A 60,427-nucleotide genomic window follows, 5' to 3' on the forward strand; every position below is an offset into this window, starting at 1 on the left:
TTGCCAGCCTCGATCAGTTTCTAGCGAGTCTTCGGTCTAAATGGCTCCGCAGTCATATAGAGACGATTATGTTTGTTGGGGGACTTGGATAAGCAAGTTTGTGAAGAAACCCCAGCAACAGATTTCACGATAGGAGACAACTGATCTGAAGTGATGAACTCAATCTGAGCGTCTACTGTCCTTCAAGTCTTTCAAACAGATCTCAACATGGAGCTCGCCACAACCAGCAATGATGTGTTCTCCAGAATCCTCGTTGTGCCAAACGACAAGAGGATCTGATTTCGCAAGTTTTCTTGAGACCATCGACAAGTTTTGGCAATTCCTTCTGGTCCTTTGGTGTGACCGCCACTCTGACAACAGGAGACACGGAGTACTTCATATCCGCGATATTATGCGCATCATCAAATGTCGTGATGGTTCCAGATTTAAGCAAATACTGATCCACACCTGAAAAGAAAAACGTTCAACCAGCCCAAGACGACGGAAAGACTTACCAACAAGACCGACGGTGTTTCCGCAAGGAACATCGTTAACTTTCTCGACATAGCGCCCCATCATGAGAATCGTTCGTTGGATATTCTTGATGTTGAGATCATCCTTGGAGCCAGGAGTGTAGTGGGGTCCTTGGATGCGAACTTTCTGTCCGGTCGACACCGTTCCAGAGAACACGCGACCAAAAAGCGTAGAAGCGTCCCTTATCGGATGTCGGAACCATTTTCGAGATGTACATCATAAGAGGAGCGTTGGGATCGCAGTTTCTGATACCATTCGCTGCAGCATCGTCCATTGGACCTTCATACAAGTTCTCGACACGATACTTCTGGGCAATAACTGGGATGGAATGAGTGACAATCATCTCGAGAAGTGTGTCTCCAGCACTGAGCCAGAGTTGCATCACACGCTTCAGAAGAGTGTTTGCCGGTGAGAGTCTTGTCTTCGCCCTTCAATTCGACGCCACAGAAAACAAGCATTTTCTCGTATTGTTGGTTTGTCGTCATTCATAATGGAGGTGAAGAGGGTGCAAATGGATCCATGATGAACTGACAGAAAGCACGGTTCGAATCCTCATCCTTGTTCTTGCTGAAAGTTTTCTTCTTCGGGTTGAAGAAACAATCTCCCCAGAGACGTTGCATCATTCTCTCTTCTCAACACCAAACTTTTTCGCGTAGATGCGAGCAAACTTCTCAATGGTAAAGGCCCATCCGTGAAGACCAGATCCCAAATGAAACTGTTCCCTTCTCTGGATAAACTTGAACGTCTCCCATGAGGGCGTCGTTGTAAGTGGCGATGATCACATTGACATTTTCGATTGTTCTGTTGAATGTTTGATAGATTTCCTCAGACTCCATCATCAATTCAAGAAGACGCGATCAACTTTATTGACATGAAGAACTGGTTTGATACGTTCTTGAAGAGCTTGACGTAAGACGGTTTCAGTCTGGACGCAGACACCTTCAACGGTATCAACAACAACAAGGGCGCCATCAGTGACACGGAGAGCTGCAGTGACTTCAGATGAGAATACAACATGCCGCGGTGAATCGATAAGATTGATCAAGAAAGCTTGCTTGCCGCGGCCATCTTCATATCGTGTTCGAAATAGAGCGAGATACCCGTCGACTTGATGGTGATGCACCGCTCCTGTTCATCAGCACGAGTATCAGTGAAGCGAGCGTCACCGGCGTTCTTCGCAGCAATGATTCCAGCTTTTGATACTAAGGAGTCAGTCAATGTTGACTTGCCATGATCGACATGAGCGATGACAGACATGTTGCGAATATTCACGGGGTTCCCCATGATAATCGCGCACTTCTTCGATCGTGAAGTTCACCTAAAAGAAGAAGGATGGAAGCCATGAGAGAAGAAAGATTTGCGTACCATTTTCTACAGCAAAAAAGAAAATCCTGAAGAAGTAAAAACAGGTCTTGTCAACAAAGCAACCTCAGGAGCAATGTCTGTGCTACTGAATGCCCCAGAAGGGAACGGCCACCTAACGGCCACATGCGGTGTGTGTTTGTGCGTTCAATGAAAAATATAAAAAGGTTCATTCAGCTGCTGGGGGTATTGGGGAAATAATTGTTGTTGATGGATATTCCCGCTTCGGTATTAGAGAAAGAAGGAATTTTTCCAATTCTGTTGGTTGAATTCCAAACGGGTTAGGAATACGAACATTCGTGAGGTCAGATTGACTTGCCATATATATGTGAAGCGGCCGACCGTGATTGCGTATTGAAAAACACGTTGACCAAACTCATCTAGAAAATCCACAGCGAATCCGACATTACGCGTTTGTAGACGCGCTGATGCCTGCGGTACTCCATCGTCGCCTACTCCAAAGCCAATCTGAAGAACAAAGAGAATTCAACAATATGCTTTGTTCTTCAACAATAGACACAAAGCAATCACGCTTTTGACAAACCTGTGCGAAGAGTCGGTTTAATTTTCCAAATCCTGTCCCCAACGAATGTTGACAAAGAATATTCATCAGGAAAATCTGACTCCATGGCTAATTGCCACCCTCGACCCCAATTAGCTTGAGCCACTATATTGGAAGAGAAAGTGAATAGAATAAAATCAATATCGCTTACGGGACAGAAAGTTATCAAAGTCATGGAGAAACGCAACATTGTACCCGCGCACTCCGATTGTCAATCCAAAACGTTTTTCACGAATATCGTTGGCAAGAGCAGCAGTAACACCTTTGTATGCGACCAATACTTCAGTCCCAAATCCAGTATCCGTTGGGTAAAAATAATCGTCAAAATCATGACGTACACTGATCTCAAAATCCGTATCTTCAATCGCTGACCAAATTTCGGTCAACGAAATCGATCAGTGTTCCACTTTCTACACCACGCGCCAGAATCTCAACTGCAGTTGCTCTGTAGTTCTGGGATCGATCCACATTCACTCCATAAGGCCCGAGAGCTAATCCAAATCCAAGTTCTTGTCGAATTTCGTTATACGATAAAGAAGTGATAAGATTTCTCCATCCAGTAGAAAACGCGAGTTCTTCTTGTACAGCGCTAACACCCTAAAAGGCAAAATGGATAAACTGCATCCATAATCAAGAACTTACCGATTGAACAAATCCTAAATCATTTCCGACTTGAACTTCTTCTGTTCTTTCAAACTTATCTCGCGCCCACTCAGCAATCCAGGGTCCATAACTGACCAAATTGACTGCACGGTAGATTGACGTTTGACTCAATGGGACATCACGTCCAATACCAAGTCCCAATATTCCTCGATTTCTTTTAGCTGGAACCCCCGGGCTTCTAAGCGCTCCTCTATTGTAGGTCATTGATTCCCATTCGTTATCAACATCAGAATTCGAAGCTTGAACAATATTCATTGCTTCAAGAGATTTACGATCTTCATCGTGACTCTCTTCATCGTGACTCTCTTCATCGTGACTTCTCATCGTGACTCTCTTCGGATCATCTTCATCTCCCCATAACTCTTTTTCTTGTAATTCAACAACATCCATATCATGATGAACGACATAATTACGAAACATGAATGGCTGATCTGTTTTCGTCTCGTTTCCTTGTTTTGCTTCTAGTTTGCGTTGATTTAACTCAGAAATAGAAACCCATTCTGATTTAACAGGAATCGCGTCATCCGTTGCTTTCAATCGTCGGTTGGAATATGGCAACAAAATCAGTCGATGAGACGAAAGGCTTTCAACAAGATTCGTTGATAGTTTTCGCCAACGTCGTCGTCCCCTTTCGTCTTTCGATCTTTCTTCTCAATGGCTTTTCATCAGATTCTTGATGCTTTTTCCTCACTTTTCGATAACTCACTTTCCATCCATCATCCAATTCTATCATCGAACTGCTCTGACTGCTCAAATCATGTTGACTGCCAACATCATTACTCCTTCCCTTGACGACTGTTCCATCCAATTGATCTTTTCCCCTTCCATTACTATCATTATGCATTTCTAATATTTTATCAATTTGAGAGTTCAAAATAGACCGATTCTCCGATTCAATACCAACCATATTATCCCTCACACCACATTCTATTTTTACTTTTCCATTAACAGCTTCAACTTTTTCTGATGGACAATCTTCCCAATTTCGTTTCACTTCCACGCCTTCACTCCTTTCAACAACTTCATTGGAAGCCCCGTCATCATCATTGAATCCAACCCAATTCAAATTTCTCTTCTTTTCTTGATTCCCTAGAAGCTTTCCAATTTCTTCATCCAATTTTGTGTTCCCCTTTCCTTCATTTAAAATTGATTCTAATGATCTAGAATCCTCTGCTCCGTCGATCTCAAACCGCTTGTATTCCTTCAACGAACTTTTCATTTCTGGAGAAGTTCCACAATGCGCGTTCATGTCGAGCAATTCTCGTCCATACAACGCCATTCGACACGCTAGTCGGAATTTACTGGACGAATTCGAAATCCATGGAACACTCTTTCGGTCAGCAACGAGAGAAGCAACAAGGCGATTCACTTCAAAGCCAGGAACACACGAATTCTGACACATTGCGTTGTTCTCTCCAAGGCTTCCACTTTCTACAGATTCAATAAGAAGTTGCCAATCAGACGAAGTTGGACAACCATCTTCAATGAGTTGATGAGTTTCATTCTTGAGTTCTTCTGTTGGCTGCAAGTGACAATTCACAGGAAATGCGAATCGATCTTTCATTAGAATTGTTTGCGTTTGGAATCGGAGACGAACTTCATGGATAGAATTTTGCGAGATCGGGGACTCTGATTGACTTTCAGTCTCTTCAATATTTAATAGCTCTACAGAAACAAGACGAGAAAGACCGTCCTCAACAGAACTGAGAAGCCCTTCTGAAGTCTGATGAGAAGCATTGTTTGTGCTTGAAGAGAAGCGTTCTATGTCATGAAAACTGGTTACGATGTCAAGGGTCTCCTGTTGGGTTGTGACATCATCGAAATCAAAATGAAAGGTTGAAGTACAGCGAGACGAACTTATTGAGCAGCTGCAAACAACCTTGAAGGGATTGAAGGGTTCAGGTGCAACAAAGTAGCCAATTCGATAGAAGAATGCAGAATCAGAACTGTTGCTGTTTCGTGGTGAGAAGAACTGAGACTTACAGTCTTCCCAAATGATGTGGCCTTGAAAAACAACCATCACATCACCACCAGAAGAAGGAAGAGTGATAGTTTCAAGGCGCTTCCAGCATTGGAAGGGCCGCTTGAAACGGGGGCGGTTGATGGGAGATCGTTTTGAACGTCGCTTTGTTTTTAAGGATTGATATGTTGGTGGAGTTGTTTTTTTTGGAAAAGTTTGAAGTGTGTTGTTGCTGATGAGCACGACGATTTCTTGATCAGTGCAACCCGCTAATTGGACAAGATCTGAGACGGAACCACTTGAGAAAAGAGTTGGAGGGAGAGATTGAATCGATTGTGAAGTTGAATTATTGGTGAACTGCAACAAAACGAAAGTAAAACAGAAAATCAGAGACCAAAAGAGATAACAACGCAGGCCCATGCAATAAATTCCATTCTGAGGGAAAAAGCGCAAAAAAGCCCGAAATTAAAATTGGCAGACCGGAATCATTGCTGGAATTCGCTCTAATAGAGCAGGCCTGAAGCGAGGAAATTGGCGTCTGCAGATCACGGAGAGGGAGGGGCGGCACTACTGAGGAGGTGGCGCCGGTGCATCGTCAGGAAGAGGAGCGGAAGGCTCCGATGGCGGTGCTGCAGCAGCAGCAGCAGCAGGAGGAAGAGTTGCCTGTTGGGGAACATCCTGGCCGTTCATGCTTGCATACGCGTTTTGATAAGGAGTTTGATTGGAGTAACTTCCATAACCAGAATAGCCACCAGCAGTAGTTCCATAATATGCTGCCATCATTGCCCATGCTGCTGGGTTCATATAGGAATTCATAGCTGCCATCATTGCATTCGAGTCTTGAGTATTCCCTCCATATCCATAAGCAGCAGCAGCTTGTTGTGTGTACATCATCATTGCGGCAGCATCATGATAACCAGATGAGGGATCGTAGGGTTGAGCTGGTGGGGGAGGAATTGATCGGGATGAGCCAGGACTCGTTCCTGAGAAAAACATATTTAAAAAATAGAGAAAATTGGAACGAACCTGGAGGTGGTGTTGAAGCAGATGTTGCTCCGATGCCAGGCCTCGGCCTTGAATAAGACAACGTCTCTTCAACAACCGGCCTGGTCCCAGAGAGCTGGGACATGAACGAAGAAAATTCCTGAAAACAACAAGGGAAGAAACTGAGACAGTTTCAATTTTCAAAGCAACTGACTTGATCCAATCTCTGCGAATCCATCGTTCCTTGCTTCGAAGCACCAGATCCACCAAAGTGGGAAGGACCTCCAGTCGCAATTCCCTGTGCTTTTTTCTCTATTTCTGCTAATTGTTCACTCGATAATCCTCGTGCTAATTTACAATCCATTGTGACGTGACCCTTGTCACCGCACAATGCACATTTCTGTAACAAGGAGAACCAATTTCTATTTGATTCTATCTTTCTATGTAATACTCACAACTTCCGCTTTCTTAAATGATTGGAAATTCTGATCAGGACATTCCCACGATAAATGTCCTGTTCCACCACACACGCTGCATCGTGCCTCAATCTTATTCATAGCAACACCATTCACTAATGCAAGTTGTTCCAATCCCTTCTTCTTGAATTCTTCATGCATTGGATGGAATGGATTCAATAGAGGCTCAATCAGAGAAACAGCTTTCTAACAAATAAAAACTGATAAGAAATTCGAATAACATTAAATCGTTTTACCTCAATCTGTTCATCCGTATCTGCTGCAATATGAATGTGTTGAGGCATTGCTGCTTCCTCCTCAGTCTGATGATCTGTTTTTTTTTCCCTCTTTTTGAGTTCCACGTCCACGAATAGAAATTTGAGCACCACTTTCACTCTCTAACCTCTTATGGTTACACCCACGCGGACCAATAATCAATCCCATGAAGTTATACTCTGGATACTGAAACAACAAATAGTCCGTTATTGAGTGGTTTGTCAAAATGGTAGGCAAGCTCAACTCACCTTCTCTTGAGGAATGATTATCTTCTTCATCTTCTTCAATGGTTTAAAATCAGCAGGGGGCAAGAATCCAGGAACAGTCTTCGTGACATATTCCAATAAACGTTGATGCTCAGACACCATTGCGTTTCTAACTCTCACATCTCTTGTGTTTGTCCTGTTGCCGTTTTTATCGTAAGATGGAGGAGGGCTTGGAGGCCGGATGTCTGGATCACCAAATTCAAGTTCACCCTTCTCCAATTTCAATGATAATTCATCAAGCCTCTGCTCGCGCAAAAACTGATCTACCTGAAAGTAAAAAGTTGCAACAAGTTTGAGTTCACGTCTTTTACTTGGAGTGGCGTTAAACCAGGAGGAAGATCGATGAATGGAGGCGGAAGGTAGGGTTTATCCTAATAACAAAGAATGAGATTGGATAACGAAGACTGAGATTGGATAACAAAGAATGAGTTGGATAACGAAGAACGACAAAGAATTGACTTTGGTTCAAACATCTGTCGCCTTTGCAAGTTCAATGAACAACTTCACTACTATTTACCTCTTTTGGTCCGAATCTTGACTTTTTACTTTTCGGTGCGGACGGTCTTTCCCACCTTGACTTCCTTCCAGTCCCTGTGGTTGTCGCTATGGCTGTTGCGGCCTCAATTGGCACTAGTGCCATCAACTGATCCATCGACATCGTCTTAATGCACTGAACCTTTTGTGCCTAGTTGCCTACTGTCTTAGTAATGAATTGGGACATTTGATTGGAGGAGGAAAACAAAAAATAAAATGATTACGAACGATGCATTTGACTTCGATAACTTTGAAAATTCGTAAATTCTGAATGAATTTCTTGAAATTTGTTCCTCATTTGTTCATTCATATCGAAGAATAAATGTTTTTTAAATTGTTCGTCAAGAGTTTCTAAAAGGGGATTTAATCCTGATTTGAGCGTCTTCAATACTTGAAGCCATCCGCGCCCTGCAAAGGTTTCACAATATTGGGACAGCTTCGATAACTCGTACCTTCATCCTCAATGAACGACCGACATTCCCCTTTAAATTGATTTGTTCTTCGTAATGCTGCTTCAAGAAGTGTTGATCGCGATGTAATTGCACCTTGACTCAAACCAGATGCTATCACTTCTACGATAATACGGGAAGTCCCTCTTCGTAAGACTGCTGAGGCACAGCCCTCTGACGCGAATAAAATGCTCCATAGGTGGGTCAATTTTCTCGCCATCTGCAATGCCAGCCTGAAAAAAAAAACATGAACTACGAGCACCAATGAAAAAAGTGTTACCGATGTGAAGGCATCTGTAGCGTGCAATGAATCAGAGTTGCAAAAATATGTTGAATTTGAGAGATACGCTTCCATAGGAAATGATGTAACGATGTGACAACTGGGGATGTCTCTCTGCAAAGATCGCGACGAACAGTAATCGCAGAGGAGAGAGTGAAAGATGTTAAACTGCCGAGGAGTTCAATTGAAAGAAGCAATCCAACAAACAATCGCCCCATTTCTTTCGAAATTTCAGTGAGACCATTTATATGCTCAAGGAGATCATTTGTAATTGCCAACCTGTAAAGCGAACTAAGCGACGAAGTAAGATTTATTGAACTCACGATTTTTCTAACATTTGCGATCCGATTGTTCCAACTCAAGCAGTTCCACAACCAGGGTTTTTTGCCAAAGCCCTAAAAATTGAAATTAACAAACAATACAATGATAATGCTGCTTACCATCAGAATCTGCTGTTGCAATGCATCGTTTCATCGTATCCTGAATATTTGCAGCTAATTGAACAACGCGTGAAAATTGAAGTGCCCATAGAAGAAGGGATCCAACTTCTGATGCACAGACATATTGACGAGTTTTCTTCATCCGCTCTTCTTTAAAAATCTTCAATTTCTCAATCTGATTCACAACAACAGCTTTCAATGCCTTCACCAATAAGGATGCAACGCCGCTTCCCAATAAGACTGTTTCGTCATTCTTTGTCTTGGGAAAAAGTTTTCGAAAAATTCGAGTGAATATTGTGCGATTCCTCGTCAATGCGCAGCAAGTATCGATGAATGCAAATTCGTCTGGAGTGAGTCGATCGGATTCCTGATTTGGGACAAAGGTCAAAAGCATCCCAAAGAGATTCAACATTTCTGAGGGTGAAATTTGAGAGGCTAATGAGATCCACAATCGATCCATTGATGTTGATGAATTTTGTTCTAAATGAACGGAGTAATCAACGAGTGAGAGTGAAGTGCGACTCAACCAATTGAAGGAATATTTGCAATTGCTGAAAATCTCCTTTATCTAAATGATGAAGACGATTGATATGGAGCGATAACTCATTTGATGAAAAATCAAAAGCTGAGCGAAGAACTGAAGATGCCATTGATTCCCATTCGTTCCCCTCAAGACAAAGAAGTTGAAGAACAGTTTGAAGCAGATTCTGATACCTCAAACCTTTCGCTTGATCAAGTGAAGCTGTTTCATCAAAGAATGATTTTGGCTTAATGTTTGATACAACAGTTACAAAATTGTTGATAAATTCCGTTTCTCCTTCTTTCATGTTTCCACAATCAACGAAGCAGAAATGTCCCTCTTCAACGGAATCGGGGAGTTGTTGTGTTTGAGATCGTCGCTCAAGAATCCGTTGCGCGATTGAAATAAGAATTAATAAAACAGAATCAAACGAACAGCGAATCAGAAATCTTTCAGAAAGTTCTGATTGTGAGGCTTCATCCCGTTGGGACAGTCTCACCACTCGGGACAATCCCTTAATAGAGTCCCAATCAATGTTGATGTTCATCGCAAAGAGGGAAGCTATTTGGATCTCATCAGAAAAAAGCGACGCCGTTGCGTTGAGTGACGCGATTTCAGCGATTCTGACTGGACGATGAGCGAGTGGCTGAGTAACACCAGGATCAGGTACAGAGGGGAGAAGAGGGGGAGAGATTTAACGCGAATCTTGACTTCCGGAATATGCTGCTGGAACCTTTTATTGCAACGCGAAGAAATGGGGAGCAGAGAGCTTGAATTGATTCCAATAATAGCCGCACTGATTGGTGGGAATCATTAGGGTTATCGCTGAAATCGCGCAACATTTGTGTTACGCATGCGGTGAAGGTTGAGGGATAGACGTGAGTGAGTAGATGGATCAGCAAACTGTTGTCAATTGAATGATCAATTGATACAAGAAATCTCGAAATATTGAGAGATGACGAATGCAACGCAGTGATGACGACGCCAGAGGGATCAAATGGAAGAAGTCGATGAAGCAGTTGGACGGAATAAACACAGCAGAGAGCTACAAGAAGGGGAAATTGATCTATGGGTAGACCTGCAGCCAGACACTCCGCTGTACTACTGTGAAGAGATGCGAGACAGATCAGTAAACCATGTTTTGTTGACGCATCCGCAGTGATAGATGCAAATAAACGATCATGACAAGATGAAAGCATGAGAAGGAAAGAACAGACATCCCTTGCGCAATCGATAAGACACGCAATTGGAATAGAATGTGGTTCATCTGATGATTTGCTGATGTCGTTGAATTTGAAGGATTCCTGCAACGTTTTTACAAATTGGCGTCCCAAAAGCGAAAGAACGTCATGGTGGCACATTTCGGGTAAATCCTGATACAAATTTTCAATTGATCTTGCCAACTTGGAAGAGTAGCAATGAATCATTTTCAAAGCATCAATTGAATTCAAATTCATCAGAAGAGGAAATTCAATTTCCTCCCATGCGACAGACAAAGACCGACTCAAGACAGAAGACAGCAACTCAGAAGATTTTTCGATTTTTCCAATTGTTTTTCTTTTTTTTCTTTTTGGATCAATTTCAGTTGAATCTCTCGTGCGTTTCATTCCATTCCAAAATAAAACTTTCAAATCGGATGAAGAAGATTTCCAAAGAAGTTTCTGCAATTCCTTGATCGTCACTTCGAACTGTGTGGCTGGATCTGAAACCTCCTCCAATATTCTGCTGAACGCCTTTATAAGACTCTTCGTAGAGACTAAATTAGGGGAGAAGTAATCGGGGTACAGATCTTGCAAGTGAACCAGATGCCCCAGTGAACCCACGAGCCTTTCAATCGAACCGGAGTACATCAGCGCCTTCAAGTGCTGGATTATTGGAGCGTCGTCTGCTACCGAAGAAGCACGAGAGTCGGCCAATTTTTCGAAGATGTGATACAAACAGTTGGCACACCACCCAACGATTCGAACACTTGATTCTCTGATTTTTGTCGCGACAACAGGATTTTGAAAAAGAACACCCTGATCGTCTTCTATCATTTCTTCATCGGCGCTGTTTTCTGCGACCTCTCTCTTCTGCAAAACCGTCAAACACCCTGGCAGCAACCAACTGTCAATTTTACGATACCCAACGAGTTGAGATTCTAGCAAGGCGATGAACGCGGTTCCAACCAGTCCCGAGAGTTCATCCATCGTTATGCTATTTGGATACGATAGAAACTCTTCTTCCTCGGAGAGCTTTGGCAAATGGAGAGAAACTAGATCCACCCAAGAGGATGTGAAAGCCTCCAAGCGTGCGAGAAGAGAAACAAGGGGCCGGAAAAGCGTTTCCTTCATTTGTGTTTGTCGAACAAATTGAGAAACTAGAACACACAATGATGACATGTTGATGTTTCTGGATTCATTAGATGAAGCACTTCCACTTTTCATCTTGTGACGAATTCGCTGTGCTACAATTTTCTCGGCTTGTTGTTCTAACAATTGAATCCACACTTCCAATAAATGAACAACTTGGGCTGTTGGTATCGATGTTGCGATGGACTGAATACCATCCAGGAGAATTGGATCACAGAGGAATTCAAGCGTCATTTCTTCCGTGTCTCCCTGCAATTCAATGAACGATCCTAATGCTTTAATAAGAGACTCAAGATCTGCAAGCTGCACCAGAATCCGCATAAGAAACGCCAAAAATTTCACTCTGAACAGAATTGGGATAAAATGAAGTCGTCAGTGCACTTCCTCCTTACCCATCAGTCCCATAGAGCTTCGTACTCCTGCTCGGATACTCAATGGCAACACATGCAAGAATGGGAACCAATTTCTCGCTGATAATCACGGATGGATCTGTCCGACAAATCTCTCTTAAATTCGACCAAAGTGCTGATTTGACGCTTTCTTGTAATACGACCGTGTTTGCTAAATCAAAGTTGAAGCCCCTCAACTTCCTCAGAGATGTTTCTGATTGGAGTTTCAAAAATCGAACGAGAGGCTGAACTAGAGATTCCTTCGGTCGATAAAGATTGAAATTTCTCATATTAGAGATCAAAGAATTCAACGCCTCAATGCCGCTCAGCTCGCGCAAAAAATCAAGCGTTGAAGGAATTCTCGTTGAACTCTCGCTCCCGCCAAAAAGCGACAAATAAATTGGGTTCAGCAGCCAGAGATGGAAGGCTGTCTGAATCCAGATTGGCGACTTTTTTTTCGATTTGATTGCTTCATTGGATAAATCAGTGAATTTTTTATCAGATGTGAGTCTAGAATTTTGCAGGAATAACGCTGCGATATGAGGAGATAACTTTGACATGCCGAGAAATGAGAAAAGATGTGATCGAGATTGAACCGCTTCCGAAGAAAGAGTTAATGACTGATGAATCAGGGAGAGCAGAGAAACTTGCCAACCTTTGGAGGTCAGTTTGAGTGAAGGAATGGGAAATTGAGTGTCGGGTTGCAGTTGAAGAGTGTTAAGGAAACCCTGGAAAGCCTCAATATTCAACTTATTGAAACAAACGTCATCAAGAATTTCCATGATAGAATCTTCAAGGCCCTTAGAGATCAACACAAATGCTTCGGATAAAGGCTTCGCTCTGACGATTAACTCATCGGCGGCGTCTCCTTCTAACAGTATTGATTGCAACCACCGCTTTAAGCCAAGAGAAGCGCCAAGTAATGGCAAAAGGGCATCTTTTAATAATTTGGTTGTTGCTAAATTGAAGGCTTTTCTCTGAGGTAACTGAGTTAGCGCTCGAGAATTGTGCCGGCAGAGTAGCGCACATGAAATAAGGATGACTTCGAAGGAACCTGTTCGTTCAGAGAAAGTGGTGCCGAGAAAGGGGCTGTCGTCACTATCAGGGACACTGGCAAAGAATGCTGGAAGTTGGCGAGGTTGAAATTCAATGGCGTCAAAAGTAGGATTGAAGTAGTCACGAAGCAGACTGGACGCAATGGAAATAATGATGTTGATGAGATGATCTGCTAAGTCGTGAGGAACGTCAACTGAAGAATGACATTGAAGCAGAAGAAATTGCTTGGTTTGGGTGATGCAACGTAGATCATCAGATTTCTGTGCCAGGATTGAATAACAAAGCTCCAAACCCTTCATCCAGATCGTGGGGGGAATCGTTAACCCTTTTACTCCTAGACCAGACCGAAGAGCTGCAGTCATCGATGTGAAGTGAAGGAGGAGCTCATCAAGATCCGTCGATTTGAACTTCTGCGTCGAAAGCGCAGCATCCAGCAAACGAGCTTTCCAGGATTCATTCTCCATCGTTGACGCCATCCTGGAACGGGCCTGAATCCTGCAGAAGGGGCCCAGAACTGGATGTCTGTATGGCAATTTTCCCTGGCTTGTGCTGTAATCATGGCAAAATTGCTAGCGAGAACCCAAAACTAATTCGTCAGGTGGTGACACATGTTCTAACCCTGCACTTGATCTCTTGTCTAGATTTGGTTAAAAAACAGTGATTAGAACAAAGCAAGCATAAATAAGGGCGATTGGGTAGGCAACGAGAAAACGTTGATGATGCATTTGCAAGGCCTACCAGAAAGTGAACACAACGAATACGCAACAGTATGGCCCCCCACATCTCGCATGTCTTGGCTGTGCATATATCAATCTCACCGTCTCGAAAAATCTAGAGGCGGTTGCTGTGCACCAAGTGACACAAAATATCGAGAGAATTGTCCCAATGAAATTTCTGATTAATAAGATGAAATTGGAGAAAACATTTTGGAACTCACCGCAGGGAAACGAAGATCGAAATGAGGGCGAGCATATCAACTGGTAACAATGCGTAGCCTAGAATGCTTGTCGTGCGATAAAGATCAATTCCCTCTTGCTATAAAACAGACGGATGATCCAGATAGTATCTGATAGACGACTACCTGGCTCATCAGATTCAACAAAACACACATGCATAATACACTCGTGACGCTCAATCCGTAAATGTAAGCGAAATGGATCTTTCCAGCCTGAAAAAAAAGAATAATGTGGAAGAAGACTGAATGATCATACGACCCACAAGAAGTAAACAGCAGCCAAAACATGCAGCAATGAAAACGGGTCCACACATATCCACGTCAACAAGAAGATCATGATCCAATCTGAAAAAAGAGATTCATGAAATGCACCTAAAATGAAACGCCCACCTGTAGAAAAGCAAGGATGCTTTCATTCGCTTCACTATATGATCAGGATTGATTCCTAATTCTGATAAAAAACAATGATTTAATACAACGATTCCAATTAATACCTTCAAGCAGCGGCGGTTCATCTTCAAAATCATCATCGCGATATTCTGTTGTTTCTTTGAACTCTGAAGCTCTCAGTTGACCAGCAAGAGAACCTCCCAAGTGACCACTTAAAGGATCCTTCCCCAATCCTTCTCCAGAAGACGGTATATACGAGGTTGGCCGCACTACTGGCCCAAGAGAAGACGTGGAATGACGGAATTGTTGCACTGGTTGTTGGCCATACAGGGGTGGATCTGCTTGAGTGACGTTTCCATACGTTGGCCCCTGTGTTGCATATGTGGCATCATCGGATCGGAGTGGTGCCCCTCTTTGTTCTTCCATCATTGCATCAAATCCAACTCCGATTCCAGCGCGATGTCCACTAGAAAGCGCGGACGTTCTTGGGAGTTGACGAACACTCTCAGTTGCTGAAACGCGTTGAACATTGACGCCTTGGAAAGGAAAACCAATAGAGGATCCTGGTCTTGGAGTTGGACGGGCGCTAGGAACTACATTTGAAGGGATTGGGGTTGTGGAATGAGGATGCCGACTATAAGTGGAGGATTGCCACTGAGGATTGTTTTCGGAGGACATCCCCATAAATCAACATATGTTAAAAGGACCACAGAGTTGACCTGGATCCCCAGTATGGAGAAAACAAGTGATCGATCAAAAGACACAACATCCTCTACAGCCCCAGAAGATCAGAAGAAATTCGCTGTTGGCGAGTTTATCTCATACACAGAGAACGCCCCCGTTATCAAAACTTTTCTCCTTTATTCCATCGCAATTGCATTGGGACCTATTGCTGCCTTTTATGGTGCTCAACAGATTTCATTAAAGTTTCCTGGTGTTTCGGATGGATCTGTTATTGGTTTAATTGCTTCTCTTATTGTGATTCTTTCATTAATGGGATCGTACGCTTATCAAGCCTATCAAGAAGAAAAGCGGGACTATTTCGAGGCGCATCCTGAGGATACTCGACCAGTATGGAGCGTTGACAAAAAATCTGAATAGTTCTTTGACTGCCCTTCTCTACATTGTGTCCTTCACTCTCCATTTTTGTGTTGAATAATCAATCTTTCTTGTTCTCACCCATGGATTTATTACCTAAAGTTATTTTCTATTGGATTCGCCCTTTGGTTAAGCGAAAGAATGTTCTGAAATGGCACATTAACACAACTGAAAAGCATACAAGTAAAATGACCATTTGAATCACAGATGTCATCATCATTGTTACAGATTTGTTCTCTGTTGCAATTCCTACAGCGTTTATGACGGGAGCCTTAATCGGATTGGGAGTCATGGTGATCGACAAGCAGCGTGAACTTGCTTATTATCGACAACAAAGTGTTGGAAGTCGGCAACAAAAACTACAAGACGAACATGATCAGCTAATTGCGTTCATGAGTCAAACTCCTGTCATCCCAAAAGATCAAATGGAAGCAATTCCAGTGCCACCACCTCCTCTTGTTTCATAGAAAATGATGAACAGTTTCATGCGGTTTTATCGAAATATCAAACAAATTGTATAAAATTTATTACAGAGCATAAATTATCCTGTTCCCTTCACCGAAAATTCGTTCTTGAGGTACCACCTTGCCCTTTGGGTTCCTCTGCAATGAACAAGAATAATTGGACATTTCAAAAATGGTTCATTCACTACCTAGATGTGTACTCGCCGACTTCTTCTAAAGCGCTTCTCAATTGAGTCTGAATCAGAAGATAGCCATCGATAATGCAAATTCCTTTTACCTGAGGAACCTTAAGCTTCGCCTGAAATTCCTTCAACATCACTCCTTCATCACCCCTTGCCTCAAACATTTTAAATATAAATTCTTTCAGCTGATCCTGCAGGAAAGAAATAATAGAAGCCTGAGTCGCAATGAATTCTCACGTTTGTGATTTTGCTCTTCTGGTCCCTTGATGCGACTGTCGGTCTCATCTTGATATCAGAAACTGAAGACAGAACGTGTTTCATCGCCCAACCAGTAGGTTCCTTACATTCTTGGGGCTGAGCATCTGGATTATAAAATTTGAATAAGTGTTGCTCCCCATCCATATCAAGAGGTGAAGCACGACAGAGCTCAGGGGGTGCTGCTAGAGTGCGATGAGCTGCAAAGAGAGCGTCTCTTGAGGTTGGAATAGAAACACGAACCTGGTTTAGTTGCATTTTCATTTCGCGATTTCAGAAGCGAGCGGTATGATTGATCGAACGAAGGCATTAAGGCACGCGATGCAGCGAGTTTTCCAACAACACGAACTCCAGAGACTCCAGAAAATTCACCCAAAACTGTTTCATCAGATTTTGATTCAGATTCTGATGTTTTTCTACGTTTTCTTGCTTGAATCAAATGGGTGTGAGCGTATGACGACACATCTGGACTCAGACGCAAGGTTTTCACTTTACCATAATCGTGAGCAATAATTTCCTGAACTTCAAGATGTTCTGAATTTCTCACTGCAACACCAATAATTGTATTCGAATCTGAAGACCTCCATTGGGTTGCTAGGCTCGTAGGAACCTAAGACTTAAAATATTGCACACATCTTGCGCCATTAAATGTACCTTGATGACTTGAAATGCTAATGGGTTTTGATTCAGTTCTACTTCAACAGAAGTCTCTGTTGCCTCAAAGAGTTCGTCCTCATTCTCTAAGTCTATTCTTGACATGGACCTGAATATTGACTGTGAGGAACAGTTTACAAAAAAGGGCTCTTAAAAGCCTGATGTTAAGTTCAGAGAATAAAAGGGTCTGTAATGACCAGCTGGGTTCAAGAAACCAGGACCCCGTTTGTTTCCTTCGGGAGGTCTTGGGGGGAAGATCACAAATTACACGACGCGATTACTTTCATGTGCTGGTTCTCTGAAGTGTGATTTCAGCGACATTCTGAGGCAAAAATAGATGAAAATTGAGCCCAAGAACTGACGAGACAGATGAAAAAAGTCCCAATGGGCCAGTGTGCACAACTGAAACTGATGAGGAGAGGTGGTAGCAGTCCTCAGACCAGCAAAAGGAATTCTGTTGCTTTTTTGGGTTTATAGCCCGTTTTTACCCAGAAGAGCGGCGCTAGGTTCTTCATTCAACTATTCGCTCTTCTTTGTTCTAGCCAGTTGCAGCCATTATGGGTGATACAGCAGAATTGTGTCGTTTGTTGGATTGCTTTCTATCAGGAGATAACAATGTTCGCCAACAGGCAGAAGCAACCTTCAACACTTTGAGGCAGACGGATCCCAACGGTTTGATTCGCGGCTTGATTGCGGTGCTTCGTGAGAATTCACAAGAGCATGTTCGACAGCAGGCGGCTGTAGCAATCCGAACCGTTTTTAGGAATTTTTTGATGCATCGTCCTGATTCAGTCTGGGTTCAACTGACTCCTGATACGAAACAACTTTTAAAAAATGAGCTCCTCAACAGTCTCGAAATTGATCCAACGAAGTCAGTGCGTCGCACCGTCTGTGATATCATCGCCGATCTTGCTGCTGAACTCTCGTCAAGCGGCGAGTGGCCTGAGCTCAACGGAAAGTTGATGCAGCTTGTTGAAAGTCCAAAGTTCTCCTGCCAATCTGCTGGTCTCAAAGTTCTTTCTGAGCTTGTCCCTCAATTATCCGAACTGATCCGTAGCAGTATAGCAGGTGTGAGTCGAATCGTAGGAATGTGCGCTAAGAGCGAAGACCCTGATGTCCGCTACGAATCACTCTGTTTGGTTGCCGCAATAGTCCAACATGAACCTCGTTCTGTCTGGAAGCATGTTCAGCATGTTCTCCCTGATCTCATCACTGGTCTGCAAGCTTTGGTTCAGGCTAACTCGGACGAGCTGACAGTGTAAGTGGAAGAAAGTCTTTAACCAGCATATTGTTTGCTCTCTTTAGTGACTTTTTGGTGAAGCTCGTTGAAGTTGCAGATAGCGCATCGTCCTTCTTCAAGCCGCATCTCGCAGCCTTCGTTCAGTGCTTGTTCGGTATTGCACGGAATTCTGGGGCAGAGGATGAAGTGCGACAGATGGCCGTTGAAGTCCTTCTATGCGTCGTTGAAGACAAGCCTCGTATGTGTCTGAGAGTCCCAAACTTTGTATCCGAGCTTGTCCGCATTTTGGTGGAGTTGATGCTCACGATTGAAGAAGACGCAGAATGGATCGATCGCGACGACCCGACTTCTGGCGACACGGACACCACACGGAACTACGATGTCGGTGAAAGTGGACTCGACCGCATCGCGTCTGCAATGGGAGGCGAGAATGTGATGAATGTCATTTTCGGTTACGTTTCCCAATATCTTCGGAGGGAGGAGTGGCAGTACAAACTCGTTGCAATTATGGCAATCTCCCAAACCGCCGAATATCTTCCGGAAGAGGGAATTGACGCCCATCTCGATGAAATTGTCAGCACTCTTCTCGCCCAGCTTACGGATTCACACCACCGTGTTCGATTCGCTGCCTGTCAAGCCATCGGACAGATTGCACTCGATCACCATCCAACATTTCAGAAAAACTACGCCCAAATGATCTTGCCAGCGCTGCTTGTCGTGCTGGACGACCCAGCGCCCCGCGTTCAATCTCATGCAGCTGCCGCCCTTATTAATTTTGCTGAGGAGGTTGAGAAGGCTGATCTTCTTCCATTCGCCGACGCTCTCATGAATAAACTGTTTGAACGTATCCAGCCGACAAAACCGCGCGTGATTCGTGAGCAGTGCGTAACGACAATTGCAGTGATTGCTGGAGTAGTTGAGAAGGACTTCATGAAATATTATACAACTGTTATTCCAGCAATGAAAGAAATCATTCTGAAATCTACATCAAAAGAGGAAAGAACGATGCGGGGAAAAGCAGTTGAATGCATCAGTATCATCGGATTGTCTGTCGGAGCTGAAATGTTCCAATCAGACGCGCACGATGTCATGCAAGCGCTTCTGCAAGTGTCGCTGACGGGATTGGATGCTGATGACAGTCTTAAGGAATACACTCAAGAGGCGTTTTGCCGGATGTGTCGCACGCTGAAGAGCGGATTTATTCCTTATCTGCACGGACTTGTTCCTTCGGTCCTTAAAATTCTTAGCGTCCAGCCTGAAGTCGTCAATAACGATGAGGACGTTGAGGATATGACTCTTGTTAGTATCGCGGGGGGGAAGTATAGCGGGTTGAAGACATCCATTATCCAAGAAATGATTCAAGCAACTGATATGTTAACAACGTTTATTGAAATCCTTGGAGCTCAATTTGGGGAATATCTTGTTCCAAGTGCTCAAGCTGTTCTTCCATTGCTTGGATTCCCATTCAGCGATTCTGTCAAGCGGTCCGCTCTGTCTGCAATGGCGGAAATCTTAGCAGCTGGTCGTGAAGCAAATGCAAATAACCCAGCAGGAAAACAAGCTCTCAGTTTGTGGGTGGGAGAAGTTCTGGAAAAGGTTTTCAAGGATCTCACGATGCCAGAAGATGAACTGACTGATGTGGAACTCATGGTGGCAGAAACAGGAGGACTCGGAAAGTGCTTGAGGAATGCAGGCGCCGATATGTTGAATGCTCAACAAGTTGCAGCTGTTTGTGAGAAAGTTTTTGCATTGATGAGAGAGTCAAGTCAGCGTCGTGCAGAAATAGCCACTCGGAAGCATGATCCTGAATTTGATGATGAGGATATTGGAAGACTAGAGGAGGAAGAAAGTTCAGAGCAAACCCTGAGATCAACGTTACTTGAAATTGTTGCAGCTGTCATGTCGTTCCATCCAGATCTTTATCTTCAAACTGGTGCCGCATTGAGTCAAAAGTTTATTGAAACCAATTTGCACGCAAATTGCTTGCCAGATGATCGGGCGTTAGCTCTCTATGTTTCAGACGACATACTGGAGCACTTAAAGGTCCGTCGATTTCGGGATTGTTGTTCTGAAGGCATTTGGGCTTGTTTGTAGGATCGTGGTGCCGCATTGTGGCCCACCTTCGCTTCACGTCTTATTGAGTCTATTAATGATGCTGACGCTGGAGTCAGACAAGCTGCAGCTTTTGGTGTCATCCAGGTTCGTGTGTTGCCACTTGTGCCAGGTTAAATTTCACGTTTTAGGCGGCTAAATGTAGTCAATTCCCAACAGAATTAATTCAAGAAGCTGCAAAGCGACTTGTAGCGCTTCTTAATGAGGCAAAGTCGCGGGAAAAATCATTCACTTGTGCAACGGACAACGCAATTGCTGCACTTGGTGCTATTGTACTTCATCGGGGCCACTGCTTACAGCCTTCACCTGAACAATATTTGAATTTGTGGATAGCCAACCTTCCATTAAAAGCTGACGACGAGGAGGGTCGAAGAGTTCATGGGGATCTTGTTGACCTCTTAGTAAAGGTGCGTTGGAGCAGATCGGTGTAGTGGTTTAGTAGATCAAGTGGTGTAATGGTTTAGTCAATTGGTGTAATGGTTCTGAATTTTCAGAGAAGTCCGGAAGTATTGGGACCAAACAACGCGAATTTGTCGAAGCTCGCTGCAATTTGTGCATCAATTTATCGTACAGACTTCTCAACAACAAAAATTGACGAAGGCATTAGAGATTTCATGCAAGCGATCGGCTTCGATGTTATTTCATCAATTGGCGCTGGCTTCGATAAAAAATTGCAAAAGGGTTTGGAAAGAATTCATCGTGATGTTGTATCGGATCAGAAGGAGTAACGCGGTGCCGAGTTCGTTTTCTTTGCTTTTCCTGAGTCTAATGCGTAAACAATGTACAAATTTTGCGCATGCTTCCTCATTTTGCATGTCACACCATTTCAACTATCATGCATGACGTGAAACAGAGTCTTGCCGCAAACAAACTGAACATGAGCACGCATCACACAAGCATTTGCATTAGCTTGTTCGTCGGATCAATTATTTTGTAGACAATTTTTGATGCATCTCGAACGTAAGAAGTGAATCCTATTAGTAACTTCATGGCCTGTCCCTGAGAGTAATCAATGAGTTCCGTTCAGAGGAGCTTCCTTGACCAACAGTGAAGTCGTTGACATCCGCTTCTGTTTTTCAATCTCTCTGGTTCGTCGGGCCACCATCAGCACCCTGCCGCTTCAGTTTGGAATCTTTGCTCTACTGATTCAGTAAATATAGGCTCCAATTAATTTTTTTTTATTTGGAGAAATGGATAGAGCCTCATCGACATGTTGAATATGGGACAACACTAGGGGCATGCGAATCTGATTGCCAGTTTGCCTCAATGAGTCGCCTCTTCAATTTAGTCGTTCTGGTTTTTTTGATCGTCAATGTCCAGTGTCATGTTTTTGATGCAACGCCGTTATTTTCGACGATTAGAGATACTCTCCGAAATTGTAGCAGGATTCAGCACGTCAAGAGTGCTTTGAATCGTGTGCGAATACATCGAGGGGACCTGCTGGGGATTAGCGGCAACGTTCTCGTCAGTCCATCTGTCCATGGTTTTATTTCCCCTCCTCCCGGTTCGGTGTCGGCCAACCTCCTCAAGCGATGTGGGAAGCCTTTGATGGGGGAACTTCTAAACTGCGACGCACGCCAGAACTACTGCGTCACTAGCGCTCCTAATATCAACTACGACAACATCTTTCACGTTGTGGCGCCGACGCGATTGAATCATTGGCGTCTGAAGTCGGTTTACAAGATTGCGTTCCAGGCAGCCAAGGGGGGTCAACCAGGTGGAACATTTGTCTTTCCTACAATCGGATCTGGAAGATGGAAAAGACGATTTCATGAGTTTACAGCAATTCCATTCTCGACTTTGCTGAATGAGCTCGTGAACGATCGCTCCAAGTCAAGTGTTGTTTTAAATGTTGGAGCATCTACGAACTCTCTACTGCTTCTCCGGACATACTATGGGTACTCCAAATTCGTAAGAAATTTGCTGGATCAGGCAGAGCTAGTTTGTTTCGGGCATGGGACAGGCAAAGGCACCCGAAACTCGACAGTCCATGGCTTCCAGTCAGGCAGAGGCTTCCAGGCAGGCAGAGGCTTCCAGGCAGGCAGAGGCTTCCAGGCAGGCAGAGGCTTCCAGGCAGGCAGAGGCTTCCAGGCAGGCAGAGGCTTCCAGGCAGGCAATGGCGCCAGAGTCATCCCGCCGAAGATGAGTTCAGAAGAACGACCGTATTTTGACAGACTGACGACATTGTCTACGAGAGCTGGTTTCAAGGATGCCCTAAAGCGAATCAGTTTCTATCATGGGGATATAACGCAAGCCCGAGCTAGTGGTGTTGTTAATGCTGCTAACAAGGACATGGAATTCGTCAAAAGCAGTGGAATCAATCAAGCATTGTATCGCGTTGCTGGTGATGAACTCCAAGCTGCCGGTGTAAAATACAGAAAAACGCATGGAATTCTGAGGACTGGAAATGCGATTCGTACACCTGGATTCAAGAGTCGTTTCAAATTAATCATTCACACAGTTGGACCCATTATTTCTAAAAATTGGCCATCAGACACCGAGTTTTCTCAACTAGCTGAGTGCTATGATAATTCATTCAGAGAACTTGGAGACTATAACGCAATCAACGGAAAATATTCAATAAATTCGATTGCAATTCCAGCAATTAGTACAGGAATTTATAATTTTCCACCTGATCCAGCTTCAACTGTTGCTCTGTCAAGAATTGTAGAAAACTTGATGAAGCCAGAATTTTCTCATGTCCGAGTGGTTTTTAGCCGTTCCGCAAAATCACAGAAAGTATCACGCTCTCATGAATACGTTTGGGTGACGTTTTCGTTTTTCTGCTTGAATTTTTTTGTGTGTATGATGAAACGTCGAGATCAAATTTGAGCTCGATCAAATTTAAGTGTTAATTACCAAGAACAGTAGAGTGATGAGATCCAATGGTGCGTTAAAAAACTATCGTGTCGTCATGTCTTGGTTGAAATAGTTTCCTCGTTGTTGTTGTTGACCCCCTTCTTCATCTTGATCTGTTTCTAATGAAAGACGTTCATCAGTTGAAGTAGTTTCAACTCAACTACCTGGAAATTGAGGAAATGGTTCTTCATTCAGATCAGCGACATCCTCGAAATGAAATGTTGGTTTACGAATAGACATTGTCAACACTGTTCTTCCCACTTGGACAGACAAATCATCTACAAACAAAATCATGTAAAAATAAAATCATACAAAATTGTGAAGCAGTCACGCCTTACGTGTCTCCTCTACTGGCTGCATTCTTCGCAAGGACACTAAAGTCCCAAACTTGGAATCATGATCCTCAAGCGTGAATTCGCCTGGAGCAGGATCATCCAAATTGCTGAGTCACGCCAACGAAAAAAACTAACCGTCAGCAAATCGAATTTTTGCATGCCATCGAGAAATTGAAACATCGGCGATACGGATATCAGATTCATGACCACGTCCCAATTTCAACTCTTTCTTCGCATGCATGCTGACAACATGTAAACCTCTGTTGTTCGTCTGGTGAGATGACATGTGAATTGAAGCCTGCCACTTTCTTTTAAACTTACACCGACATTATTTTCGAGAATGATAAATGGAGGCTCGATTTTGGGAACGCGTACGATCGATACCCGTTCATTATTAAGAATCACTGCTGATGGAAATGCAGCCTTGCACAGCTCGCACTGAAGCTGTTTAAAGAAAAAAGACGCTTTTTGTTGATCATCCTAGAAAAGAACGAAGAAAAATCAATGAAAAATCGAATCAACTTACTGATATTGATAACCGTCCATTAATCCAATGACGCAAGCAATCAAGATGTACGAATTTAATGGATCCTAGAAAAAATAAGAATAGAAGAATAAAAGAATGGAAGAATAAAAGAATGGAAGAATAGAAGAATAAAAGAATGGAAGAATAGGGTGCAATAATAATACACGTGATGGTATACCTTTGCATTGACAAGGACAAAGGAGAGGATCCTCAGCAGTCCCGCCGTCCAATAGACAAATACGACATTGCATTGTGCTCGCTTCTCTGAAAACCATAATAAAAATAATAGTGAATGTTGATGACTTCTCACTCTGGAGTGATGACGGAATGTGGAGTTTCGAGATCATCGAGACGAAGTTCCTAAAAAAACAGAAAACAATATGAAGAACGTTAATCCATTCACACGCCCAAGTTCTAATGCATAGCTTACGGGTAATGCTGCTCCTGATTTAACCAGCTGTTTAACTCTCAATTTAAAACGTCCCAATTTAATAATATCAGATTCTTGTAACTGGTGCTTGCCACTTGGTAATTTCTTCACAATCAGCCAAAGCTTTTTAGGGACGAGTCCAACCGTTGACTGCGCGTTGCGGTCGGCCGGAAGAATCAAGAACTTCCCTATCGCAGAAGCACAATCAATGACCGGCGTTTCCTTTACATCGATAAATCGAGATGATAAATGCAACTGCGCGTCAATCATCATGCCGTCATAGGAGTGCTCTATTTTTAAATACCTTCACGTTCTTTGATCGATAGAAGGAAGTCGGCAGTCTGGCTGGGAAGACTGTGTCCCTCTGGTATAGCTTGAACCTCTAAAGCTGTGCGAAGGACTTTAGCAGCACGTTTTAATTCGTATGCTTTTCTATGAACATGTCGCGCTTCGTAATCAAACAGCTCATGACTGTCTCTCTGCCAAGTTGCTGTTGATAAATAAACGCTACAAGAGGGAAGTGAGATTGGTGCTCCAGATGCGAATCTCACCATTTGTCTTCATGATGACGTGTTGCTTGATTATTCGCTAAACGCCGAGTCTCGGTTGTAACTCCTTGAGCGAATTCAGGAGACATGGCTCCTGCTGTTGGGTGTGACATCGAATTAAACTATGAATGAACTGGAGGATCCGACAATGAAAACGCAATCGTCGTCTAACTCGAGTCGACGAATAGTTGATGAATTAACAAACCAAAATCAATTCTGCTACGCAGAAAAGGAATAACAAAAATAGAGAATGAGCCGTTTAAACTGTTTCCTGGGAACACGAATCAAACACTCGGGTTGAAGAGAATGATAGATTTTATTGCGGGATCAGAACGAAGAACAATAAAATATTAATGAGGGTTTTCCACTAAATTCTGTTGGCAATGGTTGAGATCATCCGCATAGTCATCGTAACGCAAAACAAAAACCAAAGAAATTAATTTCTACTTGCTGCTTGGAGTTTGATCCAAATAGATATGGACGATATTCATGGTTTCAAGATATATGGAGCCGCACCACAATAATGCTATCCTTTCGGAAGGCAGTTCATTTTTGCAAGCTCTGGCCAGACAAAATGACTGTTTTCTCTCCTTTTTTGTGCTCTGCTCGAACAGGTCGTTGTCTTCAAACAGTTGCTTGATAATGGGTATTGAATATGAAGCAAGATAGAAGAGGAGCGCTCCAATGGGAATCAATGAGTTTGATATCTTATCTCCTTTCTCTAGTTGTGAAGCTTGGCAATTTAAGCAGTCACGTTTATTAGTCACTCTTCACTGCTTTCCACATGCACCCGAATTTTATTCCAATCTGAGCTTGAAGGCTTCTTGGCTCAACTTAAGAAATTACAGCGAAAAAAGTCAGAAGCAAAAACGAATGATCTAATGAGTAAGAGAGTCCACTAAAGCTTTTTCCTAGGAGTCCTAGAGAGTTTGGCTTGGAGCTTGTTGTGAACTTTGGGAACTTCTATAATTTTCTTTGACCGCCCTTCCACTTTGTCTTGATGCTTTTTCAAGTCTTCAAGTGTTGGAATGTTGTCGCTGAATTCTTCCAAACTAAATTCATTATTGTTAAAACCAATTCCCTTCATGTTGGATATTAGAATCTCTTCGGCATCATCATCACCTTCAATCTGCTGCTGAATCATCATGTCATCTTCTTCCATTACACGACAATTTCGCTCCTGTTCTTCTAATAGAACCTTTTTCTCTGATGGCAAGGCGCCATCTTTGCATCGAACAACAAGATTAAGAGACAGCTTCTCCTCATCCGTAAAATTTCGTCGACATCCTGTAACGCAAAACCCAGCGAGCGGCAATGCGTCTGCACGGAAGTCAACGGGCGTATGAAGCTGCTTCTGTGGAAAGACCGCTTCGTGGTCATCGGGATGAAGGAATGCATTCTGAGAAAAAGAAAAGCGTATAAGATCTCATGCAAGATCGTAAATTACTTTTGGCCTTGGCGTCGCTATTGCAATTCCCTGTTGGAGTTTTTTAACGTTGTCGTGGAGTGCGTTTATTCTGGTTGTGTGGATTGTACCTAAAATTGAAAATGAGTTTTAAATTCATTTCTTCCATCCCACGGAGTTTTTTTTGAGACTCACCATCTACGAAATGCCTTTTCGCTCTTCTATAACGCTGCTTCACTTTTGATCTTAAACTTTTTGCCATTTTTTTCGAAAGAGCCTGCTTCAGTCCACCCCTCTTAAGACAGGCGAATCTGTCCCTTCGTGGGTGAGCGTACCAGGCTCAACAGAACTCCATATGAGTACCGCAATGGAGGACGTCACTCCCTCTAGTGAACAGACTCAATCATCCTCATCTTCATCTTCAGCTGTTGGAAAGCGATTTGAGATTAAGAAATGGAGCGCAGTGGCGCTATGGGCTTGGGATATTGTCGTTGATAACTGTGCAATTTGTCGCAATCATGTTATGGAGCTCTGTATAGAGTGTCAAGCTCAAGGTCCTCAAGCACATCAAGAGGATTGCACTGTTGCTTGGGGTGTATGCAATCACGCGTTTCACTTTCATTGTATTTCGCGTTGGTTAAAAACGCGTCAAGTGTGTCCACTAGATAATACTGATTGGGAATTTCAAAAGTATGGAAAATAGCTCAACTTTGTCGTCTTTTATACTTTCAAATTTCTTGGTTTTTCTCGTGGAGAGATATGAGACTTGAATCGAACATGTTTTACGTAACAAGCTGCTTAAATCCTGGTCCCTCCTTTTCTGTGAATTGATGTCGATGGTGTACCAGTGTCAATTTTCGACCATCCACTAAGAGACCTGACTGAATCTCTGTCTATCGGTCAGGTCACAAGGGATATGTCCCAACCGGGAGCAAGTGCATCGACTGGGATTCCCACAGTCGCTGATGGGACAGGGATTTTGGGATCCACAAGTTACCGTTTACTTTCTGATCGTTCGTATGAAAGACGGAAACAGGCAGGAACCGAAATTGAGGAGGCTGTGAGAGAGTTCATTAAAACAACAAAAAATGACTTGGAAACGCGCAACAGAGTGAGTAGAAACACGCTGACGGAACAAATGCGGTTACTTCGATCTGATGTTTGCTTTTGCAGGAAATTAGTAAGATGATCAATCTTCTCTCAAGGGAATTTTTGACTGCTTCTCAAGCCAGCACAAGGAAAGGGGGATTGATTGGTTTGGCCTCTACTGCGATTGGATTAGAAGTAATGAATTCTTGATTATCCTGCTTGATTCTTCTCCTTAGTCTGTTGATATCGGTCCATATCTTGAATCTCTGATTACACCAACAGTTTCAATATTCACTGATCCAGAGCCGCGTGTTCGTTATTATTCTTGTGAAGTAAGCATTCATGATTACCGAAGAATTCACTCTTTCTATTGAAGGCAATGTTCAACATATTCAAAGTTGGTCAGCTTGGAATTCTCTCAAAATTTCAAGAACTCTTTGATGGTGTTTGTTTGGTACGTTGGACTTCAAATTCTAATGAAACCATTTTTCCATTCTAGTTATCGGCTGATGTTGATGTTGATGTTCGCCATGGGGCTCAACATTTAGATCGTCTACTCAAAGACATTGTTCTCGAATCGTGAGCATCATTAATATATATATTTAATTATAATCATCATTTCAGATTATCACGTCAAGACACTTCAGGTGTTCCATCCATTGATATTCCCAGCTTGATTGATGCTATACGTGAACGTCTCATAGTTCCATCGCCGTACATCAAACAACTGATGGTAAATTCGAACGTATCATCTAATGTTATCTTTCATTGATTGAGTAGCTTTCTTGGGTCAGTATTTTGCCGACAGCTCCCGGTAAGTGCGATTGAACTCAGCAATCCAACTCCCCAAATTCATCTTTATTCTTAAGAAGTGGATCTTCTCGTTCTTCTCGTTAATCTTTTAAGAGAACTCCTGATGCTTCTCAGTGACTCTAATAGGCGAGTTCCATCAATCGTTGCTTTATTTCATGAAGTTGTTTCTCTTTCAGCAGCATCAGACAAACAGCAGATGCAATTCTCAATTCCGCTTTATCAGACGTGAAAGCAAGAGTCTTCGCGCGTAAGACATTCATCTTCTACATTAATATGAAATGTCACTGTGAAGACGACGTGGACGCACTTTTTTGTCCAGTCAGCATTCTGTCTGTTTTTCAGGTTCGGATATTCCTCTACTTACTCGTACCACTCAAGTTGCTTGTGTCACCTGCCGCACATCTGTCGCTAAACCAACGGCATTAGCTGCATCTCGCTGGCTGCATGAAATTCTTCTCTTAGCAACAAATCGCAACACGACTGATCCAAATAATTCTCCAATTGAATCAGGATCAATTGCAGATTCACGATCAGGTTAATATTTAGTTGTTGCTTTATTCAGACTTTCCATCTCAGAGATTGTCACATCCGCCTTGGATCCCCTTCTATCGGATTTGTTGGCGTCGGTTCTGTCGTGTTTGGCCGATTTTCCTTCAGTTTCAGGTAAACCATACAATCATATTTCAATATTCTCAATCTTTTCGTTTTTTCTAGAGATTTCTAAGATCTCAGTTGAATCGCATGCTCTTCTAACACCAATTATTCTACACACACCCCTTGATCGCTATTCGATCTCCTCAGCTATTGAGCGTCGTTCTCGACACTCTTTGCACTGCGGACAACAACGCTGGACGTCGTTTACGTCATTCCCCATTAGCATTCGAAGATGGGAAGGACTTCATTCGTCGTCGATCAGGAGGAGATTTAATGGAGACGTGGAAAGGCGAATTCTGCAGTGAAGAAGTTGAGAATAGGAAAGACACTCGACCTTCTCCTCTGCGTAGCCATACATCCAAATTTCTGAATCGAGAGATTACAAGTTCAACCACTCTCCGTCGAAGAACGCTTCTAGGGATGTCTGAAAACGATCGCGATGAACTCGCAGAAGAGCGACTCAGATCATTCAGTTTATACTGGCTGGCTGTTTTGACTTCTTTGAGGTCAGTCCATTGAAAGCCTTTGTTGCACGAGAGTGATGATATGATTTATTTGTTCAGTCAAGACACACAACAACTCCCAGTGCATGACATTTTCACAATTGCGATTTCATACACCCGCCATTCAAAGGCGGCTGTCTCTTTTGCAGCTCTGCGACTTGTTGCTTCAATCTGCCATCGTCTACCAAATCTTCATCAGCAAGTAATCCAAGAACTGTTGATTCAATTCTGCGCCACATCATCCAAACATCTTGTTCTAGTGAGTTCATTGTCTCGGGCTAGCGATCATCTTTCCTATTTCAGGACGATAAGAACAGAAAAGTTGTTCGGGAGCTTTCTGTTTTATTGGGACCAAGAAAGCTCTACCTCGAAGTTGCTCGTACTTTGCTTCGATTGATCAACCAAGCTTCCATTGATTTCTCTGATTCAAGTTCATCAGTTTCAACTGCAATTCATGAACATCAAATTTCTATTGGAGAAACTGCTTCACTCCATCGAACTCCACCACGCTGTCGTTCAGAATCCCCACACTCTCCAAATGATCCTTGTCACTCCAGTCACTTAGCAGCAGACTCATGCCGTACTCTTCAAGATCATCACCCTGATACCGCTCCTCTTCTATCTTTAGATGATGCATCGGAGCTTGTTCGAATGATGAATTGGGTTCTATTGACGTCCGTTGAAACCGCTTCATTCAGACGAGACCTACAGAATGGTATAACAACATCGATCACCCATTCTAAATTTGCTATTTTAGGTCGTGAAGCTGAACTGTTCCAACCTCTGCTCTGTGCTTGGTAATTCAGCTTTTAGACCAGCAGCTCATGATTCGCCTCTCAGGTTCAACAACCCCGTGGCTTCGATAGCACTTTGCCTTTTCGTGAGTTGTTTCCTCTTCCTTCGTTTTCTCAATTCTCTTCAGGTCGGCGAAGATGAAATTGCTCTTCAATTGATTCGAATTTGGTGAGATAATCAAAAAAATCAAAAAAATTTACCCATTGGAAAATTTCCTTCCTATCAGCGCTGAGTTTGAGCCTTCTGTCGATTTGTTTGTTCAATTCAATCAATTAATCCAATTACTTGATTCACCTATTTTCGCCTTTCTAAGACTTAAACTCACTCGTCCCTCTGAGCATCCCGTTCTTATAGAAGCGCTTCTTGCTCTGTCTCAGTTGCTTCCCCACAGCAATGAACTGGATACATTGACAAGAAGATTAGAACTCTCAAGAATTGGTAAGCGACTCCCCGAATTTCTCTTCAAATTTCTTTTGTTTTGCTGTAGCAATATTATTGGAGCCTCTTAGGAAGACCCGGTCTTTGCCCGTCAGTTCCACATATGATTTGGATCAAACTGTTGTCTTTGAAGTACTCGAAAACGTCGTGAAGCGGCACAAATCAGCCTCACGTGAGTATTAAAGGACCATAGAATTCTAATAGGTGTCATCAAACCCGCCTTTCATACCGTCGTTCGTTTTTGTGCATTTCAGCCGCCAGTCAGGAAAACCAACGCTCGATTTCTGCAATGGCAGTAGCAGAATTGATGGCGCTCTCATCTGGATTCTCGAGATGATTCACGATTTCCTCCAACACCATCGAGGCGATGAGAACCGCTCTCCATCCTCTTTCAACGGATCTCACTGGCAAAGAGCGGAAACGAGTGGCGCATGAAACCAGAAGCGATTCTCAAGTCGCGAACGAACAGAAAATCATTGATGGAGCAAAAGACAATTTCTTAGAATCAGAGCTTATTGATCCGGATGGGGTTCTTCCTCGTGTATCAACAACAAGTGCAATTCCCGACGCCCATGAACACTCTGAGTTTTCATCACGACGAGGAACACCTTCAAGACCAAGCAGTCCCACGTCTTTAAATCAATTGGTTAAATGGACAGAACAACTGATCATCAGACAGTGATGCGCCAGCCATCGCACCATTCTTTGATCTTATTTGGTGATGGAACACGTCAAAGCGATGTCGGACGCGAAGAATCACGATCAGACGAAGGAAGTGCGCAACCATCAAAAAGTGAAGATCACCAAGCTGGAAGTGCATCATCATGGTCGAGCTATGGAGGGGTTAGTGTAGTAAACATATGACTGATGTAGAATGGCTCAATTTTTCTGTTAAAGAGCATTTGAAAACAGGAGAGATGATTCATGGACTCAATAATGGATGAGATGATCCACTAGATCAATAATTCAGAAGTTGCTTGGATGACCCAGTTGGATGACCCAGTTGGATGACCCAAAATGGTGCATCATGGAAGAAACGTTGGCAGCGGACAATGGAGAATTATTTTGGACGGATTCAAAGCAACAGAAAGCGCCATCACAAATCGTCGGAAGGGGTGGCATCAACTGTTGAAGCAAGAGAGCTTTCTTCATCTCTTTTGTCAACTTCGTCGTTTAAACATGGTTCAGTAATTATGGAGGTCATTGAAAATTCTCCGGATGATGTTGCAAAAAATTGTGCATTTTCATTCGGGCCAGTGCCGTTCTGATCTCCCCCATAGCCTTCAACGCGGAATTCTACATCCCTTATTTCTTTCATGATATCCGGAGAAGGTTCGGCGATCAATTGATTATTATTGCCATGCTGCATCTCGAGCTCCCCCAAACCCTCGTGTAAAAGAAGCAAAGCAATGCTGTTTCCAATTGGAGTTCCTGAGAAAACCAGATTTGTTCGTTGTCGCATCATGTTTGGCTCACCTTCTATTTTGAAAAATATTTCTAAATCTTGTAGATTTTGTTGAAGTGGGTCGTCGGAAATCTTATCTTTTGAAGCCAACGAAACAACGCTACCGCCCTGATGGTTAATATGTTCTAATAAAGCAATTATTCTATTGCCTTCCAATCCTAACAGAAGAGAATCATCATAGTTGTTAGTGCTGCGTCGCACCATCAACAAAATTTCTATGTTTTCCTTGAAATGCAACGATTAGCGTGAATTGCTGCCCAAGAGTGAAAACCTTAGAACCTCTGCAAATATGAAGCTGAAGATTCAAATGGATAAAATAGTGCTCACGCTATCAATGCTGCTTGTTGAATGAACTGATCAGCTGCAGAGATTCCTTGTTGTGTCTTTGCTTTCTTGCTTGGATGCTCATCGTGACAGGAAAGAGATCGGCTTGATCGTTTTGTTCGTCCACAAACAAATGAGTCACGGTCGCTACTTTCCAATTCAGACCGTTTTTGATTTTCAGTAATTCGTTGAAGAATTAAAAGAATTGCAGTCACACGCGCATCAGCGAGTCCTACAACAACATCGTCAAGCAAATTTAAGACAACGAATTAAATTCACCTCCAATCTCGAGCATATTTGATGACATTGTTGGCGTTTTTGAAATGAGTCGCAATTCTGCTCCACTGCCACGCGCAATAGATTCGTTCTGACAAAAATGAATGACATAAGGGAAAACGATCGACTCCCTCACCAATTGCGAAGAATGTCCCAAAATAAGATTTTTCATCTGCTCTCCAACAACCAATCGAATTGGAACTCCGCTCGAAGAGCCAAGATCAAATTTTCCAATAGCGAGATGGACGGCGCTTGAAATATTCATCGGATTTCCTGAAATAGAAACTTAGAATTTGAAAAAAAAGAGACTTTCGTACCTTGAAGTATTATAACGCGATCATCATAATTTTGTGTCAAACTTGTTGGAGGCGAATTTAATACTTTAACGATTGCGCCTGATGCGTTCTCTATTTCCCGTTTATGTTGTCCGTTCGCTCCAATCATCCACGACGCTATTAAAAACAGATTCATCCTACCCATCTGTATCAAACATACCATGATGTTGGGTTGTAACAAATTTGAGTGACAAATGATTTCTCGTATTGTTGATTATTTCGCGTAGAAGATGAGGAATTTTAAGAAACGCCGGAGGATAAAGCGCGGAATCAAGCTCAGGGTGTTTTGCTGATGCAGAGAGCCTCCTACGTGAAGAAGTTTGATGTTTTCCATCAGGCCTTCTTCGTTTTCTCAATTCCTCTAAAGCTTCAGGAGTCCTCAGCGTAAAAATAAAGTCAGACTCTAAATAAACAGCAAACGTTTTCATGCGCTATTGTTTGATATCACACCTGTTAATTTTCCCTTGCAAAACGCGTCCCACAAAACACCATGAATCTGAATGACAGCCATCGCAACTTTCGATACTTCATCAGCCTTAATTGAAACAGTGCGATCAGAAAATCCATGCGATGTCAAAGGACGGAAATTTGTTTGCATTTGTATATCGCAATTGCAAACTTTTCTGGAGAGCGAGGATCCTAACCATCAGAATGCGTTTCTTACGATATTCGGTTGATCGTGTTCCCCTTCGCTCCGATCAGAAGACTAACGGCTTTTTCGGGTACAAGAGCAACCAGACCGACACGCCCATCTGTATCGATAAATGGCTCCGATGGATTCAGTTTCGCTTGGAGAAGTTGGCGAAGGATTGCGATTAATGCACGATGCTGATCGTCCTGCGAGTTTCTGAATTGGGACACATTGGGATGTCTCATTTTGGGACATCTCATTTGGGTCATGTCTTACCCAGCGATCACGACTATCTTATCTCTCAATCCAACAACTCCATGATCTCTTACAACGTGAATGAGTGTGTTCGTTGACTTCGATATTGTGTTGATTGTTTTTCCCCCCTTCCCGACAACAAATCGTATCCACCCTTCAGGAAACAGAACACGAATTGGGGCAACCCCTGGTCTGAAAAACGCTGATACTGTATTGATGGTGAGGGTCGCCGCTGGTTGCTGGAGCGGAATGGGTGAGGGAGGTCGTGAAGCGTGACGTTGGCGACTAGGAGCAGTAAGCTGCCTTGATGGCCGTATAGGCTGCTGCGGCTGAAGACCATGTAATGGAAACGGCGGTGGTCGAGATTGTCCATCTGAATGTTGTTGGAGTTGAATCTGAGGGGCAGGGATCAAATTTGCGACATTCGGATTCACCAAAGGAATCGTATCCCTTTGATCAATCGGTAAAGGTCCGGTGAGAACGGATTGTTGTGGTCTATGATGATGGAGTGGTCGTCGAGAAGATTTGATCTGGGGAAAACTGTAATTGTTAGGCTGCATATAGAAACCTTAATTTTTAAGAAAAGGTAGTCACACAGATCATGCCTGTTGGTACTTCTTGTCAAGATTTAACTTGTGGGACACGAAACTGACGTCTCTCTGTGATTGCGTGACACAGTTTATAATTTCCTCGTTCTTGCTTGTAATAATTTGTTTTGCTGAACCTGATCGGTTTCATAGGATAGAATCCTTTGTCAGAAATCATGTTGACGGATTTCGAGCCAAACGGCCGGTCTCTCCGTTTCAAGGATCTTGATGAAATGGCGGACTTTATCGACTCGCCTTCTAACGGTGTTGCATTAGTCGATGGGGTCTTTTGTGATCCTTTGGGTGTATGGCACCATTGCACTTTCGCACCCTCTCAGGTTTGTCAATGATACATTAATTCGCACTCGTGATTGATTCAGTATCGGGAATTGCGTAGGAGTATCAAAAATTGTTTCATTTTGTTCGTTTCCTTATTAGTGTGATAATCTTCAAATGGGTTTCCCCTTGATGGCTCACCGATTCCGCTCTTCGCTTCTATTGAAAAGTCGGACATGTTGATGATTCCTGATCCTTCAACTTGCTGGATCGATCCGTTTCACTCGAAGCATGGGAAAACCCTTCATGTTGTTTGCTCAATTGCAGACGCTGTTGGCAAGCGATCAGATACTTGTCCGCGGACTATCGCATCCAACGCGGTTCAATTGCTGAAGAATCTTGAAATTGCTGATGTTTGTGTTGTTGGTAGGATGGTTGAGAGACAGTGTTTATAGGGTTTCCTTTTTTGTAGGCCCTGAGGCAGAGTTTTTTAGTAATGGACCATGTACGGTATGATATCAAGTCTGAAGAGATCTCTGTTCAAGTAGATAATCTAGAAGGGCCTTGGAATAGGAAACGACAAGAGGACAGTAATGTGGGATACCATAATGGAGTTGTGTGTCCTACATCAAAATCGATGGACTCATTAACAGATCTTCGTTCGGATATGCTTCTGGTGATGTCATCTATAGGATTAAATATTGAGAAACATCAACATGAACAGGGGTGCGTAGAATTGTTGTGGTTCTGGTTGACTATTTGGATGTTAGATATTCGCAATGCCAAGTGGGATTCACTGGAGATGAAATGTTGAGATCAGCTGATAATCTGATGTCATGTAAATATATTGTGAGAAATATTTGTCGACTAAACAAAAAATCAGCAACATTCATGGCAAAGCCAATCAACAACGCCATTGGGAATGGCCTTCGAATCTATCAGAGTTTGTGGAAGGACAATAAATGTCTCTTTCACGATCCCACAAAATATGGCGAGCTCTCAACTCTTGCGTTGCACTACATTGGAGGAATACTCAAACATGCTGCTTCTCTCTGTGTATTCACGAATCCAACAACAAATTCATATAAACGACTCGTTCCAGATACAGCAGCTCCTCATCTTGTCGCGTATTCAAAAGGTAAGATTGATGAAGAGATTATCATGAAACTCGTTGCTTTCAGGGAAATCGTAGTGCTGCTATTCGAATTCCTATGGGGGAAAATCCCAACACGAAACGCATTGAATGCCGGTTTCCAGATCCTACCGCTTGCCCATATTTAGCATTCAGCGCTTTGTTGATGGCAGGTAAGAGCGTCATTGTTATAAGAGCGTCATCGTTATGAGAGTGTTAAGCAGAGTGTCATTTTCATAAGAGTGATTGATCTTGTAGGTATTGATGGGATCGTTAACAAAATTGAACCACCACAACCAGTCGATGGAGATTTGTTCAGTCTGTCGATCGGTGAAAAGTCAAAAATTCCCTGCTTCCCAGACTCGTTGGGAAAAGCTTTAGATGCGCTGGAGCGGGATCACGATTTTCTGAAGCGTGGGATGGTCTTCTCAGATTCATTTCTACAGCGGTTTATTAACCTGAAACGTTTGGAGCATCAACAACTTGAAAAGATTCCACATCCAAAGGAATACGAACTTTACTATCATGGATGAAAGATTCGAGTATGAGATCTATAATTTATCTTTTTATATTTGTGATTGAAGTAGTTTTAGACTTGCAATCCGTATCGTCAGAAGATATGGGTGTGTGTTCCAAGTTTTGGGAAAATGTCCCAAATCCCAAAAATTATAGAACATTGATAGAAATCAATCATCCTCTGCCGAAAGATATTCTTCCTCATCACTCTTGAAGCTTCTCTCTCTTCGTTTCTGATCTTGATGACGTGGTTCTTCAAATGGCAAAAATTGGTTGGATTGTCGAGAAACTGTTCTCTGACGTCGTGGAGTCGTCACGACTGAGACCTCTGGTGATGTTTCCATCTTGAGACCAAAAGATGTTTCGCAAATTTCTTCAATTCGGTTGCTAAACGTCGAACCCTCACGATTTCATCAGCAGGGGCATGGCGATGACACTCTCTGAGAAGATGTCTGCAAAAGAGAAATTTTTATTTCTTTGAATTTTACTGATCCAATCAATGTGATAAATCTCACCGCAAATGAGCGCAACCTTCTACAGCTTCATTAAGCGATAAACGGGGGAACAAGGACGAGGGGTTGATCTGAAATAAAGGATTGATGGTGTGCAAAAAATAAACACTTACTGCGGCACAATACGAAAACTGTGTTCGACGAGTAGCTGCTTGGCGAATGGCTTGTGCTTCACAAAACCAACACCGAAATGTCCGCGTTGATATAAATTCACGGTACAAAGCGGCGAGTCTGACGGAACGGGAATCGGGATTGGGACAAGAAATACGGTGACACACCTAGCGCGTGGAAGATCTGAGAACGGAAGCAAAACGGGAGAAGAAGAACTTCCGATTGAATCTAGAAAGGCTTCTGGAATAAAAGCGACTGGTTTTGGAGTTTCTTGTAGGGGATTGACCATTATACCTTTAAGATCAGGCTGAAGAAAGAAAAGAGTGATTAACTGTCAATTATAGAAATGTAGCAATTGGTTATAAGCGTCTATTTAAATACACACACGATGATTCAAAGAGAATCAAATCTGAAAAACATACTTGAAGATAAATATCAAATGGTTTAAGGATTTAATAGTAAGATCATGAAAATGTATTCGAATAATATTCGATAGATCTTCATCCATTAAATCGTTTGATGACTTTGTAGAAGAGTTGATTGATGGGATCCCAAGTTGACTGCTGAATGTCCCAATAAAAGAAGCGAAATCCAAAACAGAAGGACCAAAAAGATCCGAAACGCGTTTTGCAAGTTTGGGATCTTTCGGGATTCCGCCCTCACTCGAAAGCTTCAACCAAGATGTTCGTGAGTCATCTCCTTGTTTAGAAGTTGCATTACGAGAGGAAGGAGAATCGTGACGAAATGTGAAGGGTTGGGACATAAAAGGTGTTTGGGACAAATTGAAAGCATTTCGACTGCGTAGCGATCCCAGAGAAGGGATTGGGAGAAGAAAGGGAAACAGGGCTTTGGACGCTTCAACGACACCCACATTGGGACATGCGGACTGAAAGAGAAAATCCAATTGAGATGATACAATAAAAGACATTCAGATGGACACACAGTGCCAGACTTACAAACAGTGAAAGTAGAAGTGGATCTGACGCTCCGATGAGAATTGAAGGATGAGAAACAATTTCTGATGCCGGTAGAAAAGATTCTCTGTAGTGAATGATATCAGGATCGAATGAATTGGCGTATGGCCTGAAGAAAGACAAAAAAAGAACGTAAGTTGATTTTAAATGAGAAGATGCCTACAGAACCCTCTCTACCTGAAATCTCCACCGTATTGTAGCGGATGAATCAAATCAATTAAAGATAAAACAATAGAAGAACATCTTGAAGGAGTTGATGATAAAATTAATAATGGTGCTCCAACAATCACCAACTCCCATAGAGACCATAGACAATTAGAAAGCGGACCTAATGACGTTAATATATTGGGATACGCAAAATTTAATCCTTGAGGGATTTTTTGATTTTTGAGTGGTTCAATCCGAGGATCATAATATTTGACTAAGAGATCTTTCAATGCAGCTCTTAAGTGTCCCAATCGCGATGGAGTCCCCAATCCCTTCCGTCTGGATCTTCGTTTTCTGAGACGCCGACGGACTGGCTCGAGACTGTAGGAGGGAGGGGCTTCGGAGCGACGACGATTCGAGTGGGAGTGTTCTTGAAATCGTCTTGTAATTCGTCCTTGGGATATGGAGGGTCGATCGACTTCCCCAGAAGATTGTTTAACGATGTGTTGATGTCCCAATCCTAATTCTTGATCCCATCCGACTTCCTCAATGAATGTGGAGGAATCTAGAGACTGCGGCGGAGTTGGTTGAAGGATTGTAGAAGAAGTCAAAAGACAGGAAGTCAAAAGAGAAGGTGGTTTGGAATCCTGAGAGTCCGCCTTGATTCCAGAGGAAGGGGAAAGAAATTCTTGCGCCGATGAATCTAGCGATCCTAATGGTGAAGGATCCAACGCGAAGAGAGAAGACAATGATGAAAGGACAGATTCGATCTCATCATCATCATCATCATCAGAATTGCTGAAACTATCATTTGTTGCACTGTAGAAGCTAGTATTCTTTCGTAGTGTGGTAGAAGACGAAGGACTTTCATTAAAATCTTTGATTGATGGAGAAGGACATTTTGATTCTTTAGAAGAGTTTGACGCACGAACTAACGACCAAAGGGCGATAATTGATTTGGGAGTCCACAAACGATCCTCATCTGAAACTTCGTCGACCGACAGTTCTAGAGATTTCGACAATTGGGTTACGACAAGAGGGTCAGAACGGTTAACGTCGTCAGAGCGATCGAGACGCGCACGGACCGTTGGAGTTCTTTCCGAATCAGAACGTCGGAATTCCTTGTAGCGTGGAAGATGATCGAAAAAATGATGGGAAGGGGAAGCAATTTGGGGAGTCCTCCGAGGATGATGAAGGCGAAAGAATCGCGCGACATTTGATGCTGAAGAACGCTGAGCTGGACGAGGGTTCGGAAGAGGTGGAGGGAAAGCGTCAGGCGGCGGAACGGGAAGTCTCAGCTCCAGCGAGTCCTTTGACATTGAAAGAGAGAGGGAAAGAGTCAATGACTGATGGGATGCCGGAAGTGGCCATGTCCCAATACATGCACAAGTATCGTAAATAGCGCTGGATCCGTAATTAAAGTATGCGTTTGCGATAAACGTCGAGAGAGGCAGCAATAAAGGTAAGAAGTATGAGATTGGAAGGGGCGATAAAATAACGAGGGATTCTTGTTTCGCCTTCCTTCGATTATTTAAATCTTCGACAGATCTGAAAATTCCTGCACCAATCGAAAATCTTTGATCCGAAACACTTGAATGATTCAAAGATAAACAGCTATCATGCCGTAAACGTAGACAAAACCAATTATTTGGGACATTGAATGTCCCTCTAATATACTGATTATCACTTGATCGACTCGTTTGGTTCATCTTGCGAGACGCTCTCCCTTGAAATGCATTCGAGTCAGGGAGACTCATACGAATTAATCTCTCTTTCTCTTCCTCAGATAAAACACCAGGTGGATATTCTTCGCCCAGACTGTGGCCTTCATTCACATCGAAATCTACAACAGCAATTGCAGTTACCCAGCGAGAGAAACTGCATCGCGACTTCAGATTCGCAAGATAAACGGGAGATTGATAAATTTGGGAGATGAATTCTCTCCCCACGACGTCTCCAAGATCCACCAATTCAGTCGATCCGAGAGAGCCCGCCGGCGAAACTCCCGTATCGTTTTGCATGATCCTGACTCAGACCTGCACCAGATCTGACGATCAGTCAATCATGAGAGCCTTCAGAGCAACGAACACTTCTCTTCTCCGCCAGTATTCGAGCAATGGGTACAACTATGGGTATCTCTTCCAACATACAGCAGCTCTTTGTGGGGCTGCTGGATTTTTCGTTTTATCGAACGACCGGAATAGAAAGGGAGTTCAGAGGTTCGCAGCTTGTGAAGCCGTTCCTTTAGCAAAGCGGCCGATAGAATCACAACGTGAGAGTTATCTATCGATGTGGAAGAAAGATGTTAAACCTGACGAGCCTGAAGATGACGATTCTGTTTACGGAGAGTTGGAGGACGCTGATCCCTCCTGGTCGCTTGCCGTGCCTCAAAGTGATCAAATGGCGATTGCTCAAATCAACGCGAATGAACAATTGGAAGATCGAGGTGTGATTCAGCAGATTCGAACAGTAAGCAACGGTGATCTTGTTGTTGCTGGTGTGATGGATGGTCATGGTGGATGGGAAGTTGGTAAGTAGAAGGAATTGAAATGTGTTCTACGTGTGTTTGGTAGCTGATTATGTTCAGCGAAAAGTTGGTGCGTATATTGAGCGTTGTATAAACAAAGCAGCAGCAATGAGACCAATCGATTGTACTGTCCCTTTAACGGATGCTGAATTGGCTGAAGCAGTGAAAAGTGCGTTTAATTTACTCGATGAAGACATTTTAGGAAAAGTAAAAGGAAGCTGCGACATTGGATTGAGCAGAAACGCTAGAGTATGTTGATCGTAGAAGTGTCATCTGTTCTACAAGTGTCGTTCACTGGCTCAGTGATTGATCTGTATCTCTCCCATATGTCAATAATTCCGCCCCAGCTCTCTAGATAATTCCTTTCTAGGTTGGTGCCTGCTGCGTGATTGCTTTAATTACGAAGACCTCGGTCATTGTTGCAAATGCTGGAGATTGTCGAGCAGTCATTGATCATAATGGAGGGGCACATGCTCTGAGTGACCCACACAGTGCCAATGAAGAAGAGGAAAGAGAACGGCTGAGAAAAGAACATCCTGGAGAGGATGACATTGTAAGTAATTGGGAGAAAGAAGTAAAACATTCATTTTTGTTTGCAGGTGGTTTGCAAGAAAAGCTTTCAGGTGGATCGGCAGCCTCGCTACTGGTATGATTACCCACAATTCTGGACGGGATATTTGGGAAATGAAATTAAGCAGACTGCCTGTTACGTCAAAAATCGTCTTCAACCAACGAGAGCGTTCGGTGATTTTGACTTAAAAGTGAAAGAATTATCGTACGATCAGGAAACAAACAGGTAACAATGTGTGGAATGGATGCAACGTGTTATTTCATCTGCTTCAGACCCTTCATTAAGAATGGAACTTCATTTCCTTACATTACAGCAGAACCCACAACGAAAATCTATTCACGATCAAAACAGCCCGGACAATTTATCTTGTTAGCTTCTGACGGTGTTTGGGACTTTTTGACCCCAAAGGAGGTAATTTTTCTGGGAAGGTTCCAATCATACTTTTGTTTCGTCAGGCTATCGATATCGCCCGAAGTGGTTTGCAAACATCTCCTCAAATAGCTGCTGCCAAGTAAGATCGTCTGTTGATGGATGAAGGATGTGCATCAGAATGTAGCGCGATGTGTTTTGAGAAGATTTGATGGAGTGGCTGACTGAGTTTCTGTTTCAGTGTTATTCAAGATGTATTACGGAAGGCGTTAGAGGAGTCGGGATTGACGATGTCCCAAGTAGCGATAATGACTCCCAAACAGAAACGTCGTGTCTTTGATGATACGACAGTTTGTGTCATCAAATTGGACTCGTTTTAATCATCAATATGTGTCGTTTTTTCGTCGTCAATCAAGTTTGTGTTTTGAAGCAATTGCTTGAAGCGTTGTGTTCAAACATCAACAGTAATGTGAACAATTCATTCACCAATCTAGCAACATGCAATTTTCATCATGATCTGGTCGCACGATTTCATGATGATCCCCTTTTATCGCATACCCACAATCCTCTACTCCTCGAGTCTCTTCTACTGATGATGAAGAGTTGTCTCCAAGCAAAGGAGTGAGAAATTCGTCCTCGAAATATCGAATGTAGGGCCAAATATCCGTCAACTCAACAGATTTGTCTGAAATAGAAAGAGAATATAGAATCGAGTCTTCCTTCAAGAGCTTCATACGTTGAAGGAATTGCTCCCTGATGCCGTTCAAATTTGGGGCAGTCGAAGGGTCAAAATCCTTCTTCTGTTTTGGCAGCAACGGAATGCAGACTGATCCCGTTGCTTTGTGAATACAAAATGGACTCTTCAACAGATGTCCCAAATCCTTCCTAAAAGCGAATCATGTCCCCCGTTGATGGATAGATGCTTACGTAACATGTATATCTAATCTCGGATAACAGAATGCCAGCATTAATTCAATAGCTGTTGTTTTGTCTCCAATCGATTGACACAATTGGCATATCTAAGAAATTGAAATTCTTCAATCTATTGATGAGAAGCTCACAAATCTCCATAACTCAATTGAACTGCCATTCCACATAGACTCCTTAAACAATTTGTATTCGGCTGATCATAGCAAATAAGAATTAACTGCAATAAAAACGAACCTTCTGCGGTCCTTCCACTGTTGTTCTTTGTCGGTTTACATGAAGCGATGTAGTAATCCACGACGGCCTCCATTGGACCTCCCTGACGGAAAAAATCTTGCTCTTCAACGAGTTTTAAAAACTCTTTTTCATTTCTCTCAAATGAGCGTCTGCAACAGATTGTATATGGAGAAATTCGAGCGTTCGTTATTTACCGCATCATCGGATCGGGTTCTTCGCCGAATATTCGAACCTTCTTTTTCTGATTTGTGCCTCCCTGAATCGCCATTAATCAAAGTTAATGAGAATTGATCCTCACTGTAACGATATTAAGATAATCAGCGAGGGCTTGGCGGTAAACAGTTGGGTATTTTTTAGCTGCTGCGTCACAAATCCAGCAATGAACGCCTCTGCGGCCAGAAAAACACCCATAGAAGATGCCGAAACCCCAAATCTTCTGCAACATTCAGAAATAATGGAAATGAGGAATAGTTTATTTCCTGTTTGACCACTTGGATGGTGTTGATGAAATAGATGTATTCTGAGTGCACCTCGTAATGTTGCTTCCAACATGTCCATCGCAATGACCAAAAATCTCCAACATTTTTGACAAATTTTCTTATCTTTGCAACAAGTGCGAATCTCATCATAATCATTCATGTCGATGTCCAAAACAATTTCCTTTTCTTTCGGAAAAAAATGATTTCCTGACTCTTTTTGAGAAACCTGAAGTGAGAGGGACTCGATATGAGCAACAAAGAGTTATTATTAATCATGAATTAATGGGTTCGTCGCTAGCCAGAGACTTTCATCAAAATCTTGGCACGACCTACTGGTAGACTGTAAATTGCTCCAATGTCGATTTTATGAGGGGGAGGAGACATTGACAAGAGTTTTTTCTTCAATGCCTCTCCATTTGGGAATGAGTGCCATCTGAATATCCATGAATGCTGACAATTACAGATATTCAATACCTCATATAGAATTCGTCCTCATCACGAGATACGCTCATTGAAAATTCACGACATGACAACAATTGTGAATCTCCATCTTCTACAAAAGAGAGAGAATCTATCGAGTTGGCCGTCGTGTTCATACTTGAATGTGTTAACCATTTATATAAAAGATTGAATGGGAATATCCGGTCTAAAGAACAAAGGGATAGAAGTCTGGAATCATATCCAAATCTCTTACCATAATACAAATTCATATAACTAACATTGAATCCTGCCATCTGCAACAAAACTCCGTATTGCTTAATTGTTTAGAGCTCTTACGCTCAACTCATAGGCCAGCAGGCAAACAAAAAAATCACATTCAAAAAATCGTCAAGCACGGAATCCCCATCTATCAAGTCAAAAAAACGTCATTGGGAAAAGAATTACAGCGACGAAGAATCGTTGTCCAGATACACAGTTGAACCATTCTATGAAGAGAGATGGTTGTTGTTGTTGTCTTCGTGGCAGGGAATGATTCATGCGACGTTACGGCGTCCACGATCCAACGATTCACGAATGACGATCGCAACCACATTTAGAACCAAAAGAACAATCACACACCAAGCAAGATGAAAACCTTGTGCTAAAAAAAGAAAAAAGAAGATTAATAAATCAACAAAAACTACAACCACTGACCTTCTACTCTTTCGTTTGATACAACTTTCAATATTTCTTGAATGCAACCAACACGCACATTAAGGATCTGAATTCTTTCTTCTACATCGAGATACTGATGAACACGATCCCAAAATGGCTGATACTCATCGTGATGCCAAAAATACTCCGGAACATCTAGGAAATCTGAAAAACACAAAATTGGAGGATGAATGGAATACAACGCTCAATGAGAACAGAAATCCCGACGCGTTGTACCTTCAACAATATTAACTGCAATAATCAAATTATAAACTTCCGCAACCCATTTACGAATATTTGTTCCTTCTGTGGAACCGTAATTTAAATATTCATAAAATTCATTTGATGCAATACGAAGTGGCAACTTTCCAAACCTGAGACAAAAATGGGACATTCATGTAGAGTAAGCCACCATCCCTAATGTAGAAGCCACCATCCCTAATGTAGAAGCCACCATCCCTAATGTAGAAGCCACCATCCCTAATGTAGAAGCCACCATCCCTAATGTAGAAGCCACCATCCCTAATGTAGAAGCCACCATCCCTAATGTAGAAGCCACCATCCCTAATGTAGAAGCCACCATCCCTAATGTAGAAGCCACCATCCCTAATGTAGAAGCCACCATCCCTAATGTAGAAGCCACCATCCCTAATGTAGAAGCCACCATCCCTAATGTAGAAGCCACCATCCCTAATGTAGAAGCCACCATCCCTAATGTAGAAGCCACCATCCCTAATGTAGAAGCCACCATCCCTAATGTAGAAGCCACCATCCCTAATGTAGAAGCCACCATCCCTAATGTAGAAGCCACCATCCCTAATGTAGAAGCCCCGTACTTTCGTATTGTTTCTTCAACAGCTTCCTCTGAAAAAGAAAGAACTCAGAAATCCAGCCACATGGCGATTCATATACCGTAAGCAGTTAAGCGCGTTGATTGTGCCAATGCTAGCGATGCTGCAAGTTGTTCATCCATCGAATTCGATTTCATGTAGAGTCGGTCATGCTTGATGCGCGAAGCCGGAATTGGGAAATCTGAAGGAAGATCTTCAATGCGACAAAATGTCATGCAAAAACGAGATTGCCATGAGCTGCGAAGTGGAGATTCTGAACAACAGTACGACGTGTTTTATTCAAATGAAGGAATCTCACCCGCATATTTTGTTAAAAACTTTGAAATTCGAGATGCTTGCGTTTCATTCTCTTCCGTATCTCTCAGTCCCCATATGACGGCAACACCATTATCAAAGACAAATAAATTGATCTGAAAACGGGAGGACAATCACAAATGAAGCCATAAATGCAGATCAATGACATTAGGATAAGAAGTCATGTTAAAGTCTGCAAGGCATCTTTCCATAGAAGCCACTTACCTCCTCAATTGGTTTTCTTTCATATTCTTCTTGATTGAAACTTGAATACCCACCGTTGAGCTCTACGACTGTTGGAACTCTCGCCATTCCATTCTCACGTACATCAACAGAGTTGCTTTGAATTCCATTCGAATTAATTAAATCGTTCCCATTAATTTGCAAAATTGTTTTCTCTTCGTGCGTAAATTCGCAACATACATTCATACTGAGAAGACAACCACACCAATCAATCCTTCTAAGCATCCGCAACCAACAAATTCGGTTCGACTCATCACCTACTTCATCAGATCATTGTGCAATTGATGCAAATTGTATCGTTGAGTATCACAAAATCCAACAACTTCTCGCCAATGGCTTCGACCACCCTGTAACCAGTTCGCAATGTCCCAAATCTCTCATATTAGGGACGGTCTCACACACTCCTACCTGTCCTTTGTTGGATCCATCACTGCGAGCTGATGGCTTTGAAAAGAGTTGCCTTGAACCCTTCCGTAAATTCTTGGAGAGAGAATTAGGCTGTTGGCGTCGTCCTGTTGTTTTTCTCCGTGATGGAATTGTTGTCTGTCTCACTAATAAGTCTCTTCTATTATGATCGACTGCAAGAGACGACAATTTCCCAATTTCGACTGAGTTTGTTCGTCGTCCCTCTTCATTCATCGATACGGATGAACCCATCGACAAAAATCGTCTCCTTCCACCATTAAGTTCTTGATAAGTGGCGGGAATCGGTTCAATTGATCCTCCTGTTGATGAGTCGAGAGAGTGAAGATGAACGCGTCTCCAATCTCCTTCTGATGGACGAATACGGCGTCGCGTTTGAAATCGTCGAGACACTTCGACGGGTGTTTGAGGAGGGTTCACGCCAATACGCCGGGTTCCGTACTGTGAAACGACATTCCTATAGCGACGGAACATGGGACGGTCATACGTTTGGACAGTTTGGACTGGCTTAGCGGCCTGCTCTGGTAGAAGAGAAGGCACGAAATATCTTATTGGAGACGTTATCAAATGGAAGAAGGACACAAGGGGATTTGTGTTGCTCGATGTGACCGACTGGGACGATAGTAATGGTTGGGACAAAGATGTTCCACCACTTTCTGAATTGTACTGTAACACGCTAGTAGTTCTAGGTGTATTCTTAGGATAATAATAATCATTATCGTAAGGATTTGGGGGCTTTCCCTCTTGTCCTGTCCAAACTGGGGAATTATTCTCCCAATCTGTCCAGAAATATTGTCCATTAGATGAGTCATTTTTGTCCTCCACGTCTTCTTGGAAACTATCTGTATAATACTTTCGGCCTCCATCGACCCACTTGGGATCCTTCGCCACGCCACTTGTTTGAAATTCGGTATCCGATATTTCTGGCGTTCCTTGTAAGCGTGCTTCTACAGAATCAAAACGGTGATTGCGATAAGGGTGTCTCGAAGCATCATAATCGTGCATTCTTGTTCCAACAAATGGAGATTCGAAGACCCTCGGAAGATTAAAAGACGAAGGACGACGACGCTGCTCCTCTTCATCTTCTTCATCTGATTCATATTCACAATCCGCTTCAATTGCCGACGAGTCTTCAGGACGATGACCGCTAAAATCGAGAGTGGGGGTCATCAGTGAATCTGGAATCAAACGATCTCGAAATCTTCCATAATTTGGAAATGTTGGAATCAAAGATGTCGCAATGCAATTTGTATCACTTGACTCATCCAAAGAGCTTTTATGTTCTGCAATCGGTGAGTGCGACGAAGCAGCAGCAGTTGAATGAGATGCATTGAGGGAATCAAAATGCTGGGAATGAAGTGGACTACTACTGACTTCCGCATTAGAAGGACTGTTGGATTTCCCATGAACTTTTGGGTTGCGATCTAGATACGCATTCGGTGGGTCACCAACTGCTTCCATTGCGGGAGAAAGACCGTGCCAGGTAAGACTGTTCTGTCAGTCTCTCAAAAGGTGGAATGATTTCATTTGGGCTTAAGAAGCAAGCAGTCACAAAATTAAGCTCGACGACATCAGAAGAGTCTTCAAAGGTTCGATCACTTTTTGATCAATCAAGCGGTCCTGTTGATGAAAGTATTCAATCCCGGTCGCTCATTACATCATTGGATTCATCAGGATTCGAAGGAAAGATAACGCAAAGTCAGAAGCAGATCAAACCAATTGTTTGTAGAACTTTATTGCCAGAGCAGAAGAAAAATGGTCAACTACATGAAATTGTAGAAATCGTTCCTCATCGAGAGAAGAGACGTCGTGCAGAAAATGCAGGAAAAGAAACAGACAACCATCAGTCAATCAAAGATTTAATGAATTCTGAAAGTTTTGGGCTTTTGGGAGGAAAAAATGATGCGGAAGAAGAGAACGAGGAAGATCTCGGACCTCCAAGCAAAATTCGCGCAACAGAGAGGGACATGAAACCATTAATAGAAGCACATCGTGGTGTTGTGAGTAGTTTGGGACAGGGGAAAAACTCAAGGATAGATTCTGAAACAGACTATGATGAGGTCCCTGTGGAACACTTCGGATTAGCGATGTTGATGGGAATGGGGTATGTCCCAACGAAAGACAAGAACGAACCATTAGAAGTGAAGAGAAGGGTGTATACGAAGGCAGGGCTGGGGGCAGACAAAGCGTTCGAAGAGGATCGCAAGAAAGCCGTCACGAGTGGAAGATAGTGTTAACAGACACAAAGTTTAACAATGAAGAATGGATGTCCCAAACTTTATGTTTTTCAAATTCCTCTGAAGCCTTTGGACGCCAGAACAACAATTTTTCTGAGAAGTCACTAGTTTTGTATTTCTGAGGGTTTCTATTTTTCGCGCTTTCCAATTGGTTTGCAAAATATTTTATTGTGGTTTTGTTTGTTTTCTCTTGAGCGAAGCCTCTTGGGGTTAAGAACCAGTTTGTGACTGGAACTCGTGACTTCAACGTAGCTTTTCTGTTGTTCCATCGTATGAAAAAGAGCTAAAAAAGAAGGAATGGGCGAAGAAGAGCGAGTGTCGCTAGCAACGCTTCCTCTGCCCGAATCGTCCTTGATCTTTGCTTATCACAAACGTTGATATATTGATGAAAGAGTTGACGAGGATTTGACATTGGAATCTACGAAAAGCCAAAATGATCTTGTCAACTCAATTCACACCCACTTCTGATTGTTCATCCTCAATGCTTTCTTCCAATCCACCGAGACCACCAAACACGATCAAACAACGTCTGAAATAAAAACACAAAAAATGAAACTCTTTCTCCAAACAGACACTCCTCACTCAAAGTTTGGTTTGGCCAGCTCGAATGTTTTCGGATTCACCGCATCTCCTTTTTCGGATGTTCCCACAATCAAATCATATCCACAATCAAAAGCTTCTTTCAAACTTCGAGCTGCACGGACTTTATAGCCCCAATACAACCCTACCATGAAACAGTTATGGAGCCATAACCTAAAAATCAAGTACCATGTTCATCTTCTGGTTCACGTCGTGGAACAATAACGCCCTTCAGAAAATTCGTTCCAAATCGGTTTTCATCGTCGCTTCCATCGTTTCCTTTCCGTCTAGAAAAACGATGCTTTTTTTCACATCGAGATTTTTCCGAAGAATCAAGACGAACTGTAACCCTGAAATTTGCAAAGTTGTCCGAAACCTTTCTTAAGTCAACTCGGTACTATCCATCAATTGTTGCTCTGCATCAAATTCCATACCTTGAAGATTTGGGATAAATTCCGGGAACACGAACAAACAACGGCAACCCACAATCAATGATACTCGATGGACCACAATTTTTACGATGGGGTTGTCGATAATGGGAACGAACAACGCCATCCCTACACCAAATTAATAAATGAAATGCGTTTGAAAATTCATCCCACCTGTAAGGCAACCACTCATTCGCCCTCATATGGTGTGGAGCATCGAGTGGATTTTGAAGACCAGCCATTCGGAGTGAAGGGTGCATTTTGAAAAGCGCCTTCCTCAAATACTGTGGCGTTTCCAAATAGGCTAAATTTCTTACAAAAAATTGCAGTGCTGTAGACCATTTGCAGTCATGTAGCATTTCTGCATCTTGTGGTAAGTCTGATTCATCTATCGGAGCATCATCATCTTCACTTTCCTCTTTGTCTTCATCTTCACTTTCCTCTTGGCCTTCATCTTCACTTTCTTCTTTGCCTTCATCTTCTGTTGATTCTCTACTTTTCTTAACTTTTTTTGTTTCTCTAGTTTTGATGTTTTCTTTCAACTGCTTCGGTTTTCGAGTTACTTCTGTTGAATCAACTTCTCTACTGAGACCATTGGACGGTCTTTCAATTGCCGATCCATCAACAACCTTTGCGTCTACAACAATGAAGTACAAATGAATCAAACAAATTCTCCAACTTAAATCTCTTACCAGAATAGAAAGACAGAAACTCGTCAGCATTGAATGGAGTCCCTTGATTGACTGCAGAAGCTGCAAAAGGAATAAACACTCGAAAACACAATTGAGTTGCTCACAAGAGTCTTCGAACACGACGATTTCTCCAATTCCGAAAACAGTCAGGATGCGAGCGATTTGACCAACCAGATACGCCCTCAACTCGAAAGACTAGAAGAATCAATCTATTGACAAGGAATCAAATCACTGAGCCGTACTTGTGCGTTTGCCACGATGGACGCCGGAAGAGCGACAGAAACTGAACGACCGCCGGATGGATTTCCAACGAAGGGAATGGTTTGCGGAAAGTCAACTTTTGTGGGAGAAACCACTCGCCCAGTTTGGGACACATTGTCGGTGGATGACACGATCGTTGTCCCAATCTCCTCTTGTATCATTTGAGGAAGTTCTACATCTCCATCCGACGTTTCCTCCTCTTGCGAAATATCATTCTTATGTCTTTTGGAAATTCGTTCATTACAGTTGGCGAGTCGCTTCATCGTGCCTGGTTCATCTGCATGTCCAGACGTTTGGAGTCTTTCGTTCTAATTAGCGGGAAGATGATCCCCTCCTTGTGTTTCCTGACTCAATGTCGCTTCTAGAACCTCCGCAGTCTGATGGTTCCATTGGAAACCAGCAGAATGAGGTGGAGCAACCACCAAGCTCCCCCGATCTAACAACAACCGAATTTCTCTCAGCAGCAGAAGATGAAACTCAGAAACTAACAACAACTGATAAGGCATTTCCATCTCCCAACTTGTTGTCTTCTATAGTTCCAACGCTGATTCAATCGAGTGTCCCAATTCATCTTGCAGCGTTTTCTCACTTCATCGATTGTTTGTGGGAGAAAGGAACGCAAAACTCTTATTTGCATTTTCCTCAAGAGTTCAAGAAATATGATCTTCAGCTTCTCACTTCTCTCCCTCCTCTGGTGCTCTTACAATGCATGGCTGCAATTCACTTTGAAATTCTACTAGGACCTTCACCGTCAGACCTCAAGTTGTCCTTGCGTAGCGCGTATTGGTTTCTCCAGCAGATTCATGAAACGCTTAAAGTTTGTTGGATCACGACTCTTCAAACGACATCTGGTATAACAATCGACACGACAAATCCGAATTGGTTTCCTCTGCTTGTCGGCCCACTAATGCAAAAAGCGCATCACGGGGAGGCTTTCAGTGGCGAGATATCCTTAGCGTGGCGTTTATCCGAAGCTTTGACTATTTCCTATTCCGAATTTTTGACACATCGGATTTCTGTTGTTGCTAACGATGACGGAATCTTCTCAGCCAACTGGTCCCTCAATGTGACATCATCACTCGACGATCTTCTTGCAGAATCTCTTTCTGACGCTTTCGAAGTCACAAAACGGCTTCTGCGATCTCTGGATCCTCTTCTCAAATCGTTGGAAATTCTTGGAGCCACTTTGGGACTATTGGCAGCTTCAAATTGTGAAGACGATCTTATAAAAATCTCTCTCTTATACTGCGTCTTTCCAATCGAGTTCAATTCGATTCTTTCGGTTGCAATTCACATCGCTGTTCGAATCGCTGAATTGCAAACAGGAACGAATGAAGCATCAGAGAGATGGACTTCATTTTTTAAACCTTTTCGCTCAATTCGCCACAGAGTCGATGGGATTAAAGGTACACGTCCCTGTCAACAACTTTGAACTACATTCTGTTTTCACTCCTTAAATTGATGCTAATAGTAAATCACTTCAGTTCTCAGCTGTTTGGTTGTTTGATTCTATTTATCATCTTTGCATTTATCATTTCTGCATTTTCATTCTTTCTCTCTTCGTGTCCCCCCTCATTACACTTCCATGCTGTTTGTCTAGGGCGGTTTAACAAAGTGTGGTCGGAGCAATCTGGAATCCTTCAACAGATACACAATTGCATCTTCGAACTTCTTAGTCCTTCTGATTCACTCCTTTCTTTTTTCGCGAAACAATCCACACCAGACAACAGCTTTTCCGTTCTAACAGCTGACTTCCCTTTGCCGCGTCCCCCTAAAGAATCTTTCGAACTCTTCAAGCGCAACCATCTCTCTGACAAACAGATCGCTTCTTCCAAACCTCCGACACCATCAGGAAATCCATCCGGCAGCGAATCCTCTTTGATGCTTGCGGCATTTGATTCCGATCTCGCATCGCTCGAACATGGATCAACGAGAAGAAGGACGTCTGTGAGTCAAACACCAGAAAGAAAACGAAAAGCAGTGAGTGGTCGATGCGCGTCTCCTGCGACAGATAAAGCTCCTCGCTCGAAAGCATCTCCTGCTGAAACTAGTGGTCACATGGATAAGTCAGGAGTGTCCCAATCAGTATCGAAAGGCGATTCTGATCGTCGCACTAGGAAAGAAGTCATCGGGAGTAATCGAAGGAAGTGTCCTGATGAAAATAGTGGTAATGGTGGTGGTGGTGGTAATGAAGGTTTCCAATATCATCGCCGAATGTATGGGCAACACATGAACAATCAAATGAGTCCTGGAGTGGTTGGGACACCGTATACTGAACATCCCTCTCCATTCACTCGTGGAACGTTTTATCCAAGAGGATCTTCAGATGAGGATCCATCGTCATCTCACGCTAGTTGGGAAGTTGAACCGAATGAGATTCTATTAGAGCAACGGGTTGGATCTGGTGCAACTTCAACAGTGTTTCGAGGAACTTGGAGAGGGACGGAAGTGGCAGTTAAGAAAATGTCTGGACTTCTTGAAGATACTGAAAGTTTTACAAAATTTCAACGTGAAATTCAAATATTGTTGAAATTACGACATCCAAATCTCGCCCTATTGATGGGAGCATCAGTGAGAAAACGTCCATACTTTGTGGTGATGGAATATTGTTGTGGTGGTGATTTGTTTACCCTATTGCATTTGCCTGACAAGTGAGCTTCTGAGACTTTGAAATCTTCATGCTAAAATACTTGATTCGTTATTTTATCGTGTATTTCAGATCGGATCATCAAATCGTGCAATTAACAATTCAACAAAAATTAAAGATTGCTACAGATATCGCTAAAGGGACGACTTATCTTCACAAAATGTCTCCTCAAATTATTCATCGGGATTTGAAAAGTCTTAATATCTTATTAGCAAATATCATCAGATCAAAAACTGATGAGCCACTTGCGAAGGTAGAGTGATTCCTACCCCCGAAATTGATTGTTGGTTTTTAGATCACAGATTTTGGATTGTCCCAACTTCGGTCTGGTCGCAGTAGTGAACTTTACCAGACTGCCGCAGTTGGGACATACCATTGGATGGCACCAGAAGTTCTCATGTCGCAGCCATACAACGAGAAAGTTGACGTTTACTCCTTCGGGATCCTCCTTTATGAAATATTTTCTCAATCCATTCCCTATTCTTCTCCCCCTCCATCCATTTCTCACCAACGAATGGAGAATCCTGTTAATGTTGCCCTTGCTGTTGCGCAGGGTCATCGTCCAAGTCTCGCTAGGATTTCGCGTGAGTGCCCCTCCGCTATCGTGTAAGTGTTCATCGAAATATATCAATAATGATGATTCGCTCATTTCCAGATCCCTTATGACTTCTTGCTGGAGTCATGATCCGAATCAACGGCCCAGTTTCGAAATCATTCTACAGACACTCAAATGTGTCAGTCAGTCACTCCCCTCGTATCAGTAGCTTCCCTTCCTTCTCTATTCGAAATGTTTGCTCATGTATTCAACAAAAACCCTTTGCAACTATGGTATGACCTTCCGAAATACAATGCAATCCGATGGTGTTAATGATTTATAGTAATCCCCGATAACGGTATCTTGTATGAAACCATGATTTTTATAAAATTCGATCCCTTCTCTATTTGCACTCCAAACATGCAAATAGATATCTGTAACATTCACTTGACCCTGTCCTTGTGGAAGTCCAGGAACTCCACCGAGACAAAATTCAGCCTCTCCAGATCGCAGTTGTTTGCATCGATCCACAACCCATTGCAGAAGCAGTGAGCCTGAAAATGAACAAACATCTTCACAAAGCAACTTATCCATCTCTTACCGATACCGCTGCGACGATAAGCAGCAAGAACAGCAAGCGTCATAATGCAGAGCCGTGCAGTTGGGATGTCCGTCGACTTTTTTGTGGGTCTTCCCTGAGGGGTTGTTAGTTGCCATTGATGTAACTTTGGGGGAGTTAGAGAAGGATTTGAAGTATCAATGATGTCTGAACTTGAAGAACTTGAAAAATCCTTCGCTGCATCACCAGGAAATACCAAACGGCAACAAACTGCTCCGACGGGAATATCGCAAACGAAGGCTGCAGGATAAACTCTTGCTCTCTATAGAATATTATCTTTTCCTTGATCGTACCTAGTCTACAGAGTTCGCGAAAATCAACGATTGAATCGTAAAATCGTTCGCTATAATTCATCGGAAATGTGCCTCTGTTGATCCTTTTCACAACCTCAATATTATTCGGGGTTAATAATCCCAATGTTATCATTTTATCGTTTCGTTTTGCATTTGGAGGAAGTGATGAAGATGATGACGATGATGTTTTCTGTTCTGCTTCGGATTGTTCATCGAGACCATCATGACGACACTTCCATCTCGAAAGGGAAGTGATCATTTTTGTGACGCTCCTAGTCCTTCACTGGACCGTCCTAGTTAAGGGACCGCATGTCTGTTCGTTCGATGCCATCATCTTAAAGACTACAATATTTTTCGTTTTTCCTCAACCAATTTCTCAAGGCACCCAATGTTCGGTGGATTTTTTCGACATAATCAGCCCACCCCCCCATCTGGAGACGCCCATTTCGTCCATCAGCGCCCCACAGTTCAGACCAGCATTTCCTCACAGGGCACAACGATGTATGAGGATCCCGCCTCCGAGATGAAACTCGGAGAGCTTGGCGTTGTGACTGACAACCTCGCTAATCTCGCATTGCAGGGTGGGATCAGCAAATACAGCCAAAGAAAAGTTTCTCCTGAAGATTTCGTTCTGTTGAAGGTGATTGGAAAAGGTTCCTATGGTAAGCAAGAGATTGCTGTTCCTGAAGATATTCGAATTCATTGTTGCAGGGAAGGTGATGATGGTTCGATATAAGCAAGATGGAGGTGTTTATGCGATGAAAATGTTGCGCAAGGAGAATATTATTAAGCGCAATCAGGTTGAACACACAAAGACTGAGCGAAATGTATTAGAATCGATCAATCACCCTTTTATTGTCCAATTGTATTTTGCATTTCAAACTCCAAAGAAGCTCTATTTCGTTATGGAGTACGTTGATCAGGCGTCAGTTTGCTTATCTCATCTTTTGCAGATATTGTCCTGGCGGTGAATTGTTTTTCCACCTCTCTCTAGCTGGTCGTTTATCTGAAGGACGTGCTCGTTATTATGCTTCTGAAATCGTACTCGCTTTGGAGCATTTGCACAAGCTTGATATCGTTTACAGAGAGTAAGAATACAATTAAGGACTCGACTCTAAATGTTTTCTTCAGCTTAAAGCCCGAAAACGTTCTTCTAGATGAGGAGGGTCATGTGCGTCTAACTGACTTCGGCCTTTCCAAGGAAGGGGTACAGGATAACTTCTCTGCTAAATCCCTCTGCGGGACTCCTGAATATCTTGCCCCTGAAATTCTAAATCAAACAGGGCATGGAAAAGCTGTCGATTGGTGGAGTTTGGGTGAGTCGCTATGAACATTTCTCCGTACCATGAGGCGTCATTGTTTGTTACCCATTGACATCATTAGATTCTGAGCATTTTCCTGATAGGAGCATTAATTTATGAAATGCTAACTGGTCTTCCTCCCTTCTATACTCGCGATCGGGAGCTTCTATTCGAGAACATTCGAAGGTGAGCTATTTATTTATTGATTCAATATCTGATTGTTGATTTTTAGTGCTGAACTCCGATATCCTTCGTTTATATCGCCCGTTGCGAAGTCTCTCCTTATCGGTTTGTTCCAGCGGGACCCCAATCGACGTCTAGGAGGAGGGAAGCGTGACGCTGAGGAAATCAAAGCGCATCCTTTCTTCGCAACTGTTGATTGGCAGCGTGTTTATTACAAGCTCGAACCTCCGCCATTTCGACCGACTTTGGTGTCTAAAACAGATGTTCAATATTTCGATAAAGTGAGAAGAGTCGCTGGTTTCTTGTACATAAAAATGATTGCAGGAGTTCGTAAAACTTCCGGCGAATAATTCCGAGGTTCCAGATTCAGCGTTGTCCCAAGCGGTTCGGGACGACATGTTCCAAGGATTTTCATATGATGGAAGAAATGATGGGTACAGTCGATTGATGTCCCAAATTTGGTTCTTAATTGTCCCAAATTTGATTCTTGATTCCGTTTTTAGAGCGCTGTACCTTCATAAAGATCAAGGTCAGCACGTCTAACAAGTATCGTCCTCAAGAAACATGTTTTTACTTGTCCTTATTTTCGGCAACCCTTTTTTTTACACAGTGGTCAATCTTTTAGAGCATACCTGGCCACACAAGCATGCGAACTGCAAATTCAGGTCGCTTGGTTGATGCTTTCCGAGGCCCGTTACATGTTCGGCTGCCGATTGCTGATTGTCGAACAAAAAGACCTGTTTTTTTTAAACTCTCAACAAGGATGGTGAAAGCATCAAGCCCAACAATTTTTAGTTTAATTTTGTTCATCAATGTGTTCCTTGTCGAGATATCTTGTTCAGAAATCCTTGGGTCGTTCGAATTTCATCGGCTTCGTCGTCTGGCCGCTAACAATGAGGATCTGGATGAAGCTACAGGGAAGTCGAAGCTTGTCGTCAGACAAGGCGACTGGGACTTGCCTTTGTCAATTCGAACAAATCCTGGATGTACAGTTGTCCAGCCATTGAGGCAAAATGGTCGATTTGTTACAATTGCATGTCCGTTCACGAATGTTTATCTTCTTTATTCCATGAATACAACAATCAACAATTACTCACTCGTTGACGAAAATACAGGAGAAGAAGTTGCGCTCAATTCTCAAGATGTTGTCCGCTTCCCAACGTCCATTGACCAAAGCTCAAGAGTTCTCGTCACGAATTGCTTATGTTCTCCAACAATTATGAAAAGGCTTCGAGCATCCAATTCAACAATCATTCCCAACATCAATTCGGATTGTCATTGTTTCTCGATTGAAGTGCTCGGCGATAATCATGCGGCTCCCCTTCTCAATGAAATCAAGTTTTTGTCTCTTTCCGGTGATCCTGTCCCATCCATCCCGTTTGATCCAATTGTATTCGACTACACTGTCGATGTCGCACCATATCTCCCTCTTCTTGTCGTTGCTGTTGCGAAGCGGCCTGGAATTGCCGCTTTCCATTCTTCCACTCTCGATAAAGGAGGCCTTGAAGCTGCAGCATTTCTTGAATTCACGCCAGATCCCCACAGGTCTATGGAATCAAATCTTACCGGTATCGAGGTGTTTGCGTACAACCGAAGATTTACAAAAACAACTCGCTACACAATCAGATTTAGACCAATTTTGCCATTCCTTAATAGAAACCTCGCTGATCTCGTTGTCAGTGGAGCGTCCCTCGATCCCCCCTTTCACCCCCACACATATACTTACTACGCTTTTTATGAAAGCTACTACGTCGATCTGAGTCTTACCACGTATCTTCCCGATGCGACTCTTCTGGTTAACGGAAGGAATGTGACAGACAAAAATCGGACTCCTGGAATTTTAGGCACTTCTGGACATTTCCGCTTCTACCGAAATGCGAGCCTGACGACAGAATATATTCATATCGAAGTCGACCAGCCAGGATTCTCTGAACGTTATATGGTCATCTTGCTTCCAGACGCTAATAACTTTCTGGAATCTCTTGAAGTGATAGGAGCAGTTAACGCCATTGAGTTTGAAAAAGAGACGTAAGAGAAAAACATGAATTTTTAAATTCAATCATTTTTGAATCTACCATTTTGGAATTCGACGCATTTGCTCTGTTCAGAACTTCTTATTCTGTATCAATGCCTCACGATGTTAAGGGTGTCGCATTCATAGCAACTCCTGAAAGTAAAGATGCAACAGTTAGAGTTTCCGGTGAGTTGATCGTCTCATAAAAATCTAGCTGAAGTCGTTTTTGAAGCTTTCATCTTTTTTGGCTTCGATTCAATTGAACATACAAACTCGTTGGAATTGCTAAGAAGCATCTCAACTCTTTTTTCTTTCAGATTCTTCCTACACTTCATTAAATCCCGTTAATAATGAGACATGGCGCTCTCAATGGTTTTTAGTACACAAAGGAGAAGTCGAAAAATTTACAATCGAAGTCAAACATCCAGACGCGATCGTTCCCAAAACATATCGGGTGCAAGTGGGCAGGTACATTTGTCTATAGATCTCATCCAAATTGCATCTCATTTTTTTATATTCTTAGACCTTCCGTCTGGTACGCGTCCTATAAATCCATTCAAACTCTCGCTAATTTCGTTGGCGTCACTTCGTTTATAATCTCTGCTGTCCAAGGAGGAGCGGGATTCATTAGTAACTCAAAATTCTTACATGTAATGTCGCGCGTAGCAGAGCTGCATGTCAAATGGGCCTACATGATTCAAGTGTCATGTCACATGCACATGCATGTATATCTATGACCGTTGTCATGACTTGTCATGTGAAACTGTCTCTTTCTTTGCTTGTTTAGTTCATCTCGATGACTAACGCGCTGAACGGAAATCCTGAGACTTGGCATGACTTCTCCACGTGTTTCAACAAGTTTAATTTTCAGTTTGAAACCAGTGGTGATAAAGAGTCAGAAGGAGATGAAGATCTAGACGATCTTGATGTTTTTGAATATGAAAAATCGTCACTCCCATTTGCTTACTTCTCACCAATACGTCGTTCTCCCCTACAACTGCCGTCTCTCCGTTACCTCTCAGATCTTCTGAATCCCCCACCATTGCCTCTTGTTCAAAATAACACTAATATTTTGCAACGTTTGAAGCAAACACGCCAGCGAGAATTTTTCAGAACTTTACAGTCTCTTTTACATTTCCCGCTTCCTGCTGATCTTCATCCTGCCGATGCAGTAGCGGCTGTCCAGAATTTCATCGATAAAAAGGCTTCTGATGACACAACAACCGAAGATGTTCTTAGGAGACTCACTCCGACAGGTCAACTCAGTGAGGAGGACAATCAAGAGCTTCTCGATGACGTAAGCACTCGCGGTTTTCTGATCTCTCTATCCGCTTCGTTTCTTAGTTCGACAGAAGAATCAAAGCACGCAACAAAGTTATTCAATACATTGGATCCATTCGAGTGTCATTTATGATCGTTGCAGGCGGAGCAATCTCATACGTGATTCTCTGGATTGTTTATTTGCGACGCTCATTCAAACATCTGTTCCGATTGCGTCAGGATTTCCCGACACTTATTCATCCTGGACGTTTTTGGGTTTTCCTTGCCGATTACGCATTGATCTCTTACGCTCAGGCTGCGGTTGGAATTCTCACTGTTGACTTTGCAATACTTGGCGAGACTGATGAAGCGCTGGTTAAGCTCTTGGGATTTCCCGTCAATCTCGATACACTGTGGTGGATTTGCTTGATTACTTTGGTTCTCTATCCGATTGCATTCACAGCATTCGCTCTTATTGTACTGATCTATCTTAGCAGGTGAGTTCACTCAATACCTTCAAAATAGCATGTTCCACTTCACAGTCGCGTTACGTACAACAAAGAGATGGAGAGATGGACCGACATGGAGTGCGGTGAATTGAAGGCAGTCAGAGACCTCTTTCCAGTTATACCGCTTCTGCAGAACATGCTTCAAATTGAAGTCAATTCAGTAGTTCCAATTCAACATCCAAACAAAGATGGTGCAAAATTGAGACTTGAGCAGAAACAAGAAGCTGAAGAAGCTCCAGCGGCTCCTTGGTTCGTTCCCCACATTGATTTTCTTCGTCCCGATCGACGAAAGCTCACCGGAAAAACTTTAGATGGAATCGCAAACTTTGTCAGAATAGTGTCCCCACAACTTGCTGCTATTGCATTTCCAAAGCCTCAGAACGAAGAAGTTGAATTAAAGACCATCAACGAACAAATGGAAGTCGTTGAACCTTTATTGAATTCGAGGGAAGAATCTCTGGATGATTT

General features: G+C 42.8%; 12 protein-coding genes across 12 annotated transcripts; 6 read left to right on the plus strand and 6 right to left on the minus strand.

The window, feature by feature from the left end:
• Positions 1-20: 20 nt before the first annotated feature.
• LOC129617552 (elongation factor 2-like) lies at positions 21-3,490 on the minus strand. Its single transcript, XM_055532725.1, is given in 18 exon segments — positions 21-170; positions 172-291; positions 293-447; positions 495-678; positions 680-913; positions 915-986; positions 988-1,025; positions 1,028-1,147; positions 1,150-1,219; positions 1,221-1,366; positions 1,369-1,587; positions 1,590-1,800; positions 1,802-1,831; positions 2,239-2,343; positions 2,463-2,542; positions 2,589-2,795; positions 2,845-3,034; positions 3,080-3,490. Coding segments are annotated over 18 exon segments (2,742 nt in total).
• Positions 3,491-5,627: 2,137 nt separating this feature from the next.
• LOC129617553 (uncharacterized) lies at positions 5,628-7,699 on the minus strand. The gene is given in 9 exon segments (XM_055532726.1): positions 5,628-6,043; positions 6,087-6,204; positions 6,259-6,444; positions 6,500-6,706; positions 6,757-6,831; positions 6,833-6,961; positions 7,024-7,308; positions 7,353-7,412; positions 7,559-7,699. Coding segments are annotated over 9 exon segments (1,617 nt in total).
• A 5,930-nt stretch (positions 7,700-13,629) lies between these two features.
• LOC129617554 (uncharacterized) lies at positions 13,630-15,083 on the minus strand. The gene is made up of 5 exons (XM_055532727.1): positions 14,510-15,083; positions 14,406-14,466; positions 14,272-14,360; positions 14,142-14,228; positions 13,630-13,697 (listed from the first exon to the last, which is right to left on the minus strand). The coding sequence occupies exons 1-5, from the start codon at positions 15,081-15,083 to the stop codon at positions 13,630-13,632; spliced, it is 879 nt and encodes a 292-aa protein (XP_055388702.1).
• A 2,532-nt stretch (positions 15,084-17,615) lies between these two features.
• Positions 17,616-21,138, plus strand: LOC129617555 (importin-5-like). Its single transcript, XM_055532728.1, has 5 exons — positions 17,616-18,316; positions 18,364-20,341; positions 20,393-20,497; positions 20,542-20,817; positions 20,905-21,138. Exons 1-5 carry the CDS (start codon positions 17,616-17,618, stop codon positions 21,136-21,138), a joined length of 3,294 nt encoding a protein of 1,097 aa, XP_055388703.1.
• Positions 21,139-22,552: 1,414 nt separating this feature from the next.
• LOC129617556 (macro domain-containing protein RSc0334-like) lies at positions 22,553-23,242 on the plus strand. The gene has a single exon (XM_055532729.1). The coding sequence runs from the start codon at positions 22,553-22,555 to the stop codon at positions 23,240-23,242; it is 690 nt and encodes a 229-aa protein (XP_055388704.1).
• Positions 23,243-23,311: 69 nt separating this feature from the next.
• Positions 23,312-24,830, minus strand: LOC129617557 (uncharacterized). The gene is made up of 9 exons (XM_055532730.1): positions 24,561-24,830; positions 24,441-24,490; positions 24,309-24,394; positions 24,131-24,195; positions 23,926-24,084; positions 23,740-23,875; positions 23,608-23,688; positions 23,434-23,547; positions 23,312-23,388 (listed from the first exon to the last, which is right to left on the minus strand). The coding sequence occupies exons 1-9, from the start codon at positions 24,828-24,830 to the stop codon at positions 23,312-23,314; spliced, it is 1,038 nt and encodes a 345-aa protein (XP_055388705.1).
• A 2,038-nt stretch (positions 24,831-26,868) lies between these two features.
• Positions 26,869-27,216, plus strand: LOC129617551 (RING-box protein 1-like). Its single transcript, XM_055532723.1, has one exon. It carries the CDS (start codon positions 26,869-26,871, stop codon positions 27,214-27,216), a length of 348 nt encoding a protein of 115 aa, XP_055388698.1.
• Positions 27,217-40,410: 13,194 nt separating this feature from the next.
• Positions 40,411-42,193, plus strand: LOC129617558 (uncharacterized). The gene is made up of 7 exons (XM_055532731.1): positions 40,411-40,876; positions 40,920-41,122; positions 41,244-41,426; positions 41,473-41,669; positions 41,717-41,855; positions 41,900-41,955; positions 42,055-42,193. The coding sequence occupies exons 1-7, from the start codon at positions 40,411-40,413 to the stop codon at positions 42,191-42,193; spliced, it is 1,383 nt and encodes a 460-aa protein (XP_055388706.1).
• Positions 42,194-43,254: 1,061 nt separating this feature from the next.
• Positions 43,255-44,166, minus strand: LOC129617560 (DNA primase small subunit-like). The gene is given in 6 exon segments (XM_055532732.1): positions 43,255-43,380; positions 43,382-43,413; positions 43,508-43,682; positions 43,763-43,889; positions 43,931-44,102; positions 44,151-44,166. Coding segments are annotated over 6 exon segments (648 nt in total).
• Positions 44,167-47,918: 3,752 nt separating this feature from the next.
• Positions 47,919-48,632, plus strand: LOC129617561 (uncharacterized). The gene has a single exon (XM_055532733.1). It carries the CDS (start codon positions 47,919-47,921, stop codon positions 48,630-48,632), a length of 714 nt encoding a protein of 237 aa, XP_055388708.1.
• Positions 48,633-54,068: 5,436 nt separating this feature from the next.
• On the minus strand, positions 54,069-54,951 carry LOC129617562 (N-alpha-acetyltransferase 50-like). The gene is made up of 3 exons (XM_055532734.1): positions 54,693-54,951; positions 54,382-54,639; positions 54,069-54,334 (listed from the first exon to the last, which is right to left on the minus strand). The coding sequence occupies exons 1-3, from the start codon at positions 54,949-54,951 to the stop codon at positions 54,069-54,071; spliced, it is 783 nt and encodes a 260-aa protein (XP_055388709.1).
• Positions 54,952-55,191: 240 nt separating this feature from the next.
• On the plus strand, positions 55,192-56,719 carry LOC129617563 (serine/threonine-protein kinase Sgk2-like). Its single transcript, XM_055532736.1, has 7 exons — positions 55,192-55,354; positions 55,404-55,602; positions 55,646-55,780; positions 55,824-56,008; positions 56,098-56,179; positions 56,226-56,457; positions 56,501-56,719. The coding sequence occupies exons 1-7, from the start codon at positions 55,192-55,194 to the stop codon at positions 56,717-56,719; spliced, it is 1,215 nt and encodes a 404-aa protein (XP_055388711.1).
• The last annotated feature ends 3,708 nt before the right edge of the window (positions 56,720-60,427 follow it).

The sequence above is a fragment of the Condylostylus longicornis genome, unplaced genomic scaffold (assembly GCF_029603195.1).
Source record: "Condylostylus longicornis isolate FDR11 unplaced genomic scaffold, ASM2960319v2 ptg000562l, whole genome shotgun sequence".
In the NCBI taxonomy this organism is placed as follows: Eukaryota; Metazoa; Arthropoda; class Insecta; order Diptera; family Dolichopodidae; genus Condylostylus; species Condylostylus longicornis.

What these genes read in the sequence shown, in the direction of transcription:
- LOC129617551 (XM_055532723.1), top strand. Translation starts at nt 26,869, where the DNA reads ATGAGTACCGCAATGGAGGACGTCACTCCCTCTAGTGAACAGACTCAA.
- LOC129617561 (XM_055532733.1), top strand. Translation starts at nt 47,919, where the DNA reads ATGATTTCATTTGGGCTTAAGAAGCAAGCAGTCACAAAATTAAGCTCG.
- LOC129617555 (XM_055532728.1), top strand. Translation starts at nt 17,616, where the DNA reads ATGGGTGATACAGCAGAATTGTGTCGTTTGTTGGATTGCTTTCTATCA. An exon ending in AACTCGGACGAGCTGACAGT is followed by an intron (nt 18,317 to 18,363) that starts GTAAGTGGAAGA and finishes TGCTCTCTTTAG; the next exon opens with TGACTTTTTGGTGAAGCTCG. An exon ending in TTGTTGACCTCTTAGTAAAG is followed by an intron (nt 20,818 to 20,904) that starts GTGCGTTGGAGC and finishes CTGAATTTTCAG; the next exon opens with AGAAGTCCGGAAGTATTGGG.
- LOC129617563 (XM_055532736.1), top strand. Translation starts at nt 55,192, where the DNA reads ATGTATGAGGATCCCGCCTCCGAGATGAAACTCGGAGAGCTTGGCGTT. An exon ending in TGTCGATTGGTGGAGTTTGG is followed by an intron (nt 56,009 to 56,097) that starts GTGAGTCGCTAT and finishes TTTTCCTGATAG; the next exon opens with GAGCATTAATTTATGAAATG. An exon ending in ATGTTCAATATTTCGATAAA is followed by an intron (nt 56,458 to 56,500) that starts GTGAGAAGAGTC and finishes AAATGATTGCAG; the next exon opens with GAGTTCGTAAAACTTCCGGC.
- LOC129617558 (XM_055532731.1), top strand. Translation starts at nt 40,411, where the DNA reads ATGAGAGCCTTCAGAGCAACGAACACTTCTCTTCTCCGCCAGTATTCG. An exon ending in ACTTTTTGACCCCAAAGGAG is followed by an intron (nt 41,856 to 41,899) that starts GTAATTTTTCTG and finishes TTGTTTCGTCAG; the next exon opens with GCTATCGATATCGCCCGAAG. An exon ending in CCTCAAATAGCTGCTGCCAA is followed by an intron (nt 41,956 to 42,054) that starts GTAAGATCGTCT and finishes TTTCTGTTTCAG; the next exon opens with TGTTATTCAAGATGTATTAC.
- LOC129617556 (XM_055532729.1), top strand. Translation starts at nt 22,553, where the DNA reads ATGAGTTCAGAAGAACGACCGTATTTTGACAGACTGACGACATTGTCT.
- LOC129617554 (XM_055532727.1), bottom strand. Translation starts at nt 15,083, where the DNA reads ATGTCCTCCGAAAACAATCCTCAGTGGCAATCCTCCACTTATAGTCGG. An exon ending in GCATCCTTGCTTTTCTACAG is followed by an intron (nt 14,361 to 14,405) that starts GTGGGCGTTTCA and finishes CTCTTTTTTCAG; the next exon opens with ATTGGATCATGATCTTCTTG. An exon ending in CTGTTTACTTCTTGTGGGTC is followed by an intron (nt 14,229 to 14,271) that starts GTATGATCATTC and finishes CTTTTTTTTCAG; the next exon opens with GCTGGAAAGATCCATTTCGC.
- LOC129617562 (XM_055532734.1), bottom strand. Translation starts at nt 54,951, where the DNA reads ATGATCACTTCCCTTTCGAGATGGAAGTGTCGTCATGATGGTCTCGAT. An exon ending in TCGCGAACTCTGTAGACTAG is followed by an intron (nt 54,640 to 54,692) that starts GTACGATCAAGG and finishes TTTATCCTGCAG; the next exon opens with CCTTCGTTTGCGATATTCCC. An exon ending in TTATCGTCGCAGCGGTATCG is followed by an intron (nt 54,335 to 54,381) that starts GTAAGAGATGGA and finishes GTTCATTTTCAG; the next exon opens with GCTCACTGCTTCTGCAATGG.
- LOC129617557 (XM_055532730.1), bottom strand. Translation starts at nt 24,830, where the DNA reads ATGATTGACGCGCAGTTGCATTTATCATCTCGATTTATCGATGTAAAG. An exon ending in CATTCCGTCATCACTCCAGA is followed by an intron (nt 24,395 to 24,440) that starts GTGAGAAGTCAT and finishes TATGGTTTTCAG; the next exon opens with AGAAGCGAGCACAATGCAAT. An exon ending in GCAGCCAGTAGAGGAGACAC is followed by an intron (nt 23,548 to 23,607) that starts GTAAGGCGTGAC and finishes TTTTGTTTGTAG; the next exon opens with ATGATTTGTCTGTCCAAGTG.